The 72,089-nt window shown below is 35.4% G+C and overlaps 6 protein-coding genes across 7 annotated transcripts in view; 3 read left to right on the forward strand and 3 right to left on the reverse strand.

Annotated features, from left to right (window-relative positions):
* The window catches only part of LOC133863176 (uncharacterized), a 4,411-nt gene extending 2,579 nt beyond the window's left edge, over positions 1-1,832 (forward strand). Inside the window, exons 3-7 of the mRNA XM_062299152.1 lie at positions 1-69; positions 167-222; positions 527-808; positions 979-1,254; positions 1,412-1,832. The exon at positions 1-69 is cut by the window's left edge and continues 114 nt beyond it. Of these exons, the coding sequence (XP_062155136.1) occupies positions 1-69; positions 167-222; positions 527-808; positions 979-1,254; positions 1,412-1,832 (1,104 nt within the window). The remainder of the gene's footprint in view (positions 70-166; positions 223-526; positions 809-978; positions 1,255-1,411) is intronic.
* A 2,895-nt stretch (positions 1,833-4,727) lies between these two features.
* Positions 4,728-9,855, forward strand: LOC133863177 (uncharacterized). Its single transcript, XM_062299153.1, has 7 exons — positions 4,728-6,851; positions 6,936-7,064; positions 7,164-7,361; positions 7,450-7,505; positions 8,183-8,431; positions 8,618-9,174; positions 9,827-9,855. Exons 1-7 carry the CDS (start codon positions 4,728-4,730, stop codon positions 9,853-9,855), a joined length of 3,342 nt encoding a protein of 1,113 aa, XP_062155137.1.
* A 10,682-nt stretch (positions 9,856-20,537) lies between these two features.
* Positions 20,538-27,027, forward strand: LOC133863101 (transmembrane 9 superfamily member 7-like). Its single transcript, XM_062299094.1, has 7 exons — positions 20,538-20,768; positions 23,276-23,440; positions 23,564-23,673; positions 23,796-23,916; positions 23,991-24,103; positions 25,288-25,438; positions 25,536-27,027. The coding sequence occupies exons 1-7, from the start codon at positions 20,655-20,657 to the stop codon at positions 26,691-26,693; spliced, it is 1,932 nt and encodes a 643-aa protein (XP_062155078.1). The 5' UTR covers positions 20,538-20,654; the 3' UTR covers positions 26,694-27,027.
* A 6,146-nt stretch (positions 27,028-33,173) lies between these two features.
* Positions 33,174-39,342, reverse strand: LOC133863779 (uncharacterized). The gene is made up of 6 exons (XM_062299870.1): positions 38,580-39,342; positions 34,660-34,712; positions 34,134-34,221; positions 33,941-34,039; positions 33,557-33,684; positions 33,174-33,475 (listed from the first exon to the last, which is right to left on the reverse strand). The coding sequence occupies exons 1-6, from the start codon at positions 39,180-39,182 to the stop codon at positions 33,445-33,447; spliced, it is 1,002 nt and encodes a 333-aa protein (XP_062155854.1). The 5' UTR covers positions 39,183-39,342; the 3' UTR covers positions 33,174-33,444.
* A 7,318-nt stretch (positions 39,343-46,660) lies between these two features.
* On the reverse strand, positions 46,661-54,363 carry LOC133864991 (beta-galactosidase 1). The gene is made up of 19 exons (XM_062301451.1): positions 53,829-54,363; positions 53,526-53,621; positions 53,296-53,408; positions 53,133-53,199; positions 52,926-53,018; positions 52,634-52,777; positions 52,057-52,145; positions 51,787-51,892; positions 51,607-51,694; positions 50,669-50,787; positions 50,414-50,578; positions 49,862-50,040; positions 49,619-49,728; positions 49,233-49,342; positions 48,974-49,084; positions 48,783-48,893; positions 48,209-48,414; positions 47,791-48,127; positions 46,661-47,244 (listed from the first exon to the last, which is right to left on the reverse strand). The coding sequence occupies exons 1-19, from the start codon at positions 54,003-54,005 to the stop codon at positions 47,134-47,136; spliced, it is 2,532 nt and encodes an 843-aa protein (XP_062157435.1). The 5' UTR covers positions 54,006-54,363; the 3' UTR covers positions 46,661-47,133.
* A 16,325-nt stretch (positions 54,364-70,688) lies between these two features.
* The window catches only part of LOC133864092 (uncharacterized), a 5,964-nt gene continuing 4,563 nt past the window's right edge, over positions 70,689-72,089 (reverse strand). For both annotated transcript variants that reach the window (XM_062300303.1, XM_062300301.1), the window contains exons 6-7: positions 71,569-71,670; positions 70,689-70,954 (exon numbers count right to left, since the gene is read on the reverse strand). In XM_062300303.1, coding sequence (XP_062156287.1) covers positions 70,931-70,954; positions 71,569-71,670 — 126 coding nt within the window. In that variant the 3' untranslated portion in view covers positions 70,689-70,930. The remainder of the gene's footprint in view (positions 70,955-71,568; positions 71,671-72,089) is intronic.

Consider the following 72,089-nt stretch of genomic DNA (forward strand, 5'->3'; position numbering starts at 1 on the left):
GTACAGGGGAAGGGGAAGTCAAAGGGTAAAAAGAAGAAACAATATTACAAAAAGGCCCAGGATTCGAAGGTTTGGATTACTGGTTTTGTTTTGTTTCCTTTTATTGTAGCAATAGTTGACTTGTACATGCACAATCTCTTATTAATATATAATTCCTGTATTGTAGGGAACCGGTGGTGGTAAGGAGCAGCATCCGCCTCGTCAGGAAAATGTGGAACAATCGTGAGTCTTTGTGTTGATCTGTAAAGGATAAGGCTCAACTAGCCTCTCATCCATAACATTTGAATTAAAATAGTATTTGGTTACATTACATAAGCTCTAATCTCATCTTGAATATCTGTAGATATCCCTATCATCTTAGATCAGTAGTAAAGTTCAAATTTTTAAATCTGTTATATTTAATATCTATAAATACAAACAGCCTTCACTTCATTGAGTAACATTGTGTGAGTTTTGTGGCCATATGTGCTCCCAATTTCTAGAATAAAACTAAGTTCAATGTGCTTTCACCTGTGTTGTGCTTCAGTTGCTTTTCTGCTGGGCATGGTGGAAATTATCCAAGTTCTGAGATTGATGTTCCTGTAAGAACTGACGAATTGAAGCAACAGGAAGAGGAACTTCTGCGTGAGGCAGAGGAGGAGGCAAGAATGCTTGATGAGGCGATAGTGTTCCAGATGAAAATGGAGAATGAGGCTAAACAAAAGCGTCTTGCTGAGCAAAATAAGAGTGCAGGTGAAAGCAGTGCAGAGAATGTGGCAACTGTTTCCTCTAAAGCTGGTGAAGATGCTGGTTCAAGTGAGCAACAAGCGTTAGTCCTCGTTTTTGTTCTTACTATCGTACTTGCATTATATGGAACCTTTCCTTTTCTTTTCTTTTTCATTTTTAGCTAAAAACTTTGCTTAAATCTGTGGCCATATCTGCGTCCAATTTTTGGGTTTAAACAAAGTAGAATTGTTTTCACCATGTGTTGTGCTTCAGTTGCTTTTCTGCTGGGCATGGAGGAAATTATCCTAATCCTGAGATCGGTGTTCCTGTAAGCATTGATGAATTGAAGCAACAGGAAAAACAACTTAGGCGTGAAGCAGAGGAGGTTCTAAGAAAGCTTGATGAGGTTTTGGAACTCCAGAGGAAAATTGAGCATGAGGCAAAACAAAAGCGCCTGGCTGAGCAAAATAAGAGTACAGGTGAAACCGGTACAGAGAATGTGGAAAAGGCTGAAGCTGGTGAAGATTTTGGTTCAAGTGAGCAACAAGCGTAAGTCTTGTTATTTGTTCTTACTATCATACTTGCATTATAGAACCCTTTTTTTTAGCTAAAAGACATTTAATTTGCTTAAATTTGTGGCCATACCTACTACCAATTTCTAGGCTTAAACAAAGTTGAATTGTTTACACAATTTGTTGTGTTTCAGTCGCTTTTCCGTAGTGCATGGAGGAAATTATCCTAATGCTGAGACCGGTGTTCCTGTAAGCACTGATGAATTGAAGCAACGGGAAGAAGAACTTAGTAGTGAGTCTGAGGAGGAACTAGGTTTTGAGTACTCAGAGGAGTTTCGAAGAAGGCTTGATGAGGAGTTGGAGCGTTTTTTTAAAATTGAATATGAGGCTAAACAAAAGATCCTTTCAGAGCAAAGAAGTACACGGTGTGCCTTAATCAATGTAAAGTCTGTCACACATGGTGAAGATGTTGGTTCCAGTGAGCAGCAGCAAAGGCAATCAGAACCAACACCCTTAAATGTAACTGTTGTCTTCTCTGAAGCCGGTGAAAATGTTGGTTCAAGTGAGCAGCAAAGACAACTTGAAACAACACCCTTAAGTTGGCAAAGGATGTAACCGATGTCTCCTCTGAAGCTAATAAAGATGTTGGTTCATGTGAGCAACATTAGCAAAGACAATTTGAACCAATACCCTTGAATGTGGCATGGGAAAGACAAGCTGGTGAAGATGTTGGTTCAACTTCCTTCAAACAATTTCTGATATGCTTTTATTGTTTGTTATTTGCTATTTGTGTATTGAAGTGCACATGAGGTCGGTAGTGTTGGTGTTGATTCCTGCCTCATACTATGGGATGCAAGAGTGGAATCTACTACAGTTGCCATGGTTGCAATTCTTCATTTTATGTCTATCATTTTTGAAAATATAAACAAGACTCCAAACAATACCTAGAAGGGGGTTGAATAGGTGTATGACAATATAATGCGAAATTAAAAATTTAATCGACCACAAACAAACAATTACAAAAATATGAAAAACAATAAAACAATTGACACAGCTTTAAACTCGAGAAAAATGTTGAAAGAACTGCAATTTCATGATGACAAGAACAAAACCCGTCAGAAGTTGAGAAAGAAAGATTGATCCCATTAATACCCTTGCAATGGTGTGCACATTGTTAATTTTGAAAAAATTATGCGACAACCAAGAAAATGACAAGTAGATGATATTTCAAGTGAGGAAATGAAGACATATATGCTGAACCAATATGAAAAACCACCTCCATCGTATCACTGCATCAACTATATATTCTTTTAGCATCAACAACATCTGTTAAATTCTACATGCAATCTTTTTTTCTTTTTCTTTTTTTTTTTTCTTTTTTTTTTCATTATCTTCATCCTTTGGTTGAGTTTTGTTCTTTGAGTTCAAATTATTCAAAATTATGCGCTTTGGAAAAATCCATATGCAATAAAAAGAGTGCACAGACATTCAACTAATGGTTTTGCAGATCACAGTCCAGTTAAACACCCCTACGCGGTTGGGGTGGTCGCACGACCACCCTTGCATGCCTATTGTGGTGGCTGCGTGACCACCTTTAAGTAAGACAGAGGAGGCCGTGCGACCACCCATATCGTATTGTGACGATTACGCAACCATCCTTATCTAGCTTGTTAGATGTTGAGTTGGCCATGCGGCTGCACTTGTCTACAAAATTAGGTAGCCACGTGGCTACCCCTTCTCCATTGAGGGTGGCAGTGAGATCATCTATATTTTTTTAATCTTTTTATAAATAAAAAATCAGCCCTACACTTGCACCAATTGTTTCAATTTTTTTTTTCTATTTTTTAAAAAAGGTGTTAAAATTTTGGTTTTTTAGTACATGTGGTTTGCCTGGTCATCAAATGGTCACCTCGTTTTGCAAAAGTGTCACAAAGTGGTATATATGGATATTTTATAAATGCAGTTGGTACTTTCGTAAAAAAATAAAAATGTAAAAAATAACAACCCGCCACGTCAAAATTATCAACAATTGCCACGTGCCCCATATACCAAATTAGTATTTTAAAAATAAAAAAATAATAAAAAAAGAGGTGCCCGAGCCGCCCTCTATGACTGGACTAGGGTGGCCGAACTTGTTAGTGAACCTCCTTGAGCCAGCAGCAGGTCCACATCATCATCAGCTCACCAACTGCATTCTGGAAGATACGTGCTTATCAGATAATGAAGATGATTCAAATTGCCTTCTCTCTACCTTCTCTCTAGAATTTTCTGGTGTCCTCTGTGAAAGTCTCCATGGGAGGGAAGCTTTGTGCTTCTCTCCCGCTCACCCATCACTGTTCCATACCTCATCTCTTCATCCTTCCTGCCACCCATCCACCCTTCTCACCTTCCGTCATCCGTCTTCCTTTTTTAAGGTGTTTTAAGCCACTGGAGATAAGGCATAAACTCCATCTATCCTTCTATCCTTTTCGATGTTTTAAGCCATTAGAGATAAGGTGAAATCTCCATCTACCCCTCTATCCTTTCAGGTTTTTCTATGCTTTCTGGTTTGTCACCACCCAGCATCTGTCTCTGGTTTTTCCCTCCGCCCCTCACCGTGTTCTTTGTAAATTTTGGAACGGTTTTAGGATCGAAATTTACGAATCTAGATCTACTCTCCTTCGATTTTTACACGACACACTCCTCACCAACGGGTTCTCCGGCGTCCCCGGCTTCCACCGATGGTCTCCAGTTCTTCCACCGCCGCCTCCTCCCCAGCGCGTGGCTTGCACGCTCTAGAGCGTTTTTCGCTCTGGCCGGCGCATGACCACCCTGTTTGCTCCCACAGCCTCCCACCACTTCGGCCATCGGTGGTTCCGGACGAAACCGGCGTTTCCTGTTGCTGAGAGGTCTCCCCTCGGCGGCGCGTGTACCTCACGCGCCGTCACGGTTGCTGGCTCCCACTGCTCCTCCTCCTACCGGACTTCTGCTGTTACTGTTTGTGTTTTTATTTTTTTGTTGTTTTGGGCTTATTTGTTGTATCCCTCCCCCCCGGTTTACCTCTGTAATTGTGTTTGGGTCCTTGTGACTCAATATACTTGTGATATCACCTTTATTGGTGACCCCGGCTTTGTGGCATCATTGCCTCAAGCCAATGGGCACGCATCTTCGGAAGCATTGCCCCCGCGTACTTTCATTCTTAGTTTTCAATTTGGGTTGCCCAAGCCCTCTTGTTTTTGTTGTTTTTTAAGTTTTAATTGTAATAGTTTCTGATTTACTTATAAAAAAAGAAGATGATTCAAATTCAAAAGATTGGAGAAAGGATAGGAAGCTTAGTTTATCTCTTGTAATTCAGTTAGATAGTTTTTACTTTTAGGCAATAATTAATCAGTTAGCTTCCAACTGACTGACTTCCGTCTATAACCCGTCTTCACCCCGCCACCACACACAAATTACATTACATAATCCTTTATTTTCAAAGTTTTTTTTTTTATTAATTTAAAATCACTGTTTTCCATTCCCTCCAAGAAAATGGTCCGTCGCAAGAAACGCTCCTCTGCCCGCACCAAACCCGGCCCATCCCTTGCACCCTCTCCCTCCGTCGATCCCTCACCGCCCGATGAGAAGATGAACGTCATCGAAGATTTGGAGCGGGCCGTCGCCGCTGTCCACGGTGGGGGCCTTAGCGCAGCGCTGAAAATCATTATCGACTCTCTTTCGCGCTACCCTGAGTCGGCGGCTCTTCACAGCACAAGAGGCGGCATTCATTTTCAGTTCGCTTCTCAAAGCCGCGACTCTACCGCCCAACTCCAACACCTCAGAATGGCGCTATTTGACGGCCGCCGAGCCCTCCAGCTAGCTCCGAAATCCATCTCCTTCGCGCGCTACCACGCCCTGACGCTCTTCGAGTTGGCCCAGAACGACGCCGCTGTGGGCTACGATTTCGACGCCGTGATCGAAGCATGCGAGCGCGCGTTGCTGCTAGATAATCCTACGGACCCCGTGGAAGATCTCTTGGGCGTTGGAGGGATGTTGTACGTAGACAATCCCAGCCCGGTCAATAGAATCGAAGAAGTGAAAAAGAAGCTCGTAAAGCTAATGGAGGAATCCAAGAAAAACAAGAAGAGTGTTCTTGGACATGGGGACGCGGAGGACAAATTCGAGCAGCTTGTAGACGATAAATCCCTCTCGGAGATAAAGGACGAAATTGAGTCTCTGCGACGTAGAAAGGAGGAGATCATAGAGCCGTGTCCGCAGAATGCATTGTACCCGCCGGATGATCGGCAGAGGCTCGAAGAGAAGAGAAAGTACAAGAATCTCCAGAAAGTCGTGTCCAAAGTCGATATCATATCCCGAGCCAGGCCTTACTGGAACGACGCCATGAATTTCGAAGATAAGAAAGAATTGTTAAAAATAGAAATCGAAGAGCTCAAAGCGCATTTCGATAGGAATAAGTTGGCCATGGCAAAGGAGGTTTTGATGGAAGCCATAGATTTCGCCAAGGCATGGAAATTTTGGAAGTTTTGGGAGTGTTGTTGCTGCGGAGACAGGTTTCTAGATGGCCAATCGAACGTGAACCATATCACGAACGCACATTTGGAAAACACTCTGCCCGACGATTTACGATCCTTGGTGCCGGTAATGGTTTCTGAAGCAATTGCCGACGTGCTTGATCAAGTCGATGCCTGGAAGCCCGTGGATTCCACTTCCGCGGCCGAGATTATGGAAAACATGTCTTCTGAAGATTTAAAGAGCGTCAAGTTGCCTTATTGTGATGATAGTCGACGCATGGCGATCATCAATAGCATTCGCGTGTGGTTGCGATGGTTTATAACAGGCAAATTATTTGCTACGAGCCTTCTTAGGATGTTGCAGAAATTGACAATCTCAACGCTGAAAGTTAAAATCCAGAAACCGGTACTTAAGGATTATACGGTGCACCAGCCGCTACTCTTGATATGCTTTTTGGAAGTTCCGGAGCTTAATTCACTTCTTGAATGCTTGCAAAATCTGGCTAGAAGTTGCGGATTACGTTCTGAATGTGAGACTACTGTGAAAGCTGGTCATGGGTTTTCCGAAAGGATTGTTTTCAGCTCTGACTTCTCATGTCTCCTTTTCGATGAGCGATGCTTGCGAGGAGAGATTGGTGAGCCTGATGATGGGAGCGCAGTGACTTCTCATGGTGATAATGACGAAGCAGAGGAGGTGATAATTACTCATGGTGATGATTTTATTTATTGGTTATGGAATGGAGGTCGTACAATTGGGGAGCAGCTAAAGGAATGGACAAGTACGAGAGAAGCTAGCAAAAGTCAAGGAATGATGTTCTTCAAGATCCTTAAAAGGGAATATGACATCCTGCAACACATGTGTAACAGAAAATGGGAGATTCTGAGATACGAGAAACCGCTGCTGAATCTTAAGAATATATATCTTGAAGAAAATGAGAAAAGGGAAGAGATTTCAGGGTACGAGCCACAAAGTTATCGCTCCCTCTTGTTGAACCGGCAGAGAGAGCTTGAGATGGAGAGTGATTCTGTGACGGACAGCAGTAGCTTTGAGTTGCATATGTTATTGAGTATTCTGAAGGAAGCACACATAGACACTGACATAAAAGAGAAGATCAAGAAGAAGAGACATCGGATGGATCTAGAGGTGGGGTATGCCAATTAATTATTAATCCTTAGACAAATTAATGATTCTCAAATTATTCTCACTATGTTAAGTGTTGTGTTGCAGCTTTACACTGTTGATGCTATAATCATGACAAATGATGCTGCCGTGCGGCAAACAGGGTTGAAACTTGAGATAGTAACTGTTCGTGACTATCGATCTATGATGGTGCCCCTGTTGAAGTCACTTATGCAGGTTTGCATCGGCTTCTCTGGGCTTGTTTGTTCCTTGAATATTAATTCCTACGTTCTTGTCGGCCTATGTTTTGATGTGGGACGAATTTCTCCTACCTAGGCACGCCTGCAGGAACAGGTTGACAAAGATGCTTCTGAGAAGTCCAAGGCTGCAACAGAAGCTTTGTTGGCAGAGCTTGCTCTTGATGCCGAGAAGAACACTAAGAAAGGAGGTTTTAATCTAGGACTAGGGCAAGGACAAGGAAAGTCAAAGGGTAAAAAGAAGAAACAATATTACAAAAAGGCCAAGGATTCGAAGGTTTTGATTACTGGTTTTCTTTTCCTTTTTATTGTAGCAGTAGTTGTCTTGTATATAGACTTAACAATATATCATTCCTGTATTGTAGGCAACCGGTGGTGGTAAGGAGCAGCGTCCGCCTCATCCGGAAAATGTGGAACAAGCGTGAGTCTTTGTGTGGCCATATGTGCTCCCAATTTCTAAAATAAAACTTATGCTCCGTTTGTTTCGACGTAAAATGATTTATGTCGTAAAATCATTTCGATAAAATCATTTTCAGAAAAAATGATTTTCTCGAAAATATTTTTTGGTGTTTGGCTCGTACGAAAAAATTACAAAATGCAAAAATCAGAATTTGGCAAATGCCGCCGGAATCCGGCAACGTCCGGTCGCCGGATTCCGACAAGAACGTTTGACCGGATCCGGCCAAAATGGCCGGATCCTGGTCGGAATCTTCCGGATCCGGCCCGATCAATGGCAGGATCCAATCATATTCGGCCGGAATCTAGTAGCCGGCATTCGGCACAGGCAGTTTTCCGACGACCGGACGTTGTTGGACTTCGGCGCCGGTTGGATTCTAACGATCGACAATTGCTAAATTCTAACAATCAAATATCAAACGTGCATGTAAGAATGAAGTGTTTAATTTCGGAAAACGATTTACGGTTTTAAAAATCGTAAATCGTTTTCCGAAAATTAAAGAAACTTTTACGGTCAAATTAAAAACGATTTTCGTTGACCATTATTTTCACCCCTACCAAACACGTAAAATACCGAAATCATTTTACGCCGAAACAAACAGAGCATTAGTTTAATGTGCTTTTACCTGTGTTGTGCTTCAGTTACTTTTCTGCCGCACACGGTGGAAATGATCCAAATCCTGAGATCGGTGTTCCTGTAAGCACTGACGAATTGAAGCAACGGGAAGAGGAACTTGGGCTTGAGGCAGATGCAAGAATGCTTGATGAGGTGTTAGAGTTCCAGAGGAAAATAGAGAATGAGGCTAAACAAAATCGCCTGGCTGAGCAAAATAGGAGTACATGTGAAACCTCTGAAGCTAGTGAAGATGTTGGTTCAAGTGAGCAACAAGCGTAAGTCTTCTTTTTCGCTCTTACTATCACACTTGCATTATGGAACTTCTTTTTCTTTTTCTTTTTTTTCTTTTTTTTCATTTTTAGCTAAAAGACATGTACGTTGCTTAAATCTGTGGTCATATCTCCGCCAATTTCGAGGCTTAAACAAATTTCAATTGTTTTTCACAACGTGTTGTGCTTCAGTTGCTTTTCTGCCGGGCATGGAGGAAATTATCCTAATCTTGAGATTGGTGTTCTTGTAAGCACTGGTGAATTGAAGCAACGGGAAGAAGAACTTAGTAGTTGGGAGACGGAGCTTGATGAGGAGTTGGAAAGAAAGGCTGATGAGGCATTGCAACGTTCTTTTCAGATGGTGGATGAGGCTAAACAAAGGTTCCTTTCAGAGCAAAATGTTGGTTCAAGTGTGCCTGCTCTTTCCTTTGAAGGTGGCGAAGATGTTGGCTCATGTGAGCAGCAGAAGCAGCAACCAAGGAAATGTGGACCAATATCCTTGCATCTGACAGAAGCTGAGCCTGTTGTCTCCTCTGAAGTTGGTGAAGATGTTGGTTCAAGCGAGCAACAACAACAAAGACAATCTGAACCAATACCCTTGAATGTAGCAGAGGATGTGCCTACTGTCTCCTCTGAAGGTGGCAAAGATCATGATTTAAGTGAGGACCAGCACCAGCAACAACAAAAACAATCTGGACCAATACCATTGAATGTGGTAGAGGGTGTGCCTGCTGTTTCCTCAGAAGCTGGTGAAGATGTTCGTTCATCTGACGGGCAGCAGCAGCAAAGGCAATCTGGAGTAGTCATGCCCTTGCCTTTTAGTGGCATCATACGTTTCGGTACTATTGATTTTGCCAGACATTTATCAAGCTGAGAGTATTAAGTTGAATAAGAAATCAAGTGAACCTGAACAACTGAGGCAATATGCTGCACCAGAAGACTAGCGTAGTTGCACTGGAGTAGCCTATTGTATTTTCATTGCCAAGAGAAGGAGTTTGACTAGTTAACCTGAACATTCTAAGTTCTCATCCTGTTAGCATGGGAATTTTGTACTTTCCAGTTGAGTAGCTTCACCAGTGATGTAATGTATCTTACTAAATTCAGTTTCTGGAAATTAAAGCTTTCCAAATTGTTTTTTCAAGCAATAAAAGCTATCAACAAAAGAATGGTAAATGGGCCACAAAATGTTAACCCAAGAAAGAATTCTAGTTTTTCCAAACCCATGTGCACTACTTTCACCTATCAGTGCAGTATTTGATGCAATCTAGGAATATTGATAGGTACATTTCTTGTCTTCGGTTTCCTCACCAACATTATGATAAACACAAGAATAACAAGGATTAGAATAGCAGTTCAGATAGTTTGCAACTGCTCTTGGGATAGGATAACATTTGAATCAAGCTAATCTTACTGTAAGTCTGTTACTGTAACTATCTTGTAAAGTGATAAACATTATCTTGTACAAATACAAGCTCAACCCTACGTATTGAGTGGGGAAGTTTACAGAACTTCATTGCTATTTTTATTTTCTTCATGCCAATATACAGGTAAGAGATAATCATTTTCTTTTATTTGGATCAAAGGTTGATGAAATTCCTGGTTCAGAAAATGTCAGCTATTATGCAGTGTTATTAAATCAAGGGTTAAGTACTCCTCTAGTCCTTGAATTTTGAAAACTTTATTTTTTAGTCCCTGAGTTTCAATTTGCATCACAGATGATACCTCAGTTTTGGGAAATGACCAAATAAGTACCTCGGTTAACTTTTCCGTCCAAAAACTAACGGACCGCCACGTGTCAACCTCAGAGGTTGACACGTGGTACTATATAAAAAAATTAAAAATTAAAAATCTTTAAAAATGAATTAAAAAATAATAATATTAAAAAAAAATTGAGAAAAAAAAAAGGGGTGGCTCTTGGCCGGTATGGGGTGGCCGAACCACCCCCCAAAACCGATCTTGAATTTTTTTTTTTTTTTTTTTTTTTTTTTTTTTTGTCAAGGGGTGGTCGAACCACCCCCCCCCCCCCCATGGGGTGGTTCGGCCACCCCAGACCGGCCACGGGGGGTGGCAACCACCCCTTGTTTTTTTTTTTTTTCAATTTTTTTTTAATATTATTTTTTTTAATTCTTTTTAATTTTTAATTTTTTTATATTGTGCCACGTGTCAACCTCTGATGTTGACACGTGGCGGTCTGTTAGTTTTTGGACGGAGAAGTTAACCGAGGTACTTATTCGGTCATTTTTCAAAACTGAGGTATCATCTGTGATGCAAATTGAAATTCAGGGACTAAAAAATAATGTTTCTAAAACTCAGGGACTAAAAAAGTGTTTAACCCTTAAATCAATCATATCGTGGACCGTATATTTCAGTATTATAGTTATAATGTATATAGAAATCTTGAAAAATAAAAATTATGATTTCATAAATGTATTAACCATATACAAATTTAGTATATAGTAAAAATGATTACTCTATTTCAAATAATAACTCATTTCATGTTCTTCCGTTTATTTACCTCTTTCCCATTATTTTTAATACCTTTTCTTTTCTTTTCTTTTTCATAACATTATCTTCGAATTCGATCAGTTTTATTTTTGTTTCAGTTACACTAAAATACTCTAGAGAAACATCAATAAAATTTTCAATTTTTACAATCCTTTGTATAAGAAATAAACATTCTCAAGAGAAATATTAGATGGTATTTCATTTAGATGCTAACATCCTAATATTTTTGGAATAATATTTTTACTTGATTTTCAATTTCCATCTCTTATCTTCTTATTTATTTATTTAAAATTTATCATCTATTACTTATAGGGTAAATGCATCTTTTACTTATAGGGTAAATCTATCAATTTGATGCGATTTTATACCTCTTTTTCTTTGAGTTGTCGGCAAGATTCAACAAATTTTGGACTTTAAGAAGCTCTAATACGAAAACTTTTGGTAGCCGTCTCTAGTAATTGCCATATGGCGTGGCAAAGCCAATGCTTGTACAATCCATAAGGACGACAGAACACAAGACTTGCTTTATAAATTATTGGGTTTGCAATTTTTTATACGACCTGTGAATCCGACACGAAATTAAAATTGTAACGACTCACCCCAAACGACACAATATTGTCCTCTTTTGGCTCCCCCGAACCAGACTTCTCAGGAAGTCACCCATACTAGGATTGCTCTAACAGAAGCACGCTTAACTGCGGAGTTCTGATAGGTTCATAGCCATCACGGCTTTAAAACGCATTGTGTCATAAATGATACATTTATACATATAAACACATCTTCATTCCCAGGCGATGTGCGATGTGGGACGTCACAATCACCCCCTCTTTGGACCCAGCATCCCCGCTGGCGTCCCTCATTGGGCTTGTGCACGCTCCCACCATCTCAGGCTGGGCAATGTCTCTGATACCATTTGTAACGACCCACCCTCAATGACAAAATATTGTCCGCTTTTGGCTCCCCCGAACCAGACTTCCCAGGAGGTCATCCATCCTGGGATTGCTCTCGTAGAAGCACGCTTAACTGCGGAGTCCTGATAGGTTCATCGCCATCACGGCTTTAAAACGCGTTGTGTCATAAATGGTGCATTTATACATATAAATACATCTCTATTCCTAGACAATGTGGGACGTCACAATCACCCCCTCTTGGGACCCAGCGTCCTCGCTGGCGATCCTCATGGGCTTGTGCACGCTCCCACCATCTCAGGCTGGGCAATGACTCTGATATCATTTGCTGTGACGACCATTTTTTTTATTATTATTTATTTTATACAAACATAAACGAGTCATCGCAGTGGCACGACTACGTGTCGCTCAGCCAACATATGGCACATGTCCCATAACATGCACCAGATAATTTAAGTATAACATATATCTATCTATGCAGCGGAAAACATAAATCTGAATAGCGGAAATTACAACTTATACATCTATCACAAATTAATTACAACATTGAGCCATTTAACATCTATCTATTTGAGTCTTATTAACACAATATTTACATAACAATAATGGCTTAACAAAGAATAAATGACACAAACGTCACAAGCCATACCAAACCTATAAAATAGTGGACAACCCGTGGTCCGACAATTACAACTGTCGCAGCGAACTTCAGTCATAATATCTCAAGTACACTGCTATTAACCCATCAACTATACCGAAGTACCTGCAGCCAAAGAAACATCATCTACACGGTTGTGGTGGTATCCACATCTGCATAGGTGAAAGAATGATTTCACCGCCTTAGCATGAAACATACTAAGACCTCAGTGGTATAAGACTAACTGAGTTTTCACAAAGAACCAACCCTTATTTTATTTTTAGTCGTGCGAGCACTATATTAGCCACAATTTACCAATAGCTAATGCAACAAAGACCGACTATCCAGAAAACATTTAAAACATATTATATAGCTATGAACATATGTAGAAGTTCCAGTCATCCCTCCTTGGAAGTTTCTACATATAAACTCCTCTATAATAATACTTTTCATCGGTCGCTCAGACATATGTGCATACGATCACTCCATCACAGATATCACGCATACACATAGGTCATAAGCAAGGAACATGGTATCTTACTCTTCCATACTAGGATAACATCCGTCAACAAAACACTCGCAACACCATCTCTAATCGTATTTCAGCTTCGTGCCTTGAACGTCAGTAGATCATGAGAGCACTAGAGCTAAACTCAATCATGCTAACACGTCTTTCCTGAAGAACAATAACAGTCAACCTTCCTACTCATAGACATGCCATTACTCGCACCTGGGCAATCATGTATCCATGTACTTTCAAGTTCAATGTAAGATCTTAACACATGACTATCCGATAGAAATATACATAAGCTCTATTCCATTAAAACTCTTATGCATACTAATACGTCTAGCAAAACTACTCATAGCATAAAAACATCACTCATAAAACAATGTTATACATGATATGCATGAACTGGGGCTAATAATGTTGCTGATACTGATATGTTGCTAATACTGTTATGCTACTGATATTGATATGCTGCTGATACTGTTATGCTGCTGATACTGATATGCTTATGATATACTGATATTGTTGGTATGTATGCTCTATACTACATGCTCAATGTTCTGTACTTGACCAGTATATATTTCACTACTGTATCATGCTGAAATCATGCAGTTGCTAAATCACGTCCTCTTAAAACTAAACAAATCTTACACTTTGAAATCATTCAAAACATATTTTCTTCATAAAATCTAAACAGTTTCAACATGACATGTTCTCAAATTCAAAACATAGTTTCATAAAACATAAACAGTTTCAACATGACATGTTCTCAAACAATTTTGCATAATTTAAATCTTAACCGCAGAACTTAACACTTTAAATCTATCTCTTAAACATCATTGATATAGTTTAAACATAATCGAAACTAATCAAATCATCTCAAAGCATATACATTTCATCATATGGTCAGTTCGGTTTAATAAACAGTATATATATTTTTATCAATCTATACATATAAAAATATATATTTTCTCAGTGAGTGGAATACCCACCTTGGCTGCATTGGACTCACGACTCGAACTCTACATTGGAGAACCTGTTGAACTATGACACGATCCTGCAAATACATATAGCGTTAGACTATGCTATGAAACTCTATACTCTATTACACATAGACTACTCGCGTGCTCACACGTCACATTACCCGCTTCTAAGTCTAACTAAGTATCTTAAACTATTATTAGGTTATCATTTAGGTTTAGGTTCCTATTTATCATGTTTAGTAACACAAAGGTGTGTTTATTATTTTATTAGCTTGTCAAATGTTGTTGCATCTCATTATTTTTGTTTCACCCTTAAATGGCTCATTGCTTATTTACAAAGTTAACATTGTATATTTAAGCCTTACTAAATTAAACACAATCCCAATACACCTAGGCATTTCACACTGTCCTAATACCCTCTACACATTAATTCATCATCATGTCTTTTCTAACATCCAAACTAATCAAAGCTCATAGACATTACCAAATATATCTACTAGTACTCAACACCACATAACCATAATCATCAATAATCTAATAACTATATTCTCCAACTTATCAAAAACTATATTCTCCAATGGCTGCGTACACAAATCAAAGTAAAAATCCTCCCAACCAAATTACATGCAACCAGCCATCACCACAAAACATAACAAAACAAACATAGATAACAATCTGTCAACCAATCTACACAAATTACATAACCATAACCCCCAATCCAATACAAATTCATATATAATTTTCTATCCAATGAGAGCCTCAAATAACCATAAACCAATATTATCACTCAATTAAAAACTCCCAAATCCAGATTTGGATCTCCATAAAATACTCTTCAAAATCACTTTTCAATCAAGCACACCCAATAGGCATCACACCAAATCAGTCCATATTTCACCAAACAAAGTCCCCCAAAATTCCATTATCAACCTCCAACAACAATACAAGGATTTACCAAACACAAAAATCAGATTTGGATTTCCATCATTCAAACACTAGACCCAAGTTTACTTTCATAATTACATAATAATATTCAATAGAGAAATAACAAACGTCAACACTAAATCTACCAATTCACCAATGTCCAATACCAATATATCAACATAGCAAAGCCCCACATCAAGCCATAAATTCTGATTTAGAAATACCATGGTAATGAACTTAACCATTAATCACAATATCAATACTATAGAAATTCACCAACAAAATGATCATACAAAACCCCTTTGACCATCATAGAAAATCAACCCACTAGGCTAGAATGACAAAACACCCAAATTGCATATTCTCAGAAAATCAACTACCTAATATCAAACACTCATCAACATACTAAATAAACCTATAAGTATCCAAATCAAACCCAAAAAGACCCACTCTAAATCAGTGAAGTACAGCAAATCATCAACACCCAATTTATTCTTCAATAACTAAAGCCATATAAAACCATTAAGAACTTACCTTGATGATTTTATGTTCAATAACAGAGAAATCCACTGGAAATCGCATATGGAGGACCGGGTCTTTGGGTTGTTCGGGTCACGGGCCTCACGGCTGCATCGGGTTACTGGGCAGTCCACCACCGACGGAAACCAACGGAGAACGGCCTCCAACCGCCGGATTTCAATCCCGGCCGCCAATCATGGAGGATCGGGTCCTCACGGGTTCAGGGGGTTACCCACACGGGTCACGGGTTCACTTTCAGGCGGTTGCGGGTCACGGGCTCACCGAAGATTGCATCGCCGGCGTCCTCTGGTCTCATCGGCGCCACCCACCGGAGGATCGGGCTCCATCTCCCTCAACTCACCCGATCTCATCTCTCTCTCAGCATCTCTCGGTCTCTCCCTCTGAAACTCTCTCTTCGATTTCTCATCTCCATCTCTCGATCTCACTCTCTCGTCTCTCTCTCTGTGGGTCGCTCGAGCATGCGAAGAAGAAGAACAAGGAAAGAAGAAGAAAAGGGGATGGGCGTGCAACAGGGGCTGTGCGGGTGAGGAAGAGAAGAAAGAAAAGAGAAAAAGAAAAGAAAGAATGGGATAAGATAAGGGACACGTGGCGAGACGTGAGTGGGTGGGGAGATTTCCTTTTATTTAAAACCCTCTACTACTATTAATCACAGTGGGACCCCATCTAATTTTATTTCTATCTTTTATCAATCAATATTTAATCCCATATTTATAAACACTATTTATTAATTGCTAAATCCCCTATTTATTTTCTTGGTATTTACATCTTCCCCTCCTTATAAAATTTCGTCCTCGAAATTTGTAAACATTGCTTACGATCTCACATGCTTACCTGAAGCTACCCTAATAGTCCTCAAAGTTAACTTGCACCACGCATTCTGCCTTTAACCCCGAAGTCATAACTAATCTTTCCATCATCCTCTACAATCATCAATCACTTAAATTCCTACTACTTTACTAGCATTACTTGTCTCTTTTATATATATATTCATCACGAGTCCAAGTCGTTTCACTAAGTCTCCCCTCCTTAGTTCCAAACTCATTATCCGAATTATGACGTAAGGTAAATCAGACCTATTCCTCTATACCGTATACTTTTAACTTATCCTTAGTGCTTCAAATTCTTTGTCATTGTGGCAAACTATCACCAAACTTTAGCCATGGAATTTATTCTTTAAGCAACCTCAACAATAATCTGATTGTATTATTGAATCGCTATAGAGAGTGACCTCCCTTAATTGATGTTATTCGATCGTTTCTCATAAATCTCCTCTATCATTTACCTTGTCAACTCCTAATATCATAATGGAATCGCTTCAATCATCCTCAATCGTGACCTTTAGGACATCAAAGATCTTGTGTGGGCTTACTAAGTGTCTCCCAATATTCAAAATCTTACTTTGCCTTATGTGGTTTTATGATTTATTTTTCTTAACTCATAGGTGCTACTATCTTCAAATATGTAAACTATTGAAATTTTTATACTTAACCAAACATTACTAGGCCTCGACTTGATCCTTATTCATGATTGATGGCTTATCCTCAACATTTTATCGATCCAATATATTAATTACTTACTATTGCATTGCCATCAATACCTTCAAAACATAAATTTTCCCTAAATATTGGTTTCGCCACCGAAAATATGCTAGGACACTATGATCTCACCAAAGATCAACTAGCAATTAACTCTTTTCTAATACTTGGACCTAATTCAAACAATATTCTCTACACGTACAACCATATATTGAAAATTAATATTTAAACTATTACTTTTACTTTAATGATTATTTGTGTTAAATTATATACCTGACACACAAAGCATGTTTGAACTACTACCTTTTAAGCTAATTCTTATGTTTGAAATCAAGTTTTAAAAGTATTTTGGCTTAGCCCATAAATTTTATTAAACAATCATTCTTAACTAAACTCCTTGTTTTAAAAATCATTCTTTAAGTCACAGTTTATAAAAATGAGATATCTTGCAAAATTATCATTTTAGTTATTTTCTTGTTAAATATGTTTCATTAGTGTTTGATTATCTTAACTCGTACCTATTAGTCGAATTCTTAGAGGAAACGCCTCTCGTCGTTGAGTAGTTGTCTTGGTTGTTGTCTTGTTGATTGTCTCCTCGCTAGGGTGTCGTCCTTGTAGTTGTAGTTAGGCCGCTTCCTTGAATTGATCTCATACAATGGTCTCGTGCTCTTCAAGATTCGAGTCTCCTTCGTTGAGCCCAAAGAATACGTCATTACTTCTCAAAGGACGGTTATTAGTCTATCCTCACGAGAAGCTCTCTCTTACATCGCCTATAGCCTAACACAATCATACTCGACTCTTCTAAAAGACTAAGAGACTAGACACATAGACCTACCCATAATAGCATCACCAACAAAAGTGGTCACGCATGTTTCGACCTAAGGGTTTATTCACTACCTACACGACTCCACATACGTGGACGAGACAAAGGGATGTGTCGCACTCGAATCTATTGAGACGCATGCAACACTTCCAAACAAAGGAAGAGGTCATTGTCTAGGAGGCATAGCTTGTCTACACAGAACTATGCTAGGTAGACAACATAAATCCTAATGAGTGCATTACAAAATCCATGCAATGCATACGAGAATTCCTATTTAAGTTTTTCTTATCTGTGTTAAATCTTTTAGAATCCTAAGGCTCTTTTGTTATCCTTAGACTCTAACTAAACCTAGACTTCCGCTTTTCCTAACAAACCCTAGAGCAAACTACTCTGATACCATTTGTAACGACTCACCCCAAACGACACAATATTGTCCACTTTTGGCTCCCCCGAACCAGACTTCCTAGGAGGTCACCATCCTAGAATTGCTCTAGCAAAAGCACGCTTAACTGCGGAGTTCTGATAGGTTCATGGCCATCACGGCTTTAAAACGTGTTGTGTCATAAATGGTGCATTTATACATATAAACACATCCTCATTCCCAGGCGATGTGGGACGTCACAAAAATGATTAAGCTTAAGGAGTTTGACTTGTTTAATTAATTTAGTCGGGTTATGATTGACCTATATATTCTTATACTCATACTTCAACACGACCCGAACTCAATATGTAACATAATGACAGCCAATTTTTGACATGACCCACGAACCAGATGTGAACCCAATATAAAATTAGAGGGTTAGGGGTTTGACCCGTTTAATTAAAAGGATCAGGTTAGGGTTGTTGACATAGATAGCCTTATACCCATGTCTTGATATGCGAATACAAATTGTCACCCCTAATAAACACAAGACATTGGAGATGAATTTTAGACATTGGAGTTTACCGCCGATGTTTTTGTTAGTACAAGTTAAAATAAAAATAAGGGGTAATTACCTTTTTCCCCCATCAACTACCAGCCATTGTCAACATGCCCCCATGAACTGACACCTCAACCAAAAGAGAGCATCCAACTACCAACTTTACACACTTTGCCCCCTTCCGTCAGTTTAATTCGTAAAAAGACATAAATGCCCTCTACTTTTTTAAACATATTAATTTTAATATTTTTTTTATTAATTACTGTTGGAGGGCATTTTGGTCTTTAAATCAAAATTAATGCCCAAAAATGGAATATTCCGTCTAAGTTAACGGAATTCCTTCACGGAAGGAGGCAAAGTGTGTAAAGTTGGTAGTTTGATGCTCTCTTTTGTTCGATGTGTCAGTTCATGGGGGCATGTTGACAATGGTTGGTAGTTGATGGGGGGAAAAGGTAATTACCCCTATAAATAAATAAATAAATTTTAAAAAAGAAAAAAAAAAGTGAGAAATATGTATATTAGGACATATGGTAATTATAGAAGTTGGGTTGGAGGAAATTTATGTGCTATTTCATCAAATGTTACTAAAAGCACTAATAGCAACTTCCTTAAATCTCATTCACTTCCCTAAATGTAAAGAAAACTTTTAAAAAACCCTTGAATTTTAGATTCTCTTATTGTTCCCTAAACTAAAGAAACATCAGGGAAACCAAAAGTGGTTCTCTAAACATTATTTTAATATAAAAACTTTCTCTTTACTCTCTTATTCCTCAAGCACTTATTTAAAATAATATTGAAATAATATAGGAAAATTATAAGGAAACCTATTGTGTAATGCATTTAAATAGAGAAGCAAAAAATAGTTTAGTTTCTTAAATTGAAGAAAAATTTAAGAAAAGCTACTTCTTGTGCTCTAACATGTGTACTTGATCTTTGTTATTTGGTTTTGGAAAACGACAACAATTTATGAGTTTATTTCTTGCGCCCATTTTTTTGAGATGTGAATTTTGGTGTTTGGTGGGGAGTACAGTTGGGTAAAATATCTAATTACTGTCTACCGACCGTCATCGAAGGCCTATTGCCTCTACCGATTTCTGGTGGTCAGTTAGTCGGAATAAAAAATTTATACCGACATCAGTTCGATTAATCAGTATATGTATTATTTCAACGATTAACCGAACTGAGCCGAGCCGAAGCATTGGAGACAACATCGTTTTACTTGGTGGATGTCCTAGGCTTGGTGCATTATAAAAAGACTTGATCGACTCTCACCGACTAGCATTTTAATTGAGTTTACCGAATTAATCAAAATTTTGGAAATATATTATTGTCGAAATGAAGTGGATTTCGACAGTCCAATGAACGAAAATACCCCTACCACTGGGGAGTCTTTATTTTTTTTGTTTTTGGATGGGGGCGGTGTTGGTTGCAAGGAAGCCAGGCGCCAAGGACAATATTTATGAGAAATGCTAGAGCATCTTCTGGTGTTTTCCTAATGTTCTCCTGGGATGGCATAAATGTAATTTTTTTGATTTAAAAATTGCATTTATGCCATCTAAAAGGACATAGATATAATTTTTTAATTACATCTATGCCATGTCAGGAGAACACTAAGAGAATACCAGAAGATGCTATAGCATTTTTCAATATTTATTGAATTTTTTTCTAACAACTTGATTACTTTTTAACCGCACCTCAGGCAAAGCCAAATAAAATAAATTATTCTTTTAAAAAAAAAAAAAAAAAGAAGAATAAATTATTAATAAACCTGAAAAAGCAAAACAAGAAAGAAAGAGAGACACAAAATAAAGATTGAGTGGAAGTAGCAAATTAGGAACACAAAAAACCTGCAAATAGCAAAATCCCATATAAGCCCCTAATTTCCGATCCCTCTCAAACTTTTCCAATTTCTCTCTCTCTCTGAGAAGAAGAAGAAGAAGAAGAAGATGGGTACCCTCTACGGCCGTACAACGACGACGACCCTTTTCTTGGTTCTCCTCATCGTCGTCTCAGCACACTCCTTCTACCTCCCCGGCGTCGCTCCTCGCGATTTCCAAACTGTACGGCTCCCGCCACCTCCTTAACTTTCTTCTGTTTATTTCGTTGAACCCGCATTGATTCTTGATTTGCTTACTCGATAGTTGATTTGTGGGTTTCTTTAATCTTTGTGTTTTGTTGCATCGTGGGTTTTCTCTGCTTTGAGTGAAGCAGTGTTGGATCTGGGGTTCTAGGTTTGATATAATCGTTGTTGTTTTTTGGTTGTTATAGATCTGTGGGATTCTTTAGCTGTTTTTTGGATTTTGGGTTTTTTGTTGGATCTGGGTTTTTGTTGAAGTTACTAGTGGTTTACTGTGACTGTGCCAGATCGAGCTCGTGATAGTGGGAACTTAATAGTTGTTTGTCTATCTTTTTTTCAGAATTTGATGAGATTATTTTTGGGTTGTTCTGATTTTCGTGCCTAAAAAAAGAAGGATTAGTTTGATCCATGAGCATCTTTGGGTTGCAATGGACGCCTTGAGGCCATGTTTTATGCTTCTATAGAGGTATAAATGGCGGAGAAACTGTGTGTGTGTGTGTGTGTTTGGAAAGGTAGAAATGGTGGAGAAATTGCGTGTGAGAGCATACTTGCATGTGTGTGTGTAAATTTTGTAAAGAATAAAGCTAAACTAAAGGGGCTGAACAAATACATTATCAAATGACCGGAAAACAAGTAGAAATCCGGAAATGGAAAGCATGAAAGGTCACCGAATGGGGCATTAGTTTTTGTATTTGTGATTTGACATTGTTGCGTATTCCAATTAATTTTTGTTGTTTGAACAATGATATCCAAGTGTCAGTTAGATTTTGTTCAAACAATATAGGAATATAAAACCGTAATGCATGAAGAATGAGCATTTCATTGATAAGATCAGTAATACTGCAACATTTATGCCTGGGGATTTAGCTTTAGGTGTTGGATTATTAACAATGTGGTTAACTTATAATGCAAATGGTGGTTTTACCCAACTCATCCAAGACACGATATGTAGCTGCCGATAGGATTAATAGTTTAGGTTAGGTCGAATTTTAGGTATCCTTTTATGTTTTAGAGGCTTCATTGTGTGTGATAGTGTTCAGAGGTTTCATCCTTTTCTTAGATCTTGTTTTTTCTAGTGTCTATTGTTGTTATGATGACCAGAATCACTTTGTTTATCAGTTCTGTTTGCTCTGATTGATGTGCACAATTTTTTTTTGGTAAGTAATTGAGATATAGTTAAAAGCGTAATGTGCCCCAGGTATACTGGAAGTGTGCAATAAGAAAACGCTTAGCTAGAAGACAAAAAAATAACTAGGAAATCATGATAACTAATCTCCACATGGAGGAACAAAAGCAGCTGTCCAAAGATACAGAGTATAGAAAAATAAAGCCTTACTCTCTTCCAAAAACCTCTCATTGTCCCAAAACTTCTAGCATTTCTTTCCTTCCATAGTCAGCACTACAGACACGAAGTGTTGTGCACAAAATTATAGATGGGATGCAATACATTTAAATTCTATGGAGAAACAGTGTAACTGTACATTGACTTGAAATTTATGTGGTGTTCAGCTTTCTCCCTTATATAAGGAACTATCCATTTTTTTGGTGCCTGTCTGTGAATTTGGTAATGATTTGGTTGGAAATACATGTTTTTTTCTTATAACTCTAACCAAACTCCATATCAAATTACTTGATTCACTTGACATCAAGGTGAAATTATCCTACAGGTGTTTTATTTGAAAATCCTGCACTGCTACTACACCCTTCACTTAGAGCATGATGAAGGGTCAATTAACCTATACAGAGAGACCACTGGACCTTCAAAAAGATGGAAACTCATAAATCCCCCAAAATGTGCATATAAGTTTACTACCTATTTGATGAACAAGCTAGGCTTGCAATCTCACCATGACAAGTGTGACTAGGATAAAAACACATAAATCCCCCAAAGACTTTCTCTTAGGGTTGGCAATTTTTGACACGACCCGCGAACCCGACACGAAAAAACCGGGTTTGGGTTTGTTATAATCGGGTTGACCCGACTGTAATCGTGTTTGGCGGGTCAACCCGCGGGTTGACCCGCCAACACGATTATGACCCAATTGCACGGGTTGACCCGATAACACGATTACCCGCCAACACGATTATAACCCGATTACGCGGGTTGACCCGCCAACACGATTATAACCCGATTTAAAAAAATAATAATAAATAAAAAATTGAAGGTTGAAACATGTGAAAGCAGTGAAATTGATGCCGGGGTCGGGTCGTGTTGGGTAAACGGGTTACACGTTTTTTAGCCGGGCTTGTCGGGTCGTGTTCAGGTCACGTGTCACAACCCGATTAATAATCGGGTCGGGTTCGGGTTGCCACGTTTATATAATCGGGTCAGTCGGGTTGACCCGAACCCGAATCGCCAACCCTACTTTCTCTGTTTACTAACAAGCTAGGCTTGCAATCACACCAATTCTTAGGAGTTTTTCTTTCGGTCTTCTTTCTGATCACTTATAAATTATTATTGTTTGTCTCATGGCTGTCTACTTTGAACAGGGTGAAGCCCTCCCTGTCAAAGTGAACAAATTGTCATCTACTAAGACTCAACTTCCATATGACTACTACTACTTAAAGTATTGTAAGCCCAAGAAGATTGTGAACAGTGCAGAAAATTTGGGGGAAGTTCTCCGAGGTGACCGCATCGAAAATTCTGTCTATACTGTAAGTCTCTACTACCATTTTTTTGTATTAAGAATCTGAACAGGGAAGAAAAATTTTGCAGAGTCATTTTTTATTCTTGTTTTGTTGTTTTTTGTGGATCTGAGTTTATTAATTATACCCCAGTTCCAAATGAGGAAGGACCAGTCATGCAAAGTCGCCTGTAGAGAAACGCTTGATGCTGAATCTGCAAAGAATTTTAAGGAAAAAATTGATGATGAATACCGGGTTAACATGTAAGTAATGAATTCTAATTTTATGTCTTCCTCCAATTTCTTTTATGATTTTCCACAGAATATCGAGTTAACAAACCGCTAGTATTATTGCTTGTACTGAAATGTTCAAAACACACATGCAGGATTTTGGATAACCTTCCAGTTGCTGTTCTTAGACAGAGGAGGGATGGAAGTCAGTCAACAACTTATGAGCATGGTTTTCGTGTTGGGTTCAGGATTTTGGATAACCTTCCAGTTTCCGGGGTATGCTTCAGAAGCCAGCTGCTATTGTAGAAGAAGTGTTTTGATGCTATCTTACACATATATTTATTTTACAGATCAAAGAGGAGAAATATTTCATCAATAACCACTTGAGCTTCAGAGTCATGTATCACAAGGATCCTGACACTGATTCTGCTCGGATCGTTGGGTTTGAGGTTATTCCAAAAAGGTGTGGTACTCTTTTCCTCTGTTCTGTTTTTCCTTTTCTGGCCAGTGTTACATTTCTCTTGCAGTGCAATGTCAGTTTCGCTCTGTTGAGTCTATGGTTTGTATGAATAATGAATGATAAAGGCATATAGGCTGCTGGTTCATATTCTGAATACAGAAATGCTATTAGATGGGAAAGAAAGAGACTGCAGATCACTTTATTCTTTAGTCTTTGGGAGGGTTCTTTCCTTCAAAAGGCAAGGTTTTTGCTTGAGGTTGTTGCTGTGGGTGAACATGTTTTTGCAGTTATTTGGTGAAAATATAAATTTAATATTTAGATTGAGAAAGAATATGTTTATCAGGAAATACAAGAGGAAAAAAGGTGGACTCTTTAGATGATCCTATCAAAAGATGAATATTCAGAATTAGCTACATGATAAAGAAGGGCTGAAAGAGTTATCTACAGACTGAAATATTTTATTCTTTTCTCTGGTTGTTTCCTGCTATGGTTTGAGCTAGTCTTAATACTGCAGCACGTCAATTTGTTTATTAGATGATGCTGCAATGTTGTTTGCATAATTTTAGCCATTTCTTTTTCCATCATAATTTATTGTGTTTTATTCTGTTCCTGCTTGCAGCACGTTTTGGTGTAAAACTTGAATGTTTCATTCTTCTGATATTAAAGTGTTACTAAGGGAGTTCAATAACAGATGCTTGTTTATGTTACTGGTTTTTGTACTGTTTGCCATAACCTTTTGGAATGTTCTGCTGAAAATTATAGAAAAATGAAATGCAGATGTTCTATTGTAATTATCATATTGGAGTAGATTTGAAAAGAATCATACCAAGTTAGATTTTAAAGAATAATGCCAACTTTTTCATCCTGCCTATGATTTTGAATGGGAACAGAGCATTGTATATCGTTACAGCTAGATGGCACATGATGATTTGTATGTGACGTTATGCTTAGATGTATTCATATGCTTGCATTTCCCGAACGATTGGAAAGCTTGTATATGAGTACAGCTGAGTCATATGATATTTATGTATAGCATGTGATAAATGGGTTTATATGTGGTGTCTTTGTTTGAAAATAAATTGAACAAAATAGGAATTTTTGGAATGTGCTCACTTTCTGTGTGTTGTCAAATAACTAGCTTGGTGTGGTATTTTCTTCTCATTTGAGTCTTGTAATTCTCCAAACAGCATTAATCATGAATATAAGGATTGGGATGATAAGGATCCTCAAGTGGCAACATGCAACAAAGACACCAAAAATGCAATGCAAGGTAGCTTTGTTCCACAAGAAGTGGTCGCAGATAAGGTGGTTGTTTATACATATGATGTTTCATTCAAGGTACTTGCTTATTAAACCCTTGCCTATTTCACTCCTTTCTAATCTCCTTCCCTTATATTGTACAGTTACTAACTTGTGCTGGTCTGTCTTTTCTCAGCAAAGTGAGATCAAATGGGCATCTCGTTGGGACACATACCTCCTCATGAATGATGATCAGATCCACTGGTTCTCCATCATAAACTCTCTGATGATTGTCCTCTTCCTTTCTGGCATGGTGGCCATGATCATGATGAGAACTCTGTACAGAGATATTGCCAACTATAATCAATTGGAAACTCAAGATGAGGCTCAGGAAGAAACAGGATGGAAACTTGTCCATGGAGATGCTTTCCGGCCACCAATCAATTCTGGCTTACTTTGTGTTTATGTTGGTACTGGTGTTCAGATATTTGCAATGACACTTGTGACAATGATATTTGCATTGCTTGGTTTCTTATCTCCTTCCAACCGAGGGGGGCTAATGACTGCCATGGTTCTCTTGTGGGTTTTCATGGGCTTATTCGCTGGTTACTCGTCAGCACGTTTGTACAAAATGTTCAAGGGCACAGAGTGGAAGAGGAATACCTTGAAAACTGCATTTATGTTTCCAGGCATTCTTTTTGCAGTCTTCTTTGTTCTTAATGCCCTAATCTGGGAGGAGCAATCTTCTGGGGCTGTGCCTTTTGGAACAATGTTTGCTCTTGTCTGCTTATGGTTTGGTATATCAGTGCCCTTGGTCTTTGTGGGTAGTTACTTGGGTTTTAAAAAACCAGCTATTGAAGACCCTGTGAAGACTAACAAGATTCCTAGGCAGATACCAGAGCAAGCATGGTACATGAAACCAGTCTTCTCTATACTCATTGGAGGCATTCTTCCATTTGGGGCTGTTTTCATTGAGCTCTTCTTCATCTTGACGTCAATATGGCTGAACCAGTTCTATTACATCTTTGGCTTCCTTTTTATAGTGTTCATTATTCTTCTAATCACTTGCGCGGAGATAACAGTTGTGCTCTGCTACTTCCAGTTGTGCGGTGAAGACTACCACTGGTGGTGGAGATCCTACCTAACTGCTGGATCCTCTGCACTCTACCTTTTCTTCTACTCTGTCTTCTATTTCTTCACCAAACTGGAGATCACAAAGCTGGTTTCAGGCATCCTTTACTTTGGGTACATGATAATTGTATCCTATGCTTTCTTTGTCGTGACCGGTACTATTGGCTTCTATGCATGCTTCTGGTTTGTTCGGAAAATCTACTCCTCTGTTAAAATCGACTGATCTGAAGATGCAGAAAGAGGGTCACGAAGATGGAGATGAAGATGAAGATGAAAATGAAGATGAATTACAGACCATGAGGGTAAGCAGAGAAGGGATAAAGGTTGAAGTGAATTTTTCTTCCCGCTCACCAAAACCCTTTTTGTTTTTTTTATCTTGTTGATGGTAGCTTAGGGCTTGGCCTGTTATTTTGTTTACACCTTCATTAATGTCGTGAACTGTACCTTAGTAGTTTTCTTGTAAGAAGCTTAAGCAGCAAACCTTGATGTATGGATACTTCTATGATGTCCATATGGTTACTTCACAATTACAACTCCCCAACCCCAATCTTTGACGAGTCTCGGTTTGATTTATTGTCTGATAGGGATTAAACTACATATAGAATCAAACAATGCATCTCTGGAGGCAATATTATCTTTCGTGCGCTTCATGTGTGGTGAACGGTAGCAGCATATATATATATATATATATATATTCGTTGGACCCATCACAGAGCCCTCGTGGTAAACAACCTCGTGACGTTGCTGGTGCCGGGCTCACCCTTGGTGCATGTCATCGTCGTGCCCTTGTGCACCGACACCCAATCTACCACACCCTCCAACCCAATCACTGCCACTTACTCACGGTCCAACCACCCAAATAGCAAACCCGAAATCCGAACACCACACCGGCTGCCACATCCATCCATCGACCAAGTTATTAGCGTGAAACTTATGATGGACCATTGATTTTGGAGGGTCAGAAAACTTAAAAACGGAAAAATATACTTAATCCCTTTGAACTATACTTATTTTTAACATGTCCTTATGAACTATCAAGCGTGACACTATGATACGTCAAACCACCAAATTATGACATAAAAGCCCATCCGTCAGTGTTAAATGTTAAAATTGATGGAAAAACATGACCACTTTGACGACATTCTTTTCAAAATATCTTCATTTTGACCATCGAAAAATTATATTTGTCTTTTATAATTATTAAAAAAAAATTACCGAACTACCCCAATTTTTTTTATTTTTGGAGGCTTTAATATATTTATCTCAAACATTAAACATGGATTATGTCCTTTGGATGTCTATGGCCAGTGTACCCAATCTGCATGATTGTATTTGGTTTCAGGTTTAGGTTTACAGAATTTTTCCATTGATGTCCACGACAAGCTTTTTTTCCTAGTTGGCAAACAACTTGACAAATTTTTCGAGTCATAGAGCATCCAGGACATCAAGGTTGGGCAATCCACCTTAAATGTTGTTAGCTACAAATTTCACCAGACTATTGCAATTCAATGGAATACCAGAGCTTCTGAGTGTCTTAATCCCTTTGGCTCAAAAAATAAAAAGTAATGGCACTACTAGTTTATGCTACAATCAACCAAGTATTAAGCATAGAGAAATCTTGTCATTGGAGGGGACTATTGGAATGAAGCAAATATGAGTTATTTCTTTGTTGCCACCATAAACTGGTCTACGATTTAGTGTCATTGCAAATTTATCCTACAAATTCAGATATTTTGGACGAGTGGACCAGACGATGGGTCACCTGCAAGACAAGAAGAAAACCATCGAAGTAGCGCTAGCTGGTGGGGGAGCCTCCAATAGTTAAGTCAGTAAATTTATTGAGAAAAACAAAATAAATGAGTTTTAGAATAGACGAAGCTCTTATCTTATTTGAGGATGGTCTTTCTTTTATATTAGACTCCTTGTTTTACTACCGCATGGTGGGTTTGTAGTTGATAATGTGATATGTAGGCACGAGGCTCCTAGACTCTTTAACCTTTCTACTTAGTAAGCATTTATGTTAATTGGGCCCAAGGCTTTGGGCTCTAGGCTTATTTATGGTATCACTAGTTGCCCCTTATTCACATGGCCGACTTGTCTAACTGCTCAATCGCAATCACCCATTTCCTCTTCTTTTTTCTTTTTCTTTTTTTAACGAAAATAAAATTAGTTTTTTTTTTTTTTTTTAGTTTTATATATTTATATTTTTAATATATTTATTTTTATTATTATCAAGAGTGACATGTGTCATCATTTTATTGGCTCTGGACCTGATACATAATGGAATTCGTCAAATGTTTTAACGAAATTTGACTCCAAGGACAAATTTTTTTTTTTTTGGCATATCCCAGAAACATCTGAATTTACTTTAATATAACAAGAAACGATTTGTAATTTATACCAACCGGGATTGATTTTGCATTCATCCCTTATTTTATTGGTTCAAGCATTTCTCAATGTCTATTTATCTAAAAACTCTACTGATTTAGGCTCTAGGATCTTAGTTAATGGTTTATATAAATTGAATTTAGATCCCATTTATGAACAAAGTCTCTTTAACTATGCATGATATTGGCAGTAAACGTAACATTATTGATGAGTCCTCTATCTTATGGCATAGTAGATTGTGACGTATCTCCAAAGAGAGGATCAAAAGACTAGTAAAGGATGGAGTCCTCAAGGCTCTAGATTTCTCAGATTTTGGTACTTGTGGATTGCATAAAAAAGGAAAGCAAACCAACTAAGACCAGTAAAAGTGCCCAAGAGGAGTGAAGAAATACTTGGAATCAAACACACTTACATATGTGATTCTGTGGACCATTTAGTACCCTTTGTTTGAATGACCAGAGATATTGTATATCATTTATTGATGGCTATTCACGATTTACATATATTTACCTCCTTTCTTATAAATGTGAAGCACTAGATGCTTTCAAAACATATAAAACGGAAGTAGAGAGACAATTGGAAAAGAAAATTAAGATCGTAAGATCTGATAGGAGTGGAGAATATTATATGGTATATACACAGGGTCAGGGCAAAGATCGGGTCCATTTGCAAATTTTCTTAAAGAATAAAGCATTTTTGCTCGGTATACAATGTTGGGTTCACCTCACCAAAATGGTGTTACTGAAAGGCGAAACTGTACCCTTATGGATATGGTAAGAAGAATGCTTAGTAATAGTAATCTTCCTTTATTTTTTGTGGAGCGAGGCCTTGAAACTTCAGTATATATCTTAGAGAGAGTTCTATCTAAGGTTGTTTCCAAAACACCATTTGAGTTATGGAAATGTAGGAAACCTAGTTTAAGACATTTGCATGTATGGGGTTTTTCAGTTGGGGTCAGGGTCTACAATCCACAATTAAAGAAATTGGATCCAAGAACAGTCAATGGAATTTCATTGGCTGTGGAAAATTCTAATGGTTTTAGGTTTTATTGTCCCTCACAGACACCTAGAATTGTTGAGGCCATAAATGCAAAATGTATTGAAGGTCTTAATATGTGTGGGAGTAATGTTCCTAAAAAGATAGACTGGGAAGAAACACAGAATTCAGATACCACATCCATGAATAAAAATACATTGATTGTTTTTCAAGAAAATCAACATGATTTCCTTGGAGAACAATCAAATTCAAGAACCACTACCACCTCAAGACGAACATACCAATGTGGAGCCTGCAGCTCAACATCTAGATAATGTGGATGAGACTATAGAATTAAGAAGATCCTCAAGAGAAAAAAGGCCTGCTATTTCTGGTGATTACTATGTGTACCTATTAGAGTCTGAATTTGATGTCGAAATTAGGAATCACTCTTCTCATTTTCACATACCATGAGCGGTGAATACTCAAAATTGTGGTATGATGCCATGAGAGAAGAAATTGAATTTATGGCAAAAAATAAAGTTTGAGAAATCATCGAGTTACCTACGAGAGTTAAAGAGAGACTCAAACGATAACATCAATCGGTATAAGGCCAGACTTGTAGTTAAAGGTTTCACACATGATTACCATGATACGTTCTCTCCAGTTTCTAAAAATGATTCATTTAAATAGATGTGAAAACGGCTTTTCTGAATGAAAGTATTGAAGAAAATGTATACATGAAATTACCTAAAGGGTTTTGTTTTGATAAAGGCGATCAATTAGTTTGCAAATTAAATAAATCTATATATGCATCCCGTCAATAATAATTAAAAAAGGAAAACTTCACTTACCACCACTGATCTTTCATCACTTTTGCAATCAAATCCTTAAACTTTAAAAAGTATCAATTTATGGTCACCTTCTTTCAATTTTTTGCAATGTTAACTCTCTCGTCCAAATTCAACGTTAAATCCTAATTGAAAAAGTGAAATTCCCACATACCCCTCACTTAATTTTTTTTTTTTTTTTTTTTTTGAAAAAATGTGACCCACCAGTAAGTCACCTTTGGCTCACGTTTGACCCAAGTCGGGTCAGACTTGATTTTTTTAAAAAAATAATAATTATTAAATCAAGGTATTTTTGTAATTTTATAAACATCTTAGGGGTATAAGGTAGGGCTAAAAACACGGTTACGGTTGGCTAAAATTAGAAACCGTAACCGGGGTAGTCAATTTGCCCAAATCGCCAATCGGCTCTAGTAACCGGGTAGCCGGTTAAATGATATTTAATAATCGGCGGTTATTGATTGGTACCCATTTATCCGAACCAGTAACCAAAATTTAAAAAAAATTAGGTCTTTATGGCCTAATTTGGGTATTGAGCCTATTTTGTGGGCTTAATTTAGATTTTTGTAGCCCTTTAAAAAAACATTTCATTCTTTTGTGGCCCAATATGTTGGCTTAAGTTGGAAACTTGAAATAGAAGTAAAAGTTTAAACCCTAAATTTTATTATTTTAAATTTTTAAATAAATAAATGCATTTAAATAATAATTATATATTATATATATACCCGATTACCGGTTATAATTAGTTTCAATATTTTCTAAAACCGGTAACCGCTCAAGTAAGGCCGAGTACCAAATCGGTTGGCCGATTAGCCGGTTACTGGTTACTATCCAGTTATAACCAGCCGACTTTACACCCCTAGTATAACGGACAATTTACTTGTCAATTGTTTGATTTAACGTTGAATTTGGACGGAATGGCTGAAATTGCAAAAAATTGGAAGATAGTAATCCTAAATTGACACTTTTTAAAGTTTGAGGGCATGATTGCAAAAGTGATGAAAGATCAAAGATGATAAGTGAAGTTTTCTCTAATTAAAATTTCACAATATTATTACTTCATTTGGTTTTACAGAGAGCATTGTAGATAATTGCATTTACCAAAAATTTAGCAGGAGCAAGTTTATTTTCTTAGTCCTATATGTTGATCATGTCTTACTTGCAACTAATGATTTTACACTAAACAATTTATTTCTCAAAACTTTGAAATGAAGGATTTAGGTGAAACCTCTTATGTCTTAGGCATAGAGATTCACAGAGGCAGGTCTCTGAATATTTTAGTTCTGTCTCATAAAGCTTATATTGAAAGAGTTTTGGAGAAATTCAAAATGCATGTACACCTAATGCAACACCCATATTGAAGGGTGATAAATTCAGTTCAAGTCAATGTCCAAAAAATGCTTTGGAAAAGAAAGAAATGAAAAACATTCCTTATGCATATGTTGTTGGTAGTTTGATGCATGCACATGTTTGTTTAAGACCTGAGATTGCATGTGTAGTAGGAATGTTAGGAAGATATCAAAGTAATTCGGGAATGGAACATTGGAAGGTTGCTAAAAAGGTTATGAGATATTTACAAGAAACCAAGAATCATATGCTAACTTATAACCATATTGACCATCTATCCACTTTAGGATATGTCTTTATGTTGGTGGGAGGAATATCATGGAAGAGTATCAAACATACAGTCTTAGAGGCAGAGTTCATAGCATGCTTTGAAGCGACTTTCACATGTGAACTGGTTAAGGAATTTTATCACAGGGCTTCAAGTTGTGGATTTAATATTCTAAGTCATTATGAATTTACTATGATAATTTGACAGCTACTTTATTTTCTAAAAATAACTAAAGTGGAAGCAGAAGCAAACATATTGACATAAAGTATATTGTTGTTAGAGAGAGAATTAAGGAACAAGAAGTCTCTATAGAACATACAAGTACGAATTTTATGATTGCAGATCTCATGACGAAAGAGCTCTCAATAAAGGCATTTTCGAAATATGTAGAGAGGATGGGATTAGTGAGCTCATTTTATGCTTGATTAAATTCTTGTTATTTAGAATACTCATTTATTGTCAAAACAGTATATTATACCATATAAAGATCATGTTAAGAGAGATGCATACATACTACATGGAAGGAAATATTGATATAAATACATAACCACCATGATTTATGTTGCATCTCTCTCTAAGTGAAACTAAAGCTTGAGTAGTTTTTAATAATTATGGCCTTATTCAGTTTTAGTTACCCAAATAATTTTAAAGATGAGTCATGTGAGCTAAGTGGGAGAATATTAGAATAAATCTTCTATACTGAGACTTAGGGTGGCCCCCATGTCACATATGTTATATATTATAAATTCTATTACAATTAAAAGAGTTTTCATTAAACTAAAGTTTTTGGGTAATTAAAAATACAGATAACTACTAAAATGAAAGGTTGTCTCCCTTGGCGTTTCATGAGAAGTTGTCTCTCTTGATGAGAGGAAGATTAATTGGATAAAGGTCCTGGCCTATTTATAAATAAATAAGCATGTGATTCTCATCAGTCAACTTTAACGTGAGAAAACTATAGGCTGAAAACTCTATCCATCACTCTCCATTAGGAATATTGTGAGGGTTCTAAAATTCTACAAATTCATAAAAGTTCTTGGTTCTTCGATTCAAGTACTAAAGCAACAATGACTAGAGGTTAGTACATTCTGTGATTCTCTTTTATGTTTCATATGCAACTTTTCCCCCAAAATCTTACAATATCGTCATCAGCCTGAGCAAGATCTTGATTTTCTTTGCCTGAACATGGAATGGGAAGATGTGATTATATAAGCAGAGCACAAAAAGAAAGAAAATGCTATCATACAAAATTGAGCATACCAAAATGAATCCTTCTTTTCTTGCGCTAATAACTCTTCAAACGAAATGTCAGCAAACTCGGTATCTGTACTGTTCATCGGCTCACCAGAGTTGGCCTTCAACTCCATGGAAGCACTAATTTCAAGCATCTGATGAGAGAGAGAGAGAGAGAGAGAGAGAGAGAGAGAGAGAGAGAAGGAGGTCAGAATCATCAATATAGCCATTTGCAATCACTTAAGCAAAAAAGGGTAGTATAAGGAGAAAAACTTCATTAATTATTACTGGTCTACACAATCAACTTCTGTAAGCAGCTTCCAAGGGAACTAGGGAGGACATAAAAAATAAAACTACCTAATTAAGAACTAGAATCAAATATCATTAACAAAAATGAAGTTAGAATTATACCTTCTTGTATGCCGGAGAGAGTTTAAGCTGTTGTTGAAGCAAATTATAAACAAATGCATCCTGTTCTAGTCTCTGTTGTTCTAATTCTAGCTTGCATATCTGAAACATGAATGCATTGATCCACTTATGGAGGTGACTAAGATAGATGATAAGATCACTTTGCTACCAAATCCCACAAAAAAGAAAAACCAACCTGTTGACGAAGGCGGTCAAACGAAGATCTGTCTGCCTTGAACAGTAGAGCCTTTGTTATAGAGAACTTACGTTGGATGCCATCAGCCCTGTCATAGAAAAAGGAACACAGAAATGTCCGAGAAAGAGAGATTAAATTGTGCAAGGAGTACTTCAGATAAAAAAAAAAAAAATTTATTTGAGAAATGTCAAATTATGGTAGTCAGTTCTTATGTCAAATTCATATTTGGAAAGAACCTAAAAAACAACCAAGTTTTTAGGGGTCAAATAAGAAATTAAGAATCATATGTTGTCATTATGTAATAAATCCAGAAACTATTCACAATATTTACTACAATCATTAGTAACTTGCCAGTACAGAATAGGAAATAACAGTTCAGGTTACATGTGCTTAAAAAAGAAGTTGCAATGTTCTAGGACAATTCTGCCACAATGATTCCTAACCAACAACATTAGCAGGGGGAAAAATAAAAGAAAACAAACATAACAAGACAAACTTAGTTTCGTCAAAATAATTTAGAACATACTTCTGCTGTAGCTCATTTCTAGCCTTAATCAAGCAGTTAGCAAAGTCTCCAACCTGCAACAGGAGAAAACAAAGCAAATTATGACATTGCAGATGCTTGTGTGTTCAAATCAACAAACAGTCATTCATTCAATTAAAAAACGAGAATGTCTCACAAGTTTCATGCACTGTGAATCAGAAAGAGCATGGGGTTAATCTTTATACATCAAATTCTATGGAGATGAGATCTTATATATTCATCTGTATAATGAGAAGTTCTCCCTTTCAAAGAAGAAAGTTTGAAGTGAAGTCCTACTATCATGTGTTATTCATTCTTGTAAGTTTCCCTTTTCCTTGAAAAAGTATTTTAAGATTGAAGGATCTTTCGAGAGTGGTGTTCTTTGTGTGAACGGTGGCCTTAGGGAAAATCTTGACTTTGAAAATTTGAGAAAGAAGAACGTCATTGTGAAGGATTGGTGTTGTATGTGCAAGAAAAATAGGGAATCTAGTGATTACCTTCTTCATTGTGAAATAGCAAGAGAATAATGGAGTTCGTTTTTCCATTTGTTTAGTGTTGTTTGGGTTATGCCTAGAAGGGTGAAAGAGTTGGTGGTGAATTAGAGATGACATTTGGGAAGTCGTAATGTTTTGGAAGTTTGGAGGTTGGCTTCTTTGTGCTTAATGTGGTGTATTTGGATTTTTTACATTTCTTTTTATCCAAATTATGGGGTTTCTTTTGTATACTTCATGTGTACTACGGTTGCGCCCCTCTATGCTATTAATGAGATTGAATTACTTGTGTATATATATATATATATATATATATATATATATATATATATATACAAACAAACAAACAAACATTAGGACAACAAGAATAGAACACCTGCCACGTATCTTACATATCCAAAAGAGGGAAAGGAAACAAAAAAATAAAAAATTGACCTCAAACATCGCTTCACTTATGCTACTTCCCTATTTCAAATGTCTTCATGAATTTAATCTATGTAACATGTCTCTTCATTAGTCTCTTAAATTTTATCTATAATTGATAACATCTTTATATAAGCTTTCATGACAATATATTATTACACTGAGATATACAAGCTTAAGACTTTCTTATAGCATTTCTTCCATGGAGTCAAACATTGACTTTCAGTTCTTCCTCACTCGCAACTACGAGACAAAGGAGAAAGAAAAAAAAAAAAAAGACCATTCATTTTGTGATCCAATGACAGGATCTCAGTATGTGAGACAAGAAAGAATACCCTAAGCTACACGCAAAGCAAACCCATTCTTCTTGTAGGAAACCATCAGCCCCGAAAGTTTAAATTGTCAAGAAGAGGGTCAACAATGAGTATCAAGCACACAATAAACACCCCCTCCCCACTTTGCATGCCGGCCCAACAACCATGAACCAAATGAGGGCATCACACACGCAGAAAAATGAAATTACAATAAATAGTTATTCCTAGCAATTGAGCTGAAACCTCAAGGATTAAGGTTACGTGTGGTATGCGGAATGGCTATTCGATTAGGAAAATAAAAAATAAAAGAATAGCTTTTACTAGGAATGGAAGAATGTGGAATAGAATAGCCTTGGTTTTAGAGCATATGAGAAGTATCTAACGCTTAGAATAGCCATTCTCATTGCCCATGAGAAATTGAGAGGAATAACTATTCCTCAATTTAAGGAATAGTCATTTCCTCATGGACAATGGAAATGACTATTCTAAAGCTATTTCATTCCACATTCTTCTATTTTTAACAAAAACTATTCATTTTTCTAATAAAATATCCATTGTGTACCAAACGTAACCCAATAAACTGAAACACCATGTTGTTGAAGTCTTTGACTTTTTGCTTCAAGAAATGTCCTTGAACCATGTACCAAACGTAACCTAATAAACTCAAACACCATGTTGTTGAAGTCTTTGACTTTTTGCTTCAAGAAATGTCCTTGAAACATCAATTCCTAAATCTTAAGTTGTCAGTAAGTGGCCAACAATGCATCTCAAGCACATACTAACACTTCTACTAAGAGTAAAGCAATAGTTTAATTAAAAAAAAAAAAAACTGCAAAAGCATCAAAATTGTATGGAATGCACATGCTAAAATTTGGTTTAAGCATTTAAATTCTTCAAACAATTCATTGAAGCCATAAATATTTAGAATTGTTAATCTCATAGCTCGAATTTTCTACACCTAGTGATTCTTGTGTGCAACAGAGCATCTATAAAAACTTTTGAAGTAGACATGGACCATGCATAAGTAGATACCAGCAGCCATAAGTATCAGTTCCCTGGGAAGAACCTGAGTTCTCATTGAATTATGATTAAGTGTCTAAACCATGAGGCTGGGCACAAGGCAATTGTACACTGATTTCTACCTCAGGCTTGAGCCAGCCTTAAAAATTCTACATTAGTTCTCCTTGACCCAGGCCTCAAGGTGTAAGGCACACAAAGTTTTAAAACCACTGATTATCGAATAAGCCACCCTGGCATAAGATATTTGCCTCAGATTTACTGTTTATTCTATAAAAAATAATAATAATAAAAAGGACAAAAAAGACAAAAAAATCCAAATGAAGCTACAGAAGAAATGAGAACATTTCCTTGAAAGAGAGAGAGAGAGAGAGAGAGAGAGAGAGAGAGAGAGAGAGAGAGAGAGAGAGAGAGGGACACAAACCACATAAAACATTTGAAAGCAAAAAAAAAAAAGGAAAAGAAAAGAAAAGAAGATAAAGTTAACATAGTCTACAATACATTTCCTGTTGAAAGTTTTCTAAGAGCCCCTCATTGGGCCTACAAAGAAAAGAAAGAACAAGAAGAAAAAGGGAAAACTTCATTGGGTGGTATCTGCAACTGCTGGTATGAACAGCAATGAGACAGATTCTCTCCATTGATAGAGAGATGTATCCCAGGATCCTCTTAAATTCAGCCGCACTATATACATTTGATAAATCTGAAAATTCAAGATCTTGATATCATCTCATCCAAAACATGTATCTCCCACACCTGGTCTAGAGGCCATACACCATTTCCAAACAACACATTGGCCTCCTATTTACTTCCCCCACAGTTCAGTACGAGACAAGAACTCCTCTTTATTTGAGTGAACAACATCTCTAGCTGCATTGATAACCTATCTGATTGAAAGTTTTATCCCATCATATCAACTCACTCCAAAAACAGGACATGTTATTTAGACCATGTCAAATATCTCTTTTATTAATTTAATAAATCATAAAACAACCATATTTCAATGATCAAAAGTTTGCAGATAGAACATATCCCCCCCACCCCAACACACACACACACCACAACAGAAACAAAGAAAAAATATATTCACATATCCCTGGCTAGCATTTCTCTGCTAGAGCCTTCTTTTAAAATTGGCAGGACAGGTAAATACGTAAACCAACACCAACCCATCATTGCACGGATAAAAAGCATTCACTACGCTTAAAAATTCCACAATTATTATATACAACATCAAAATATAAAGGAAAACAAAATTTGAAGGTGACAAGCAGCAATATATATTCAAGGACACAAATTTCTTATAAACCAGCTTCTAAAAGTGAAATATGTCCATTAGTATGTGAATAGCATATTGTTAAATCACCGCTTATTCTAAAAGCTTAACTAATAAGAAAAGGTAAATAAACTCTTTTCTAATAGGTGGGGCCAACATATGAAATATTTAATTAAAATGGAAAGAAAATGACAAAGATAGGATTCGAACTCAGGACCTCTGCTCTGATACCATATTAAATTACTACTTTATTCCAAATAGTTCAGCTAAAAAGAAATAGTAAATTTAAGCTTAAAAGACACAAGTATCTTCTAAAACAAAACAGTAAGAAATTGCTGTCCTATATCCAAACAATGAATAAAAAGCCAAAAAAAATTAAAAACATATTGTTAGAAAATAGAAAACCTGGGCCAGTGTCAGTCCCTTCGTCTCGTTGCACTCCACAAGCTCATCATACCGCTGCTTGATCCTCCTTTGCATGGCACTACTAGACGATGTAAACGGGTAGAAGCATACCAAATCCTGCTTGGCCCGAGAACCCGTACCCGAATTTTCTCTCTCCGCGCGCCCCTCTTCAGCTTGCAAATTCAACTTCTTCTTCTTGGCCCTCTTCTTCTTCTTCTTCACCCTCTGATCCCCACCCGAGTCCAGCCCCTCAATGTCCAAACCCGACCCGTTTGAACCCGGGTCACAACTCTTTTCTTCATCAAACAAACACTCCCATTTCGAGGAATCAGAGGGGAAGATCTCCCCAAGCAGCGAACGGGCCAAAGGGGTCGGGTCCTTTTCACTGGTTTCATGGGTTTTACCCACAATTTCAGCCGAAGAACGCTCCAATCTCGACTGGTCACTCTGAATTGGCTTCTGGGTGCGTTCCTCTTCTTTCTTTAGCTTAGCAGTCCTCGATATTCTGTACGTAGAGTAAGAGAAAACGAAGAGGAAGGTGGTCAAGAAGACCAAGAAGCAAAAGTAAAACATTGGTTCGTGTCTTTGTGAGCGACTGTCCATGGGAAACGGAAAATTATGCTAAAAATTTGACATGAACGACAGTATAGCCGCCATTGAAGCGCGTCATTCAGAGAGAGGATTTGTGTGTGGAATTGGAAATGTTATAGTTTGAGATTACGCGTGTGAAGAGAGAGAAATTGACGGTTCCTAGTAAGCTGCTTTGAAGGCTGTACACTTTACTACACTTCAAATTTCTTATAAATCCGCTTCTAAAATTATATTTTCTCATTTTTTAAGTAGTACGTGGCATTTTTCTTTCATCATTTTCTTTTAATGCTTTGTTTGTTTCGGTGTAAAAAATTATTTTGGTATTTTACGGTGTTTAGTAGGGACGAAAATAATTGTCAACGAAAACCATTTTAGGTTTGACCGTAAAAGCTTCTTTAATTTTTGGAAAACGATTTACGGTTTTAAAAACCGTAAATCGTTTTCCAAAATTATATTCTTTGTCCTCGCACACACGTTTGATATCCGATTGTCCGAATCCGACAATAGTTGGTTGTTCGAAACCAGGCGGCATTGGAATCCAGCATCATCCGGCCATCGGAATACTGCCGGCGCCAGAATCCGGCAACATCGGGCCACCGTTGTCGGATGGCAGCAGACCAGATTCCGGCGGATTCTAGCCGGGATCCAACCATGGTCAGAAACCAACCGGATTTGGCCACTGATCCAGCCGAATATGACCGGATCCGCCACTAATCCGGCCGAATATGACCAGATCCAGCCACTGATCCGATCGAATCTAGCCAAAATGGCCGGGATCCGGCCGGATCTGACTGAATTTGGAGGAGTCTTGCCGAAATCCAGTCATTTTTGCCGGATCCGGCTAAACATGCTGGTCAGAATTCGGCAACGACAACCGGATGTTGTCGGATTTCAGCGACAACTACATTTTCACTTTTTGTAATTTTTTCCTGCAAACCAAACGCCGAAAAATATTTTCGAGAAAATTATTTTTACTGAAATTGATTTCGTCAAAAATATTTTACGACGGAAACCATTTTACGTCGAAACAAACGGAGATAAATAAAAAATAAACTGTCACGTAGATAAAGTTAGACAAAAATTGTACTAAGAGTTACACAACAATCATTTCTCTATTTCCATCTAATCTCTCAAATTTGACAAGGCTTTTTTAAAATTACTATTAAATTTGAGATTGATTATTATTAAATTTTAATCTAATAGTAATTTTAAAAGTTATGTCACATTTGATATATGAATTTTACATATAGCATGAGTCATTACTCATGTTGTTTACATGCTTTTTCTAACAACTTAAAAAACACATTATTTTTAAAGGCCAATCTATAAAAATTTCATATAAAACAGTTTTTAAGAAATTTGTATCCTGTTTCATATATATATATATATATATAATAATAATAAAAAAAATATATATATATATATATGATGGGAAGATAAATGTTTGCGTAATTGTGTGTGAAAATGTCAAGATTTGGGCTACAATGACGGTTGGGTATGGGGTTTTATGGATAAGCGAATGATTCAGAACCGTGAAAATGAAATGAAAAAAAAAAGGGTCAAACTTAGGATGTGTGGTTTTTGTTGAAAATTAAAGAGCAATGCTTAGGAGAAGCATTTTTTCCAGATTTCATCTGGAAAAAATGGTTCTCCATGGCATTATTGTAATTAAAATATTACAGTAATGCCACTTTTAATTACAATAATGCCATGGAAAAGCATTTTTTCCGGATGAAATCCGAAAGAAATGCTTCTCCTAAGCATTAGCCTTAAATTATATATATATATATATATAAACAATTAAAAAGCTCACTTTCCAAACACAGAGTTCCAAAGTTTCATGATTTACGTTTAGGTTTTTTTGCGTAAAATTTTTTATAATAAAATATATTTTACGTATCTTTTGATATTTGGTGTGGTTGAAAATAATAATCAAATAAAAAAAAAATTGGGGGTTTGCTGAAAAAGCTTCTTTAATATTCAAAAAATAATTTCCGTTTTTTAATATCGTAAATCATTTTCAATTTTGAAATTCTCTTTCTTACCTGCATTTTCTCTTACAATTTATTCTCCACTGTGGCCGAAAGTCGACAAGAGGCCATTGAAGTTCGCCAAAAGTTGCCGGTCATTTTCAGTCATTACTAGCCATTGTCTACCGTCGCTATTTTCCGTATGACCCAAACGTAAAAAAATTACTTTCAGCCGAAATCATTTCCACGAATGATTTTGCCAAAAATATTTTTAAACAGAAAACATTTTACATCGAAACACAAACATTCAAAACTTATCTTTGGATCATTGTAATACAATAGAACAAGTGAGCACATAAAAGGAATGAAATGTAATTTTTTTTCTTCCAAAAAAATACTCTAAAGTGACATAAAATTTAAAATAGTTTGAAATATATTTGTATTTTGGGCCCTAATCTCTTCTTTAGAAAGAGGAGCTGAACATTTTCTCTCTTTTTTATTTTCTCATAATATTATTTTTTATCATAATTGGGGCCGCATTAACTAACTTTTTTGGTCATGAGCTTTAATTTTATTTTATTTTATTTTTACAAAAAGAAATTTAATTATATTATCACTATTTGAGACCTTATGTAATTGAAAATCTTAGGCGATTACCTAATTTTGCCTATACATTTAGACGGCCCCGGTAGCCGGTGTCTATTGGAAATGAAACCAAGTCTATATAATAATGCTAGAAATAAGACTTTTGTCTCCCTATTCAAATTATCATTAAAAAATTTAGAATGGATCACCACTAAATTATAGTCAAATAATTATTTTAAAAGAACGAATTTAATGAAAGTCCAACTTCTAGCATTCCACCGTTTCTCCCATATAAATTCCACACTTTTTGTCTTGATTGAAATGTCCTTGATTCTGGTCACTTGCGTATTGCATGGGATCCACTCTAGCTTGGCTCACAATGATAACGTTCAAAGTTCAAACCTGAGGAGATTGCGTAAGATTAAGGAGGGTTTGAATGGTAACCAAAAGGAACTTGGTAGGGCATATTTAATAACACATAACTTGTTGCTCACTACAGTTTGACCTATTATTCTTCTTAGGAAACTCATTTCATTTTGGGCCGTGTTATGTTTGACCTTTGACCCGAATGTTGTTATGCTCTTGAAAACTTAGGTGGACTTATGACCCGATTGAATGTTGTTATGCTCTTGAAAGCCTAGGTGGACTTCTGTCAATTTTAAAAATTGATTTGTAAAAGTTTTTTATATACTAATTTTTAAACACCATTGAAGGCTCAATATAGGGCCGACTGAATGCCTAGTTAAATTAGGCAACCGCTTAAAGACATTGTACACACACCCATTGGGAGTATTGTACAATTTGTGTACAAGGCCCTTTTATAAAAAAAAAAAATAAATAAAAATAAAAATGAAGCCCCAATTATTAAAAAAAAAAAAAAAAAAAAAAAGAAGAAGTTAGTCAATGCTATTTAATTAAAGCCCCAATTATGGTGAAAAATAATATTATGACAAAAAAGTTAGTGTTATATAGCTCAATACAAAGAGATATGTTAGCTGCTCAATTTTTACACAACAATTGCACAACAATACTTATATGTAAGAGAGTTTTCCCCTCCACTAATATTATCTAACATTTTTTTTTAAAAAAAAAAATTAAAATTAAAATTAAAACTCACTTACACGTAAGCATTATTGTGCATAGGGATGTAAATAAACTAGTCTGTTCAACAACTAGCTCGATACCTGCTCGGTTGAATTCGATCCGAACTCGAGCTCGATACTGTAAAAACTCACTCGATTAGTAAGTGATATATACCCGATTCGCTCGACAAAACTCGATAAGGGCTCACGAACTCAACTCGTTTAAAGCTCAACCAAATCGTTCGTCCGACTCGTTAACGAAATAAATTTTGCAAGTTATTTGAATATATATATATATATATATATATATATATATATATATATATATATATATATATATATATATATATATATATATATATATATATATATATATATATATATATATATATATATAGCTCAACCAAATCTCTCGCCCGACTCTCTAACGAAATAAATTTTGCAAGTTATTTGAAAAAAATATATATATATATATATGTATAGCTCAACCAAATCGCTCGCTCGACTCTCTAAAGAAATAAATTTTGCAAGTTATTTGAAAATATATATATATATATATATATATATATATATATATATATATATATTGGTTCAATTTGACGTCTTAGGCCTTAAAATTTATTAAGTCGGCCCTATCGACTCCAACGGGCACATACATGCCACACACCCATATGTATAAGTATGGAAGGAATCAGTATTTTTTTTATTTATGGGATAAAAATATGAATGAAAGGACATGTCAAAGTCTAATTTTTAAGCCTATATGTATATATATATACCATCTGCTGGTGTGTGACTGTGTGTTAATTTGGGCTCATGAGCTAAATGGCCCAATGGAGTATCCTTCATTGTGCCTACCACTTCATTGGCTGTGTAGCAACAAGAGACTTATTCGTTTCGGCGAATCATCTTTAAAAAAAATCATATAGAATAAGGTAATTAGCAGCCAAGTCTTCCACTCATCTTCTCAAGGTAGCCATCAATGGGTCATGTCACGCCCCGTTTTGGGATATAAGCTTATTAAATAAATAAACACAAAGAGGCCCAAAAACATATTACACCTGGAACTCATGTGAATTTCTTCTTACAAAAATAAGGAGGTATTATACAGCTTTTTTTTTCTTTTTTTGGTGACTGTACACCTTATCGGTCCATTGCTTTATTAGGAGGATATCTAGCAACTTTAATTTTTTTTTGTTTTTTTTGCTACTAATGATATAACAATATTATCTCTTTCACTTGTGTCTTGGACCTCTTTGTGTTTATTTATTTAATAAATTCATGCTTCCCCTTTTATCCCAAAACGGGAACATGACAGCATAGTATCATAGCACACCGCGTTTTGAATTTTTCGATTTAGAAATTGCTCAAGGCGAAGTGCAAGCATTAATGACAAAATTAGAGATTCAGAGACTAAAGAGAATTCGCATAGCTCAAGAATCGGATGACGAAACCACCCGCCTGAAGGAGAAGATCAACAAGGAGTTGGATTTATATATCACAGCAGATGGGCTGCTCAAGTACCAAAATATAATCTGTGTTCCAAACGACGAGGAGATAAAAAAACTGCCCGAGCAGTGGGTTCCAAATGTCCCACTCATACGACTAGATATACAGGTCCTTAACCACTAGTAGGCCTACCATAACGCGTATCTTCATGACTATGATATAAAGTGCCATCTGAAAGGATTGTAAGGGAAAAATGGTGAGTTTGGCAACTCAGTAAAGAAAACACAACAAAAAAGAATATAATTTTTTAGGAATTTTGAACAGAGCTCAAATAATTTTCGCAAATAAATAAACAGTTAAATAACATACAATTAGATCAAATGCAGAATGATGCAAGTATTATTTATGTAACATGTAAGTTTTAACCCCCACTGACCCAATTCCGCTATTTAACCGTGAGCAACACACGTTTGGCACGTTCAAAAGGACCGATCCCGAAAGACCCATACATTCATCTTGTCGTCATAGGGGAGAGCTGCCAGGCTAGGAATTTCCCTAAGTGAAGGCCTCCCGACCAATAGCCTACACTTTTGGTGTAATTACCATGCTACCCACATAATCATAGGATCCGGATCGTAGCACTATGGTACCATGGGGTAAAACTTTATATGATGCACATGTAACATATGATGATGTCATCAATCTTTGCTCATATGGTGCACATGATATCATCAACTTGCTCATAAAATGCCAATCACATTATGCAATAAGAGTAATATCATTACGAGATTTAAAAAGGCAAGTAACATAAAGAAATAGAAGAGTTAAGAAAAATTCCCGACTTTTTCTTTTGAAAAAGTTCATTAAAATTTCGTCAGGGTTTTAAGGTTGTGTTTCCTTACCTGGAGCTCCGAATGAATTTTTAATTACTTCTACCTAGATTAGACCACAAAAATTTATTTAGAGAATATTCAAGGGAAAAAATCTATAACTCCTTCTACTCTTTATAGACCACTTGTTAAGTGTATAATGAATCCATGTCACAAACTAATTAGAAATCAAAAGCTAATATATATGTATGTACTGAACATATATACTGAATGAGTAATGTTTCTTACACAACTCTCTCACAACTTTTGCACAACTCTAACTACTTTTTGTTATGATTAACCATTGGATTTGTTTTTCAACATGTGGGTCCTAAATATTCAATGGCTGATTTTAAAAGAAAGTTGTTAGAGTTGTGTAAAAGTTGTACAAAAATTGTGTAAGAAACATTACTCATACTGAATATACTAAGAGCCTTACAATTTCCATAAGATAAATATTGGTGATCATCACTGTGGCACAAGTAAACTACAATTGCTATCATATCTGAGCATGCAAATTTTGCAGCAAGAATCAAGTGAAATCTACTGGAAAAGCTTAGATACAAGATATACAAAATAAATTAAATCTCACAGCAAGCTATTTCATCTCAAAAATAAACAATAGACCATTGCAATTAGAAATCCAAAATTGTCAAGGAATTTCCACACTCATTCGGTGGTTCCTCTCACAATTTCAGAATTTCATCAGTAAGTCAACAAATCATAATCATTCACTACCGAACAACAAGACGAAAATCAGCAGCAAAACACCCAATCGACCACAACAATCTAGTCCCCAATTCTGCCCTAAAGCCGTAAACAACTGAAACTCTAATTAGTCAGTACCCAAAATCAAGCCATCATTGAAACAGGAGAGCGAAAATCAAACTCCCAAAATCCACCACAAGCCAACCCAGAGTTTACAAACCCAAACCGAGACTACCCATGAAACAAAAATGTGAAACCAGAAAATATTCCCCTACCCACTGATAGTTCCAAAAAAATCCTAAAAATTTCAACCCAAAATGGAAATAAGGTCTAGGATTTCACTTACCCAGAAAAAAACTGGGTTTTTTTTTTTCTACTGTTTAGGCATCGGAAAAACGCCGGAAGACCCACTTCAGCGTCGCTGCTGCCGGCCGTGACCCACCGGAATCTAATTCTTACCCAAATAAGGATCTACAAAACGTAGTTACAACAAAAAAAAAAAAAAAAAAAAAAATCTAAAAAACGTGAGTCATTAGGCTTATATAGAGGTAAGGAAAAACTGAGGCTAAGGCGGCTAACAATTAATTCTGTCCGCGGCCGGTTTAGCATTTCACAAACTTACCGTGCAGCAATGGAATGGCTTGTGAACAGGGTTCTCTAGAAGTTGAATTAAATTGCTGCACCACTTCAATTCAACCTGATGCAACCAAACTTATAGTAAGATCAATTCAAATTAAAGGCCACAAGCATCATCAATTTTCTCAAACTTTAAAAATGTGAGAGAACCAGTTCAATGCATTCCGATAGGACACTGGACACAAGAAAAATTTGATGAGCTTCAATGCTTCATAACATTCTTTCTTTAGAAACCTTTCTTATACCAATGAAACAATTGCTTCCCAGGAAGTTACAATGAAAATGAAATACAACATTGCTGGAACCAGAGGCTTCCAGATTCTAAAACTACAAATTTGCACATGGACTCAATTAGTGTCATCTCAATGTGCATTGACCGAACCCTTTCTCTTCTACCTTCATATATAACTTGCAGGCCACCAATCAAAACATTGGCTACTACATACATACATACATATAGCTTATCCACAATCATTTTCACAATCTGTATAGGCTTTCAACCAGATGGTGTGTTGTATATTTGTACAACTTCACCCTCGAAAAGCCAAAATGAATGGTCATGATGAGCTGGATCTGTAGATAATTTACCCAAAAATAGATAAACTGCAATGATGTATTGGAGTCTTTTTAAGAAAATCAATCCGGGAGCTTCGTTGCATTCACTTTAGCTACAAACAGCTTCCACAGAGAGTTTCTTCATAACACTTGGACATGGATCTCCTCCAAAAATTTCAGGTGCTACAGTTACTGAGCAGGAGTTCTGCCCAACACAACTCTGCAAGAAGAAGCAATTGTTTAATATTCATCCTTGACCAGGGAAAAAAAAAAAGAAAAGAAATGTCTAATATTCATCAAGGATGGGAAAAAGGACAGAAGTAAAAAGAGCCAGGTAGGAAAGCATATAAAATGAGCACAGGCAAAAGGTTCAGTTAGCCTGCAGATTCAACACTTTAAGGTGATTTAAATGAATAAAATTTTCAAAAGTTATGCATTATAACTCAGCCAAGTTGGAGCATTGCCCACTCATCATCACACATAGAAGTATAGTATGCATCTGTTATAGCATGTATGACATTTTCTTTCTCCAGAAGAGGGCATGAGGCCATAATTTGGTATGCTGTCTTGGATTAGCAATGGATCATCCAGAGGCCAGGACTAACTCAGTAAAATGAGGCATTTGAATTTTGAGACAAGAGCTGAGAAACCTTTCCCTCAAACTCGATAAACTCAAGGGGGTATTTCAAGACTAAGTTACTGGTAAGCTGATCAGTTTTCCTACTGCAAATATAGATTCCATAAGTAATGCAAGATTGTAATATACCCTTTGAAATGCGTCATATGATTTGTGGGCATGACAGCTTCCCTCCCGGAAGCTTCCACAAACCCCTTCCGGCGTTCCAAAGCTGGCGAACTTTATTGATGAAATTTTCTGCCCAGGGCCACACCATAAATGAGCTTTAGGTCTCAGTGGCTTATTGACTTTACCAGAGGCTTGCATCTGCCAATTCATGAGGGTTGGCTGCCATTCGTAGATATCAGCACATACGGTATCTATTTCCCTTCTAACCAAAAAGATCCCATTTGGGTCTCCACCCCATTCTTCGAAAACAACCAGCAAATTCCCTGTCGGGTTTAGCCACGAACGAGGAACATGATACCTGAAATTATAGCCACTCGTCAATTTGTGAATAACTCCTTACCGCATAGAAAGCTGTAAAGCAATAGAGTGTTTCTCTTACCATCTTTGGGAAGCCTCCCCACAATTACGTAAGCATTTCTTTTCACTATATGTTCCAGCATAATTACATTCACCACAAGTACCAGATGCTTTATAAGCAGGCCAGTAGCGGCCAAGACTCTTTCCGTTCACCCACACTTGACCTTTACCCATGCTGCCCATATCCAAAGCCAATGGGGCATTTCCAGCTGGAGCGCTGAACGTAGTCTGAAACGTGATAGAAGGATTCAATTCTAACCTTAGCAGCAAGGTGCCACTTGAAACTTGAAAGGTTGTGCTTGGATGCATGTTCTTATTACATGAAAACATGTTGGATATTTATTCAAGAATAGATCCCTACCTTAATTTTCTTTTTTCTTTTTTCAAGAAAAGCATATTTAGAAAGCTGTAACTCATCTCTGGCTTAAATCACAACCTGAACTTATGGTTTTGTTTAAGAACTAAAACCAAGATTTGAGAAATTTCCAAATTGAATTTATTTTGATGCAACCCTTGAGCTATACAAAATTCACATACATTTGTTTGGCAACCTCAGAGAATGATAAGAAGCTTTGGTTGATGTTTGAGATACTCACTTTGAACCATGTTAGAGGCTGCCTTTGGGCCACTAAAGACCGCTCAACCCACTCAACTGAGGAACTCCCACTAAGCGAGTGAAGACTCAAGGCTTCTCCTTTAAGACCAACCTGATGGGGAAGATGAAATCAAATGAATCTGTAGAATGTCAGAGAAAGAAGACCATATGAATGTTTTTTTGAAGACAAACCTTGTAAGACCACTTCTGCCATGACAAGTCTCTTCTTCCCTCGTTGAGACCATTCAAAGTAATTGGGCCAAGAACACCAGCATTCCATGTCTCAAAATGTGGACCAACATTCTGAACTCAAACCACAGACAGCAGAAAGAATAATATAGTTAGATTGAAAATGCCATGGAAATTGTCAGAAAATCAGATGTGAGCCTGCATGTGTGTGAGTGGGTGAGAGAGGGAGAGAGAGAGAGAGAGAGAGAGAGAGAGGACAAACCGGGAGACCAACAGCAATGCTTAGAAGAGAGATTTTGTTAATACCAGCGGTCAGTTTCACACCTTCACTAAATGTTAGTTTTGGGAATTCCAAACTTCCATACGCAGTTCCTGATAAATAAAAAAGAAAAAAAGAAAAGAAAAGAAAGCAACTTATTAAGAGGGGCGAACATAAAGTAATCAAGCTGTAAACAAGCACCACTGGTTAAAGTAACCTTATTTAATTCAGGTTGTGTTTGAAAGCATAGAAAATGCCTCAGACTATATACAAGAACTAGCAATTTATGCCATGAAAGAAAATCACTTGACTCATTCCAGTGGCCACTTGAAGTTACAATCCATAGAAGTGGGTCAAAAAAGCCCTGAAACTGGCAATATGCTGCCTACCTGATAGTTGACCATTGACGAAAACATGCAAAGCATGGCCAGCAGATAGGACTGAAAGAACAGGATACTTTCCGCTCTTCAAAAATTCTTCATTGGCCTCAATCTTAACACTGAGAAGGAGAAAAAATGTATATAAAAAATTTGGAAACCCCAAATTGCATATAAAATTTTGAGAATATATGTCGTGAAAAAATGCACAAAAGATTGAAAAAATGAGACTTTGCATGGTTTTGTGACACTCACTCTGTTGAGTACCACAAATAGTCGGAGGCATCTCTTGTTGTATTTATTTGCTCCAACAATCCGACCATTGTGAATGAACTCTCATCATAAGAGGATGGCTCTTCGTCGTATGCCTGCCAAGATAATCCTCCATGAACAGGGACACGAGGCATCTTCATCTGTGAACTTTGGGCACCAACCTGTATAGGTATTTTGGTATAGAATGTCAAAAATAATGTGTTTCCCTAACAACTTCCTATGGGAAAATCCTCTTTTTATTTTTTAAGGAAGATTAATCAATAGAAGTTGAAAACCACAGAACATTTAGATTCTAAACATCATCATGTGAAAATATGAATCTATGTTTCAATATTTCAGTAAAAAGGACACATAGAAATTATAGCATATTTGGTAGAAGTAAAGTTTGCACTCTTTGTTGTATATCACAAACATTTTGTCAAGTAGCCTGCATACATTTGGATAAAAATCAAACTGGACAACCCTAATGAAATTCAACACAGAGATAGACACACACACACACACAGATTCAACTATCAAAGCCTTTATTCTCACCCTCGCAGTATTGTATACAGTGTTCTTGCAGTCTGGAAGAATGCTGATAGACCAAGGAGGCAGGTTGTAATGCAAATTACCAAAAGCCACTTTTGCAAAAGATCTTGGGTTGTAATTTGCGAGGAATGCAGCACAAGCTCCAGACTTTGACTTGAATACATGAGCCTGTAAAACAATGACAAAATTTGTGAGTTTTAGTTGTGAGGAAATTTAAAGTTGGATTGATGATTCCTAGACATCTGAAATTAGTTTAACCTCTTGATAATTTCCAAGCGGTGTCACAGTGGGATCTGCAGATACTAAAGCCGGTTCACATAGCTTTATTGCTCGATGCAAATCTTTCAAATGACCCCATTTGGGCTGTCTCAAAAGTCCTGCACAGGGAAAGAAACAGCAATTCTTCAAATTCATGCAGAACTAATGAAAATTAATGGTCCAATTCGAGGGGGGGAAAAAAAGCTAAAGAAAGGATAGGTGGGAATGTCATATTTTTCTTTAAACTTAGGTGGAAAAATGGTTAAATAGTAAAAGAAAATACATGCATGATTAATGAAAATATACAAATATCCTAAAAATATAATGACCACAAATTTGATCATTTGTCAGGGGAAGGACCTGCCAGATGATGGGGGTATGTTCCATCCAAAATCTTTTCAGTCACACAATAGTAACATCGTGAGCTATCACAATCTTCAAAAAATGAAAATTGTCTCTATGACCACAAGTTTAATAGAAAAACTAAAACTAGGCCATTTGCAGTCATCTTTGTCAATCAGTAGTTTATTAGATATGCGGTGCAACCATTAAAGAATGGTCAATCATTTTCCCACCGGTTATGTTCTGTCACCTATCAAATTATGGGTTCAACTTTTACATGGTCAAAAAGATTATCTAAGATATTCCATTACAAAACACACCATGTAATAGACAGATATAGTCACTCTTTAACTTGAACGAAAATACTGAAAAACAGAACCAATGCTTTGCTTTATGGAGTGAGAGCACCACTCATTCCACCATGATGTGGCCCATGGTGTCAGGTGACAGCTTGAAAACTGATTTAAGTAGAGGAAAATAGACTATAAGCTACTTAATATGAATGCATACAATTTTAAACATTTATGAACTTATGGTTCTACTCTACTCAAATAACACAAACGAAAGTTCTGCGATGCTAGTTCCTTTGTGCATACCATATTCATCAAGAGGAGCATCATAATCATAACTAGTAGCAATAAAAGGACCCCCAGCAGTTCGGCCAAAATTTGTTCCCCCGTGATACTGGAAACATGAAAATAAACAAATAAAGCCCAGTTCAGTCAGTTGAATTATCTAAGGATATTGGATGCACTCCATAAAAACAGTGAAGTTACCATATAATAATTAATGAAGGATCCCCCCTTCTGGATAAACCTTGCAACTGAAAATGCTAAGTCTTCAGCTGGTCGATAAGGAACTGGACCTCCAAACTCAGTAAACCTTTACACGACAGAGAAAAGAAAGGATAAGCAGCCAGAAAATACACTAAAGCATTTTATAACCTTAGTTCTTGGTCAGTCAGTGGTAGAATAATTTGAAGTTCACTATTCAACAGAGAAAGAAAGAACACAATGCCCGGTTCAAGCTACAAGCAGCAAATTTACCAGCCGGTCCAGGCTTCTGTCCACATCTTAGGTTTATAAGCCTTGTTAGGAGAGAAGTAGTCGCAGTAGAAACCATTGCAAGTGTTAATCTGTTTGGATTTAAGATAGAAATTAGAAAGATAAAAAGAAATACATAATAAAGGAATGGATCAGCCAGCAGAACACAAAGCAGTGATACAACAGTGGTTCCAACAGCCAAGAAGTCAACCAAATATACATCACTCACACCCATTTGTGTTATGAGCACCAAAGTATATATTTAGCTTCTCCAAGCTAGGAAAGTGTACAAGTATTTTTTATCTGCACCACTATGGAAGTCGAAAAGTGCATTTGTGTGAATAGTCAATAAGACAACAGTCACAGCAAGGATAGAGAAAGAGCAAAGTTGAGCCATGTGCAATTAGGAATAATTATTCTTTTCGTTCATGACCAACATGGGGACAACACACTGTTAAGTAGCAACCCCACTAAGCAAGAGGGAACATAACATGGAAACCATCAACAGTGAATTGAGAGAACATGCTAAGAAAAGGAAAAAAGATAATACTAAAAGGAAAGAAAGCTTTGCCACACTTACAACAGGATCAGGGGCATCATCTTGCTTGCACATGACCCACGGGACACCGGTGCCAAGCCCTACAGCCATTTGGGCAGCCCATTTGGTGTAAGCTTGACCAGGTGCGCCAATTTCATACTCCATGGGTCCATATTCATTTTCAATCTGTCCAAATATTTGCAGAAAAACATAGTTCAAATACCTTAATAGTATTAAATAATGCAGATCAGAAATTATGACTTAAACTCAATTAGAAATAATTAAAGCAGTTCATTGGATTAAGGGAAAGACTAGAATTGAGTCCTATGCCAACCTGGGATAGAATTATTGGACCACCTTGAGTCTCGAACAACCTTTCGGCTTTCATCATATTGACGATCTTCCTTGTGAATTTTTGCATTTGAAACTTCATTATAGCAAATTAAAAAACAAATTTAGTAAAGAAAATGAATCACATCAATGACAAAAGAAAGAAAATGAGATACTTTAGGGGATTTCAAATGCACGAATCAGAACTTACCTTGAAAGGACCATTGTCTGTTCTAAAATTGATACCTGGAATGTACTTCAGCCAAACAGGGAATCCCCTGAAAAGAAATAGAAATTTCTGCTTAATTTTTAAAACTTTACAGTAAATTGAGATATAACTCTGTACCTAGAAATCAGATGAACTATAGCATTACCCAAAGTTCCACTCAGCACAAACATAAGGACCAATCCTGAGATGAACATAAAGGCCAGCTTGCTTCACCAGCTGGATAAATTTAACCAGATCATAGTTCCCCTCAAAGTAATACTACAAAAAAATAAAAATAAAAAATAAGAACTATCAATAAAAATAATCAAAATATACAATTCCATACAGAAAATTGAAGTGCCAAAAAAAGAGAAAATAGCTGCCATTATCCATTACTTGGCCAGGGGAAGGCTCATGCCCATTCCAGAAAACGTAAGTCTGAATCACATCCAAACCTCCTTCCTTGGCCTTCTGAATAAGATCTGGCCACATCTGCAAAAAACCCAAAGAGACTCAAAACTTCAAAACAAAACCAAAGTAAAAAAAAAAAAAAAAAAAAAGCTAAACAAATTTTTTTACAAAAATAAAATAAAAAAGCTATAAAGCTGGAAATTTTTGAGGTACCCAGTTGAAGAAAAGCAACAAAGACAAGAAAAACAGAAAACCAAAGAGCCCCAGCAGGCACATTTGGAGCAGTACCTCAGGGGTGCTTCTTGGGTAGTGAATGGATCCAGAAACGAGAATCCTTCTCTGCCCATTAATGACGATAGCCTTAGAGTCATAGGACACAGAGGCTTCAGCAGAACCAGCCCATAAACCAATCAAAACCACCACTATCACATTCCACATTACAACCTTCAAGCCCATGGCGGCCATGAATAAGCAAAGCAACCCTCCTTGTTAAGCTTCACAAAGCAATGGCCTTTTTGTTATTCTTTCTTTCTTCCTCTCGGCACTTTATTCTAAGCTTCTTTTATTAGAGATAGAGAGAGAGAAAGACAAGGAAACCAAACCAGCTGGTTTATGTCCTCCTCAGCACCTGTCTTCGCTTTTGTTTTCCCTTTCCCTGAGGGAAAACTGTGGGAGAAAGAGGAAGTGAGAGAAAAATGAGTGTGAAAGCTTCACACACTGCCACTTAAACCTACTACCAAAGAAAAAACATAAACACAATCAAGCGCCTTCACTAGGCTGTGCTAATGCGTGGGCTTTTCTTTGTCATTTGTTTGCGCAAATTGGAGGGTGCTTTGTAGCGGGTTTTAAACACCGAAGAATGGGTGGTCTGAAAGTGAAAGCGGGACCCATTTTGGAGGTGCTTTGGGACCCACAATTTGGCCTCTCTCACAATGTTTTTTTTTTTTTTCCTTCTTCTTTTTCTTTTTCTATTAATATTTTGGCCTTATTCAACATGACGCGGAGCTTCATCCAATGAACTTCACTTTTTTCTTCCCTTAAAAAAATAATAAATAAATAAAAACATCCTTAATTTTTTGGAAAAAAAAAAAAAAAAAAATCTTTTTAAAAAGTTTTTGAGTAATAAAAAAACTAATTAAGTTTAAAAGCTTGTTTTGAAAACACAATCCCGAAACAATCGGGGTTCCTCCTTATCGGCCGAAATGTTTGTTTGTTTCATAGTGTGACGTCCCCACGCGCCAGTACAACGTGAGAGACTATAGGAAATTAATATTAACTACGTTGTTAAGTACGTTTAAGTCTAATCTTCACTGGCCTTTTCATGAAATACGGTAATAATAAATAAATAAATCCAAATTATGTTGGACTGAGATTTTGGGGGTTAAAAATTTAAGTTCGGTTTAAGCGCGTAATAAAATATCTTTCTCGGTAATTACGTTAATGTCTTTGTTTTGTTTCTTGATTTCCATGATTGCACTTTTGAAATATAATCACATTTTCCCGTTTGTCACGGGCTTGTTGCTGAGCTTGCTATGACTCAATTGCATACAGCAAAATTAAAAAAAGAAGAATAATACTTTTTACAATTATTTATCATCCTCATTTTATATTAGCTAACAAATTATACTTTTAAATATGCCGATGTAAAATGTAACATTACTCTTTCTTTTTAAGTAATTGACGTCATATGACTGAGTGAACCTACCATATCAACTGATATAAAATGAGTGTGAAAAGCAATATTACTCAAACTAATGCTCCGTTTGTTTCGGCGTAAAATGCTTTTTAAAAAATATTTTTGACATTTTTCCGGTATTTGGTGGGGGCGAAAATAATAGTCAACATGAAAATAATTTCTGTTTGACCAAAAATGCTTAGTAAAATTCGAAAAATAATTTATGCTTTTTAAAAGCATAAATCATTTTCTCCAAACGACAGACACAGTCGACCATCTTTTAAATAATGCAATCGACCTTCACGCGCAAACAATCACCCATCGCCGGAATCTGTAAAGTTCTCCTGGAATCCAGCGACGTCCAGCAATCGTCGCTGGATTCCAGCGTACCAGATTCTAGCCAGCCAGAATGGTCAGATTCTGGCCATCTGGTGGGAATTTTGTCAAAATGATCGAATTCCGAGATCCGGCCGTTTTGTGCCAGATTTCTGCCGTTTTGACTTGATTCCGGCTACTGTTGCCAGATTTCGGCCAAAATGGCAGAAATCTGGCCAATCCAGATTTCGATGAAATTGGCTGAATTCTGGTCTTCATCATCAAAATCTAGCAACAGTAGCTGGAATCCTACAAGTCAGTGATGGAATCTCATCACCGATGATTTATTGCCTTTGATGATTTTTTGATACGAGCAAAACGCTAAAAAATAATTTCGTTAAAAATATTTTATGACTTAAACCATTTTACATCGAAACAATCAGAACATAAACTAATGTAAATCCCAAGATGACCACTTTTGTTGAGCTACCTTTTAGGTATTGTATCAAGTTATAAGGAATAAGGGCCATTTCCCTATGGTCAATATGCAGAATCTTTTACTAAATAAAGGATAAATTGTATAATTAGAGTTTATAAACTATAAATCTCTATTTTTATATCAGGTTAAATTATCAGCTATTTTAAAAGTTTAAGATGATAAAAATGCAAATTAATTTTATTATTTAAATTGATATTATAATATAAAAAATAATAGAAAAGGATTTTATAAATAGTAGATTAAGTACCCCGACTGAAGAGTGAAGAGTTGCCATCAAATAATGGTTTGTATCATCTATATATATATATATATATATATATATATATATATATATATTGATTGTGCGAATATCTAACTTACCAATCATGAGGTGTGACTTAACTTAACTCCTAATCTTTTGTTAGCAATTCGTTATTTAATGCTTAACTAATCAAAGAGAAAGATACCTTTTTGCCAAACAACACTTAACAATTAAAACAATAATCTTAACTTCTTTCACGTGGACGGCCTTGCTACGTATGTACGTCATAATGCTATATACATATGTCATAATGCTATATATATATATATATATATATATATATATATATATATATGAGAAATGATCCCTACACTCATTTCTCACAACAGCTCTACAACAAGCTGACGTGGCTGGTAATATTTTATTATTTTTTTTGTTTTGTTTTGTTTTCTTTTTGTAAAAAAATAATAAAATATTACCAGCCACGTCAGCTTGTTGTGGGACTGTTGTGAAAAATGAGTGTAGGAATCATTTCTCTCTCTCTCTCTCTATATATATATATATATATGCATCCAAAATTGATTTAATGAGGGATTGCTTGCGTAATCATTAATATTCTTATTAATATTATTTAAGAAGGATTTTTTTTTTATAAAAAAAAAAAATTTTGAAGGCTTAATTATAGTTAATATTATTTACTATTCTAATCATAATTTAAAGGGACACCAATAAATTTGATCTCAATTGCTAATTTGATCATTTCCAAGAGACATGGATTGTTTTAACATTCAATGCCAATCATATATAATTTATTTCAAACGTTAAAAAATAAAAAAGAGAAAAAAATAAATAAATGCTTAGAAGATGAAAAGTTTTCAAAATATTTTATTCAATTCAATTATAAACTCATCTCTCCATAAGTTGCCATTGTTTCTTTTTATTTCCCTATTAAAGTTTTATTCAAATTTGTATTATTCTCTTCCCCTACACTTTTATTATTTTATAAAAAACTTACTATTCAAGGCATTAAAATTATTTCATAGGTAACCAGTGACCAAATAAAAAAAGGTTAATTATAAAAACTTAATCAATCACTTACATTGGTTACCAAAATGAAATGTTATAAAAGCTTGATCTGTAATTTTGCATCTCAAAAAGCGAAAAAATAAATTTTAAATAAAAATATAATATTAATATTAAAATAAATATTATTTAATTAATTTAAAAATAAAGAAAATATCTCACTTAAACTTGTCACCTTAAGCCTCAAAATATATCGAGCTGGCCTCAGCAGGCAGTATAGACCAATAGAGCTTAGACGGTGAGAACCGTAAGTACTCTTTTAAGTTCGATTGAAATATAGTCTGATCGAATACAATCAAGGCATCAGTGGAACTCAATGCGACTAATACTAATAGGATTTGAGATTTCTATTTCGAAAGTCGAATTTTCACCCTAGTACTATAGAACATGCCCAACAACTTTGAAAAAAATTTCAAGGCCATTAAATCACCACCGCTAATGATAAAAGAATGATATATATAGTTATGAGTGTGATTACCATTTAATTAATTAAATTATTAATGATGCTCCCCTGAACCACCATCACTTATGGAATAATCGAACATTTGTCCTGATTTTAATGCATTTTTTATTTTACCTTTCAAGAATACCAGAAGTCCTATAATTAAGCAGGTAATTTCTTATCAACCCATTAATTGTATCCTTTCTAATATCTTGAAAATATTGACTTTTGAACAATATTACCGATAATCTCTCTTTTCAAGAATCTCAAAAGAGTTTTCATGAGCACCTTATGGACTGATCGAGCATTTCATGTCCTGATTTTAATGCATTTTTTATTTTACCTTTCAAGAGTGCCAGATAATTTATTTATTTATTAATTAATTGATAAACAAAATTGAATCTCTAGCTAATTTGTTCAAGGTAGGAGAAGGCATTAAAAAGGAAATTATCCTTTTTAATTGAATCCTATCAACCCATTAATTGTATCCTATTTAATGCCTTTTGCTACCTTGAACAAATTAGCTAGAGATTCAATTTTGTTTATCAATTAATTAATAAATTAATTAATTAATTATCTTGTTCCAAACTTCGACTAAGACGGCTTTGACCTTTGAAATCTATTTAACTAAACTACTTGCCGTTTCTTTACTTAAAGGCCAAAGAGTCAAAAGAAAAACCGAGCACGAGTCAAACAAGATGGCTTGTAACAAAAGTGAGACCTATGTTGGCATTGCCGTTTTATATGATCCACATAAGTAATTACTACTTGCTTTTCACGGGTTGCACATCATCTAACGACCTACACTTGTTAGGTATTTTTTTATTTTATTTTTTAATTTGAAAAAACCCAATCTATACAAACTACGAGCACCTCAATGCACGGGAATGAAACTACGAAGGTGAAAGTGACCGGAAAATGCAGCCGATGAAAGCCGCAACCCACTATGATGGGTAAAACTATCGAGAATATGAAAACCCTCACAAACTTGGATCTAGACCAATTTCTAATAAAACTGAACTGATCAAAGATGAAAAGAACAGTGGAGGAGTCTCCAACACAGATAAAGAGTCTGCAGTCGAACCAGTTTGGGTTAAGCTCAAAGCAACAAAACAAATAGAGGAAATACAACATAAAAGCACTAAACAGAAACACTAGCTCATGTTTTTACTTTTCAAAATTACCATTGAATCCGTGAGGTAATTTGTGGAATGTATATGGACCGTATAAATCTAATGATAATTTTAAAACATAGCTAATTTAGCAGAGAATTACACTTTTAGGTTATGTGTATTGGTGCTTAAGATAATAAGATGCTTGAACACTAAAGAAGGTAACTTTTGGAATAATATATTATAGAAACAAAAAAAACATTACTTGCCGTACAGAAGGTAGAAAAAAGTAGCATCTAAAATCATTTAAAGGAACTTTAACTTTATCTACACAATTTATTTAAGGCCATTCCTTTTTCCTTTTTCCTTTTTCTTTTTTCTATTTTCTATTTGACTGGTTTGGGCCTTCAACTTTTAAAAAATATAACAAAGCTAAATATAAAATATATACTCTCCTCTAGCTCGTACGTAATATGTGAGACACGTTTCAGCATCTGAATGGCGGAGGCCCCATTTATATGATGTAAACCAACCGTTCAAATGATCCTGACCATTGGATCTCTCGATCTCTTGTTCGATAAGGAAAACTGAGAAACCTTTCGCTTTCAGAAACGAAAAGGCCAAAAGGGAATGGATAGGTTGCTTGGCGGGAAGAGAAAGAAAAAGAAAAAAGAAACAATTTGCTTAATAATTAGTATTTTTGTTTAACAAATTAAGGAAAAATAAATAAAATAGCTTGCATGCACTCCACCGCCACTCAACCATCAACCATGCATTATTACTAACACCTACCTCCCTACATTTCCAACATTGTCTACCACCAAATCATGATGTTAATTATATATATATATATATATTTGCTCGAAGACGCTCCTAATTTAAGACTTTGTATGAGTTTGCAATTTTAAAAAGTACGATATAAAAATAACTATTTTAAAATATGTGATTTGAAAAAAGTGATTTTTAAAAACGCAGTTAAGTGTTTAGTAAAATCGCAAGTTAGCCTTTAAAATTATGTATTTTCAAAAAAAAAATTTAAAACACAATTTTCAAACGATTCATTTTCTGTGATTTGGTTTAAAATCGTATTTTTTGCCTACGAAATTACAATCCCAAATGCACCCTTAATGACAATGTTAAATTAACACTTTTCTTAAATTTATAAGAATAAGTAAATTCAATTAATATTCTAACATTCTCGCTCACGTGTGACCTAACCTCAAATTCTCTTTTAAAATATAAAATTCAACATATAAAATATTTTATTAAAATGTAAGGTAAATAACAAAATAAAAGTTTGAACTCATAATCTTTGATTTTACTATCACATTAAATCATCATCTTTTTGTTAAAAGGTTGAGCTTAGAGAAATAGTAAATACAATGAAGGGTATCTTTGACTTGTCACCTCCATAATTATTACATGATCGTGTCCTGTTTGTTTAAATAGAAACATATTTGGTAGTTGTAGGTATAAACACATTTTCTTTCCTTGTGGATCCAAACTAGGACTAGTGACGTCCAACAGATCAAGATTCTTTGCAATATTTCGAGGATTGCTCTAATCCTGAGTCCTGACTATTTATTTTTAATTAATGGTTAGGATTGTACCATATCATTAAATTAAAAATAAAAATCATAATAGTGAAAACAAAAAAAGAAAAAAGAGTGGATGACTAATTTTTTGAACTGCTTTGAGTGTGACCGATTATCCCAATTGAGGTGGTTGGCCGGCCCTAATTATAATTATTACGAGAGAGTTGTCAATTCGAGTTGGCGGGTCTTGGTCGGATTGGGTCGACCCGTCAATCCGTTATGTGTCAACTCGAATACTATTTGTTTAATTAAATGAGTCATAACTTTCAACCCGAACACGACTCGCGAATGACTTGACACTGGTCAAAAAGAGTGATCGGCCTTTCTTCTTATTTTTACTAATTGAATTTTGTTGGTGTGGCATAATCTTGACCATCCATTACAAATAAATGATAGGATATAAGATATTATAGAAAATCCTAATTAATCCGTGCCAGACATATTAATTAAGTAATGAGGAGAATCAGAGCATGCATGGACAAATAATAGAAACGCGGTTTGATAAATCTTTAAGGAATTAAATATAAAAAGATTTGTTTGCATTCAATTATTGATGTCCAAACAAGACAGACGGATCGAAATGTTCACAACAGTTCAACATATAGGACGATCAGATATTGTAGATATTAATTTTTTATTTTTTTTTCTTTTCTTATTTGTGAGTCGAACTTCAATTTTTAATTAGAAGAACAGATACCAGAATCGTTAATAGTTTTTATATATATATATATATATATATATATATATATATATATATATATATATATATATATATATATATTTTTCTCTTTCTGTTTAATTGAAAAATGAAATTTTATTTATTTATTTATTTTGAGAGGGAGTTTTGAAGCTTGGGAAAAGTGGATAAAATAAATCAATATACTGGCTGAAGGCCCCCCACGCGTGGCATTACCAATTAGGGTTTGCTATTAATTGCATTGGTTAAGCCTTTTTCGATGTGGGGTGGTACCACAATCATTGATAATCTAGAAACTTATATAATGAGAATAGAAAATAAAATTAAAATTAAAAAATCTAGAAACTTAATTTGTCCGTCTCTTATTTTTGAACATCGAGTTTGTTACGAAAGTGGAAAGCAACTTACCCCATGATGATTTTGGCTGCATCCCAACCATAATGATGATCAACATCCATCACAAACCCGTTTGTAAAAGTACCTTTTTAGCTCAAACTCTTGAGCTTTTTTGTTTTTTTGGGCAAATTTGGTTAGAACTTCGTGTATAGATGACGGGCACATGTATCACCGTTTGATTTATCTCAAAATTATAATAAGAGGGATGAAATTATAAAATGTTGAAAGTTAATACACTAAATTGTGAGTTTTTGAACTTTATAAGAGAGATTGAAAAAGTGATGAAAATTTAGGGGGTTAAGTGAAGTTTTCTTTATATTTTCTCAGTATTAAAATACAAGTGAATTGTTACTAGGATTATACTCACCTTACTTTAAAACCAAACCAATTTTTATATTGTCATAATAATGACGGTAACATTGATGCATTTTGTAAAACCCATAACATGGTTGGTTACGCAAGTTTCAAAAATGTGATTTTTTTACCAAATGCTTATTGCATATCAAGTTTTATAACAATTTACTTATTAAGTCATAGACTTAAAGAGTTACCTTTTCACCTATGAAACATCCTTGTGTTTTGCTAATTAGCAGGTTACCAGGCTATAGAGTAAGTATTATGCTGGGATGAAGTAGATGGAATGATTCGTATTGTTATGTTTGCGTAGGCAGATAGTAGTTGTTATGTTATAGTAATATTTATTTGGAAACAGTCTGTGTTGATGATAAATGATGATGTTTAAAATTATGTTAATTTGTCTTAGATAATTATTTTCTGCTTTCCACTATGGTATATTATGATAGATTAGTGTTGTATACTGATTTCAGCTAATTACTAGTTAATAAGTGTGAAACCGCTACAAGTAACACTCTAAGTTAAATATTTTAATTATTTAATTTTAGGGGTGTTACAGATTTATACAGCAGCTCTAATGTTTTGTTTATGATGAGATTGAGTTGCCAAAAGAAAAATTATTCCGTTGTGAAATTTCTGATGTAATGTATTATGTTAGTGATCTCACGTGAAAAAAAAAAAAAAGAAAAAAAGAAGAAGAATATATTTTTTAGGAAAAACTTCACTTACCATCTCTGATGTTTCATTCCCTTAAACTTAAAAAGTGTCACTTTAGTCTAGTGTATTCGTCTTTCAATTTTTATTTTTTTTTCAATTTCAACAATTCGTTAGAATTTTTCGATAAATCCTAACATAGTGGTTTCAAAATTTCTAAAATACCCCTCATTTTTTAGGAAAAAAAAAAAGAAAAAATTTTGTAAGGATTTAGGATTTGATTAGTATTTAATGAAATTTGCAAAAATAACAATCCATTAATCTTTGAATTTTTTTATTTTTTTATTTTTTTTTATAAAAGAAAAAAGACATGGGTGTTTTGAGAATTTTGACAAGATTTAACGAAAAATCCTAACAGATAGGTGAAATTGAAAGATTGACATATTAATTGACATTTTTTAAAGTTGAAGGGTATGATTGTAAAAACAATAAAAGATTAAGAGTGGTAAAGTGAAGTTTTTCCTATTTTTTACTTATGACTAGGTTTCTTTAAGTCGGAGCGTTACAAGACCAGGCGCTCATTAGTTAACGAGTCTCGGGGCTCCCTAGGGCTTTTTCTAAATGTGATTGGGTACACCACATTTGATAATACAATCCTGCATCTTCTAATTGGATGATTGAGAACCACCTATATATCACTCAACAATGAAAATGAGTTTTGAACTACTGTTTTAGCCTCTCTTGGACGTGACGGGATCAAGTTGTTCTCCAACTAGTCTTAGTTGTCATTGTTTCACTACTGTAATTGACACACAAAAAAGCTATCAATCATGTCCAAATATTTTCCTTTTTTTTTTTTGCGCATTCACACGCAAGAGTGCTAAACTTTCACTTAATTGGGAACTAATATGGTGTAAACCTTTGATATATAGTTGGAATATATGCAACTTCATTGATGGGTCCTACATACTGTGCAAAAGTCAATGCCAAGCATCTACTCTTAGACTTATATTATCTTCCATTAATTTTGCTAGTTAGTTGGTTGGCTGGCCCTAAACTACTATATTTATGTTCGAGATATGATCTTTTGTCGGTACAAGATATAATTTTTGAACATCTTACTCATATGGCAATTTTATTTATTAAAATAAAATAAAAATTGTCACGTGGATAATTAGGTGGTCAAGAGTTATGTCTTAGAGTGATAATGTATACCAAGGATTTAACATAATTTACAAAAATATTCATACTTAAATCTTTGAAATTTTTTATAATTTTTTTTTTTTTATAAAAAAATATAGGGATATTTTGAGAATTTTAATAGGATTAAACAAAAAAAATTTAACAGAGGGTTAAAATTGAAAAAAAAAAATTAAAAGAATTTAGTTTTCCCTTCTTACTATTTAGAGGGGAGAGATGAGAGATGAGAGAGGAGAGAGGAGGGTCCTATGGTTTAGGGTTGGTTTAATAAATTAATAGCACCCTACCCACTTCAGTCCAAAATTATGCATGAGAATATTAGCTGTAAGCTTGTAAACATGTGGACTTACTTATTCCCCTTTGACCCTACCCATCATCTACCTTCACTAGTTCACTGCTATTTGTTGAACAAAACATGAAGCCAGCTAATGCCTTTCCATCTCACCCATATATAATTGCCTTTTTTATTATCAAAAACTCCATTTTTAAAAACAAAACTTTGTGCAGCATTCCAGCATTCACATGCATGCGCCACTGCCCCTTGCCGGTGTGATTACGTTTTTATGCCACGGGGTCCATCGCTTGTGATAACGTATGATTCAGGCCGTTCAAAACAGATGAAGCTCGATCTCTTACAATCTCAAAGAAAATTTAATTTCTTAAATTATGCAATTTAAGCATTAAAAATATGGCATGTTATCGAGTTAACTAAAAAGAAATTTTCTCTTAAAATGCTTTATTTTTACTTTTATAGATTTGTTTCTTCTTTATAAAATTAAAAGATTAATTTTTTTTTTTTAAAAAAAAAAAATTATTAACAATTCAGACAGACAAATTGCTTTAATTCCAATCCGCAAGACTTCCCAGACGGAGCATGTTGATGATGTTAGCAACTTTAGCGGTTACCTTTGGTGCAGACTGCAGGATCTCATATCCGCGGGCAGATACTGGGGTCATTGATAATGGTTGTGTTTTTTAGTGGGTGATGAGTCTGAATCTATCATTGGACTGTTATACCGTATGGTCACTGGCTGGTTGCATGGTCCCCCAATAGATTCGTGCCCCTGGATGGTCTTTTGCGTTGGATTGATTATGCATGTATCTCTTTTTTTTCTTTTCTTTTTTTCTTTTTTGTTGGGATGAATAAATGCAATATCTCTTCTTTTTATATATATAGGTATAAATATGATCTTTTGTCACCTCAAAATATAACTCTTGATCACTTTACTTGGTCCATTATCTAGTTTTAAGATTTTTTTTTTTTTTTTTAAATAATAAAAGTTGTCACGTGGACAAGATGATTAAGTGTTGTGTCTTAGAATGATAATGAATTATTTCTCTTTATATATATATATAGGCAAAAATAAGATAAAGATAGTGAGAAATATGGCATGCCAGCACACCAGTTGGACCGTGGGACAAACACAGACATTAAAGCAGCTTGAAGCCTACAACTTACAAGGATGATGGAGTGTTGGGCAGCCAAAAAGAACAAAGGACTTATCTTTTATTAACTATTATTATGGATGAGTTTGCCACATATTTTGTTAGCCATTGCAGACTTGCAGTCACCTTTTTGTTCCTTGGATTTTGTGGGCTCCTTCTCCTCAATCTTTACCAAAAAATTAAAAATTAAAAAAAAAATAGATGTGGAAAAGATTAAGAAGAAAAAAAAGAAAAAAAATTGGGCATAGGGTGTTAGAATATATAAGTGGACTTGATTTCAGATTTGTTATAATTGATTGTAATCTCTAAATTAATATCAGATTATCATATTTATCTATCTCAATTCTCTTATAAATAAGAGTCTTATATATTGTAAAAATATTAAAGAATAAGAACAAAATCTATAGCCTTAAGACTTTATTTTGTTGACGTAGGTCATAAATTGAGTTACGTAAATTTTTTGTATTTATTTTATTATTTTGCTATTTTTCTTTAATTTCCATATGCCCCCCACCCAAAGTACAACTTCCAGCTGATTGGGGAGTAAATGAAACAATTTCATTTCGAAATAGCTAGTCTCCAAAAATACTTTTTCCCTAATATATATAATATGTGATATATGCTCATAAAAGAAACAAAGAAGTTATATAATAACAGAAACCATGCAAAATAAAATTATTGATCAATGAAATTTTTATTTTTTTCTCAAAAGAAAAAGAGAGAAAAAGAAAAAGAAAAAGGGAAACCATGCATAGTAGCTACGGTCAAAGACTCAAAGGTCCAATCTAACGACTAATAGGGTCATTGCCAATTAAATATTTAGACATGAGACAATTAATTAAGACCTAATCCATGAATTAATTAATCTGTTTTATTGTCGTCGGCAATCAAATTCAAACGTACGGTCGTAAACCGTAAACATGATGATGTTTGCAACATTATTATATAAATGGTAACATCATTCACACATACAGTCTGATCATGCATATGCATGCATGCATGCCAAGCTAATTGATTATAAAATTGGTCACCAAAAATGCATGATTGCTACAAATTCTTATAATTGTCTTCGGAATCGGGGGACCCTTTTGTCCAAACTCAAAAATAAATAAATAAATGTTTTCATCTTGTCATTATCTTCTACTCCACGATTTCTTTGAAGGTGTTCATGCTTGAACTTTGCTTTAAGATATTGGGGAGGTGATTCATAATCATAAGTGTTATCATAAGTGAGAACGACTTAGGGCTGGAAGAGCTGTTAAATCAATTCTTATTTTAAAAAGATTAAGCTGATAAGAAGAGAGGAATGATGAAAATATGTATGATTCAAACTTAGAACATCTGTTTTGATATTATGTTAAATCACCATTTATCTGATAAAAATAAATCATGAATTTAATCATTTAATTATATTCTAATCTATTAAGACGATGTTTTCTCTCGCTTAACAACTGATTTTGGGAATTTCCTTGATGATTCCATCAAGTTTTTGCTAGTTTTTCAGCCACTCAAGTGAAGGGATAATTAGGATGGCTATGGTTTTCTTTAGATTTACTCAAACATGTGGAGAAATTTTGATTGGCAATTAGTTTTGGTTTTTCGTAAGTAATAAATTATCAGCAAATTAAGTTGCAATATATATATATATATATTTCATTTTTCAGCAACTTATCCGTGACAAAAAAGGTCTCCATCTCAGAATATGATATCTCACCAATCAACCATCTTCTTTCTTTATTTATTTATATAAATATTTACAATTAAATAGAGATATTTATTATTTACACCAATCTACGAAGGCAAAGTCATTTCCTTACTAAGCAGGACCATGGTACGTACCATTAATGCGGCGGTTTAGTATAACGATTAACGACAATGACATTTATTGAAAGTGATTATTATTCATTTAAATTAACCTCTCACCATTTGTCTGTTCAAATCATATTTGTATTATTTTAACTTATCTATTATAAAGATTACTGTTAATATTATTATTATTATTAATTAGGATGGATCGATAAAATTTTTCTTTAAATTGAGATAGAGGAAAATTTATCTAACCCAGTCTATTAAATAGAGCACGTAATTCTCATTTGTATTTTGAAGTATCGATGCTAATTCGACTGTACGAAATTCATTTCTCTTGTAGCTGATCCACTCATCTATCAGTATTTAATGACTTAATACTATGCTCATATATATCTAGCACCAAGACCTTTACCACAAAACCGCAACCCATTCAATCTCTTACTTGATGAACTGCGTCCGATCTCATACTCGACATAGTAGTTAAGGTTTGATACCAAATTATAAAAGCATCAGATATGCCTCACATTTGAAAACCAACTTTTTTTTTAAAAAAAAAAAGCGTTTAAAAATTTATTTACACGTGATTATGATTACACTATAAGAGTGGTTGGAACACTTAAAAAGAAAAAAGATCATAACATTGTGCTTAATTAATTGTATGAACCCACTGAGTTGGCTTTTGAGATCAATTTTTTCATTCAAAGTAGCTCACCACCACCACCACCTAATTTAACATCTAGTTTGGACTTCAACCTTCAAAACTAATCTAACTCCATAAATGCAAACCCAACTGGAGCCATGCAATCCCATGCACTTTTGGTCAATGCAACAGCTAGCCATTTGGGACCATGGTCTCAACCAAACCACCAAGCCATTTTTTTTTTTTTTTTTTTTTTTAAAAAAAAGGGTCCTAGAAAAGAGTATTGGGTACCCCAAGCCGAACAATAGGTTAAGCTATTGGGCTGACCACAACAGATTGTATGTTCTTGTGGTCCAACCATTCACCTTTACGGCTTGGACCGCAACACCAGATTGGTACTTTATGTACCTCATCCACACGAAAGGGTTAAAATAATTTATTTATTTTTTCATGCCTTTTGTTGTCAAACTAGATATTTAAAGATAATTATGCAAGCAATAAATAATGGATAAAAAAAAATGAATTAATTAATTGTAGAAGCTAATTATTGAGATAGCCAATGATATTTATTGGTGTATATCTTTTATACAAGGTCCATTTCATTGGAGGATGAGGATGACACCTAAGCTTATCTATATTTGTGAAGAACAAGTTCTATCCCTAAACACCACAATCCTTTTGCTTTCATGCAACAAAGGTGGCATTGGATAAAAGGATAGGCCCTGTCAATATCCCACCATGCAAGAGAGATTAGTTCTTTCACGATTTCAATTTATTTGAAAAAATTTATCTTGTAACCCCTAATTTTTCATTATTTTTGCAATTAAGTTCTCAAACTTTAAAAAGTATCAATTTAAAGTATCTATCTTTCAATTTCAACCCTCCGTTAGAATTTTCCTTTAAACGTTGTTGAAATTTTTAAAATATCCTTGTGTTTTTTTTTTTTTTTTTTTTTTAAAAAAAAATTATAAAATTTTCAAAGATTCAGGCATTGGTATTTTTGCGAATTCCGTAAAATTCTTACTAACACCTAAATTCTAGCAACTTTCTTATTTTATTTTTTTTTAAAAAAAAAAGATATGAATTTTAACAGGATATAACGAAAAATTTTAATGAATGATTGAAATTGAAAAAAATTAAAAGATGAATATCCTAAATTGACATTTTTTAAAATTTGCTTTTAAAAAAAAAAAAAAACACTTTATGGAGATGTACACCAAATAAACAATTTTTTTTTTTTTAAAAAAAAAAAACTAGATCGTTTATCTGGTTAAAGGAGGAGCTGAGGAAGAGGCATATCCATAACTGATAAGTCTTAGGATCTGGCCCCTACATTATCTAGTAGAGAGGAGTCACATATTTTCCTGATTGCATGTGTATTTAATTAATTTGCCTTTTATCGATCTGTAAAGCTTTGCATGTGTATCACTCTTTCTGTTGAGGATCTAAGTGGACGTAAATGCGATAAACCACATGCATTTGTTTTGTTCTCCTGATGGAGATGTATATCAAGAATATAATAAAGACTACCCCTTTCACAACGTGAGATATTCTTCTAAATTGCATCGATTCGACAGCATGGGTCCTCCCACCTATGATTGATTGCAAACTTACTGTAAATTCATATTTTGGTCTTACAATGTTGACGTGACAGTAAAGGTGACAATTCATATTCGTGTGTTGGGTTTAGATCGTATAGTGTCGAAGCATTGATATAAGACTATATAGGTTAACCTTGATTTGACCTATTTAATTAAACGAATAAGACCTTTCAATCCTAATAGTCAAGGAGAAAATTGAAAGTTGGCCGGTGGGGGTCATGGCTCCCTTCGATCGACTCCGTCCTGTTAAAAAGACCCCATGTAAATAAATTGTTTGTGGGCTTGTGGTTGTTTATCTTGCAAAACCTGTATAACTTGTGGTTGTTTATCTTGCAATATATATATATATTGCAAATGCACCAATCTCCTTTACCATTAAAACATTTAAAATTGAAATGAATACTTTGATTAGTTAGTTAGAAAGTGTACGTTGGAACTTCCCTATCTAAAGCCTGTTTCATTCAATAACATTATATACAATATTCAAGCATAACTTTCAGTCTACATCTATTAAGAAACCGAAAGCACATGCATTTTATATAACAAAGTTCAAAATCTTTTTTTCTTTCAACTTTCCAACGTTTTCTTAGCAATCAAACAGCCAGCCATGGCCCATGGACAATGAATTACATATTAACAAATCTAATAATAACAATAACCACATATAAGAGCATCTATAATTTAGTGATTGAGGTTCAAAACTTTCATGTCTTCAGTATAGCTTTTTATGAGTGATAACATTAAAAGGTCTTGATTTTGCCATCGGAGAGGTTTGTCAAAATTCCTACTTGTCACCTCCACATTGGAGCCCGATTTACAACCTATTCTCTTTTTCTTTTTTACTTTTTTTTTTTTTTCTCTAAAAAAGTCAAACTCTTTTCTCCACGTTATCAAACAACTTTCTTCACTTTTCTCTCACAAAAAATTCAAAATTCTTTTCAACTTTATATCAATCGATTCCCCCCCAAACCCAAACCCAAACCCCCGCAAGTGCGTGATTTACTCACATGGTGGCACTTCTCAAGTGACTTACTCACATGGTGGCAAAGAAGTTCCATTTCCAAAGGATCTTCCCCCTTTACTGCCACAGAATTGTAGGTCTACCAACTAAATGCAATGTACTTACTGACAAAACAAAAACTTTATCAAGAATTATTGAAAAATTTATTAAAAAAAATAATAATATACAAGCATCAATTTAGAAACAAATGAGTATAAAAATATAATAAATGAGTATACACCTCTAAGATGAAGGGAAGGAATTTGTAATCTATTCCATCAGTATGCTAACACATACAGTTTTCGCACTTATCACAAAATATTACTTTCTTTTTTTTGGATCAGAAATTATTATTATTTTTTCCTAACATCAGTATGCTAACACAAATGTAATTAGTCAATTTCAATAAATTTTCACATAAATACACTAGCAATACTTGGTACTATATGAAAATCAAGAAAGAACCTCGTAGAGGTTGAAAGTTCATGCCATTTTGCCGTTTATACAAACAGTTTCCCAACTCTGAGCAGAAGGAAACAATCTAACATTTTCTGACTGTTTTTTTGGATGTTATACAGATACAAAATTGGGCGTATCAGTATCCCGTGTACTCCAGGGTTCAACTCCATCTTCATTCACTGTCCTGCTTGCCTGCCTGGGAGGAGGAGATTGATAATTCAATCAGCTAACTATGGATCAGCCAAGATAACAGAATGCTTGACAAAACTTGCAATGATTGTAGTAATCCTCTTAACAGGATACACCTTGAAGAAACACAGTGCAAATTCTATTCATGGTAGTTCCACTACTTTCTTCCTCTCTTTCTTTTCTATTGTCGAAAGAAGTTCATAAAAGCTTTTGACATTCTTGAAGCTGGGAAAATCCCCAAAAAGGATTAAAAAATTTAATAAAAGCTAGGAAATGATTGAAGAGTTCTTGAAACTATTGTTTTCCAATACTAGAAATAGCTATTGATTTGAGTTGAATTCCCCAATTCAATACTTCATAAGAATATTCATTGTCCTCACTTCTCATACCTCCTACTATGACACAGGTGCAGCTTTGATTCAATAGAATAAGGAAATGTCATCAGATGGATACAAAACAGGAAAAAACAGAGACGCACAAGTTACTACGAAAGAGTATGTACATAGAAAAGGATAGGAGATTAACATTATGGTGCATGAGGAGTACTGCAAAATAGATAGGCTACCAAATTTAAATTCCACCATTTAGGGGGAAAAAAAGAAAGAAAAAGCGCAAACTTACTCTTTGCTCCCAAATCAACTGCAAAGAGGAATCAGTTGAGAATCCCAACTTTAACATGACTTCTTCCAAACGTTTCACATTTGTGAGATAGAGATAACCAACCTACAAAATGTATAGTCAACGGGTTATGTTAAGAAATCAAAAAACAACTTCCTAAATCCTGACTCTTGACTTCTTCTTCTAAGGATATCAAATTTAATAATGCAAGTTGGATAATAAATCAATTAAACAGTAGATGTCCATATAACACCATGCTGGAGTGCCTGAAGTCACAGAGCAATGAGATAATGTTACACCTAGCTCATAAAACTTTCTACAATAAAAACTCAAAACTCAAAACACACTCATGATCCTATTTGCAATTTTCTCACTATACAGAAAATAAGTGATGTAATCAGGTGCACTTGCAAAGTCCAACATGCTACTGATAGATATTTTTTTTTGATAAGTAAGAAAATTTCATTAAAAAAGCTTAAGGCGCCCTAAGTATACAGGAGCAACTCAACTAGCTCACATGAAAA

This window comes from Alnus glutinosa, chromosome 3 (genome assembly GCF_958979055.1).
Source record: "Alnus glutinosa chromosome 3, dhAlnGlut1.1, whole genome shotgun sequence".
NCBI classification, from domain to species: Eukaryota; Viridiplantae; Streptophyta; class Magnoliopsida; order Fagales; family Betulaceae; genus Alnus; species Alnus glutinosa.

What these genes read in the sequence shown, in the direction of transcription:
- LOC133863177 (XM_062299153.1), top strand. Translation starts at nt 4,728, where the DNA reads ATGGTCCGTCGCAAGAAACGCTCCTCTGCCCGCACCAAACCCGGCCCA. An exon ending in AAAAGGCCAAGGATTCGAAG is followed by an intron (nt 7,362 to 7,449) that starts GTTTTGATTACT and finishes CCTGTATTGTAG; the next exon opens with GCAACCGGTGGTGGTAAGGA. An exon ending in CCGGAAAATGTGGAACAAGC is followed by an intron (nt 7,506 to 8,182) that starts GTGAGTCTTTGT and finishes GTTGTGCTTCAG; the next exon opens with TTACTTTTCTGCCGCACACG.
- LOC133864991 (XM_062301451.1), bottom strand. Translation starts at nt 54,005, where the DNA reads ATGGCCGCCATGGGCTTGAAGGTTGTAATGTGGAATGTGATAGTGGTG. An exon ending in ACCCAAGAAGCACCCCTGAG is followed by an intron (nt 53,622 to 53,828) that starts GTACTGCTCCAA and finishes GGTTTTTTGCAG; the next exon opens with ATGTGGCCAGATCTTATTCA. An exon ending in CTGTATACAATACTGCGAGG is followed by an intron (nt 50,041 to 50,413) that starts GTGAGAATAAAG and finishes ATACCTATACAG; the next exon opens with GTTGGTGCCCAAAGTTCACA.
- LOC133863101 (XM_062299094.1), top strand. Translation starts at nt 20,655, where the DNA reads ATGGGTACCCTCTACGGCCGTACAACGACGACGACCCTTTTCTTGGTT. An exon ending in ATAACCTTCCAGTTTCCGGG is followed by an intron (nt 23,917 to 23,990) that starts GTATGCTTCAGA and finishes TTTATTTTACAG; the next exon opens with ATCAAAGAGGAGAAATATTT. An exon ending in TTTGAGGTTATTCCAAAAAG is followed by an intron (nt 24,104 to 25,287) that starts GTGTGGTACTCT and finishes TTCTCCAAACAG; the next exon opens with CATTAATCATGAATATAAGG.
- LOC133863779 (XM_062299870.1), bottom strand. Translation starts at nt 39,182, where the DNA reads ATGGACAGTCGCTCACAAAGACACGAACCAATGTTTTACTTTTGCTTC. An exon ending in AGAAATGAGCTACAGCAGAA is followed by an intron (nt 34,222 to 34,659) that starts GTATGTTCTAAA and finishes TTTCTATGACAG; the next exon opens with GGCTGATGGCATCCAACGTA. An exon ending in GAAAAGAAGGATTCATTTTG is followed by an intron (nt 33,476 to 33,556) that starts GTATGCTCAATT and finishes TTCCATGTTCAG; the next exon opens with GCAAAGAAAATCAAGATCTT.